The 56,982-nt window shown below is 40.7% G+C and overlaps 1 protein-coding gene across 1 annotated transcript; it reads left to right on the top strand.

Annotated features, from left to right (window-relative positions):
* The first annotated feature begins 1,364 nt into the window (after window positions 1–1,364).
* srd5a2.S (steroid-5-alpha-reductase, alpha polypeptide 2 (3-oxo-5 alpha-steroid delta 4-dehydrogenase alpha 2) S homeolog) lies at window positions 1,365–30,489 on the top strand. The gene is made up of 5 exons (XM_018265247.2): window positions 1,365–2,315; window positions 19,692–19,855; window positions 24,334–24,435; window positions 25,407–25,557; window positions 29,687–30,489. The coding sequence occupies exons 1-5, from the start codon at window positions 2,035–2,037 to the stop codon at window positions 29,751–29,753; spliced, it is 765 nt and encodes a 254-aa protein (XP_018120736.1). The 5' UTR covers window positions 1,365–2,034; the 3' UTR covers window positions 29,754–30,489.
* The last annotated feature ends 26,493 nt before the right edge of the window (window positions 30,490–56,982 follow it).

Here is a 56,982-nt window from a genome sequence, read left to right on the forward strand (position 1 = left end):
CAGTGGGCACATGTATAGGGCAAAATAGCAACTCTATTTTATTTTATGAAGCTTTACCAGCCTTGTATAGTGTAATGTATTTACTGCTACACATACGTCCATTATACTTTAACTTGGCGCAGTATGCAAATTAGGCATCGCTAGCGCAACTTCGCATTGCTTAACGAATTAACACTAGTGCAACTTCACTATTTTTCGTCTCCCTGAGCGCAACTTCAGATTTTAGTGAATTAGCGGCGCCCTGATGAAGTGCGGCGAAGCCTGCGCTATCGCAACTCCGCAGGTTAGTGAATTTACCCCAGGGAGGCGAATGGTAGCGAAGTTGCGCTGCCGTTGCGTAAATCAGCGAAGTAACGAAATGACGTCACGCTGGCGAATTTGTGCTAGCGTTAGGCGCTTCACGCTTTAGTGAATTTGCCCCATAGTTTCTGGAACATCAGCCTGTTAAAAGTACTACTGGAGGAGATATTTTAAAAATCACTGCCAGCCAGAAAAAAGGATCAGAATCTTCCCTGCATCTAGAGCTGAGGTTCCATCCTGCTGTAGGAACTTCCCCTCCTCCCCAGGCCCTCGATATTCGACCCATAGTAAATGTGCCCCTATGTGTGTCATATTCCCCTAAAACACCAAGGGCAGATTTATCAAAGGTTGAGGTGAATTTTTGAATTAAAAAAATACGAATTTCAAGTTCCAGAAAATTAGAAAATTTGAATATCGAAATTTATCATGTACTGTCTTCGACTTCAACCATTCGCCATCTAAAACCTGCCGAATTGCTGTTTTAGCCTAAGGTGGGACCTCCTCCAACCTACTTGGCGTCAATTGGTGGACTTTGAATAATCAAAGTTTATATGGGAAGAACTTCGAATCGAATTCGATCAAATGCGTTATTACTTCGATAATTACTACTTCGTTATAACTACCCATAACAGAAGCCCAATTGCTTTATTATGTATAGATTGTAAGAGGGAGCCAGCCCAAAAAGTTGAAGTGATGATGTAAATAGTTATACACGGTGGAGTGTATCCCACATTTTTTAATTTCTACAGCAAGCAAGGCAGCTATTATAGTATAGGCACACTAAGGGGCAGATTTATCAAACTGTGAAAAACTTACCCACTATCTATTCATCCCTATCGTATTTATCAAATAGTGAGCTTTCACTCATTGATAAATAAGCTTCTAAAATGTCATAGGAATGAATAGAAAGTGGGTTTTTCTGTGGTGAACCCTAATGTCACATTTTGATAAATCTGCCCCTAAGTATGATGGGACACTTGGAGATGAATTGTTCAGGGTCACAAGAATTTGCCTGAGTTGCCAACAATGACCTTCCTTTTCCAACAGATGTGTTATGTTGTGTATTTATGCTGTGGGGGTCTTTTACGTTAGGAGGTGTTCTAACAAATAATAGTTTATTGTGGAATTTGGTCATTTTTTCTTAAAGTACATTTCTGATGTGCTACACTGTACTAAACAGTCCCAGTAATGTGCAACTTTGTTACACAGTGTCCCTGAAAACATTTATAAATCTTGGCAAATATTCCTAAAGGCGTTGCTGTGTGAGAACAAGATAGGGAAAATCCAGCCTAGCACAGGGTTCACTACAATACTGGGGGATAAAAAAATTAATCTGACCTGCTCTCCCACATTCCAAGGCTGGGTTCATGGTGAGCTGAACACTTACATCATATAGCTAAAGTTGTTAAAACCGCAATTATGTGAGCCAAGTTTCCAATTCGCTGAGAAAGGTGAACTTTTCCATTTTTTAAAATCAGACTGCAGTCATTTTTTCTATTTAGAAGCAGAAAACACTAATGCTTCTCTTCTGATTTTTTTTTTCTCCTAAAGGAAGTTGGAGTTATTGCAGGGCATTTGGAGCAAGTTCCCTTCAAAGATACCTGGTGTGGAATAGAGTTCCTGGCAGTATATATAGGAGGGGATGGAGAGGTGGCTATGAGTATTGTACACTGTATCTCACAGGCAGGTAGAGGAAGCTGACGCTCTGTGCCAGGACCAAAAGGGAAGCACACAATGCAGTGCAACCAGGATATGGACTATTACATGAGCTTGTGCCTTGCCATTATTAGCGTTGTCTTCCTAATCAGACAGTTCACTTATCCTGCTGCTTATGGGAAACATGTTGCCACTGGCAAGAAGCAAAATGAATTCATGGTCTCGGCAAGGTATGGCTGGTTTATTCAAGAGTTACCCTCCTTCTTGGTGCCGGTTGTTGTTATACTGTACAGACAGCAATGCAGTTCCCTTGGCTGCAAGATGCTTTCATTCATGTTCTGTGGACACTATTTTCACAGGTAAGGGCACCACAATTTCCATCTCCAAATCTATTCCTATGTGGGCAGGAGAACAGAACATTATGTAGATTATCATTTTACCTCAGAATTGTTTCTTATTATATGTTATTTATATACCACCGACACATTTACTCAGTGCTTTATATGAATTATATATCATTTACATCATTTACATCAGTCCCTGCTCCAGTGGAGTTACACTTTTTCCTGTAGGTTTAAACACTTGCGGGGGAATGTAATAAAAGTCGGTAACGGAAAAACTATTCTTAATGTGAAAAGTTATGCCTTTGCACAAACAAATTTTGCTTTGGGCGAATTAAATATAGCTTTTGTGAACCTGGAAACTATTTAGCGACCACTTCCGACAGTGGAAGAACGTTTGCGAATTTTATAGTTTGTGCCAATGCTCAGTAAATGTAATAAAACATCTTACTGAAAAAGTCGTTATGTTTGCTCCAAAAGATTACGACACCTTTAAGTACTTCTTAAAGAGCGTGCAATTAAAATTCGAATTGCACAATTAAAATGTGCAATGTAATAACAGTTTAAGGAACAATATTACTTTGAAAGTTTTTTTTGATTTTTATTCTTATTGGTGCGAATTGTTTTGCTCGTTGCTACTTTTATTACATCCCCCCATTAATGTTAAAAAAAGCCCGTCTTTATAGCACGTTTGGTCGCTGCAAAGCCAGATCTTAATGTAAAATTATTCTGATCAACAATCTATCATGATCCTGGTAGAAAAAATAGCTATTTCCTGAAATGCTTAAATGATTTTAACTAACAAAATGGCATAATCTATAAATCTGTGACCAATATTCAGGGTATTCTGAGAAAACAAAACTACAGTATGTCCTTAATTAGCAGTGTTCCCACTTTTTCATTGAGTGGAGTAATGATTCAATAAGCTGCTTGTGATAAAATAAAGAAGTCTGAGAAGTTCTTGAGCAGGATAGGAGCAATGGAATCCTTTGTAGGGCTGCATTCAATCTGTTGGTCACCAGTTGACCAGTTGTGTTAAAATTGTTGGCTGAAGAGTTAAGTTTTGAAAATAAAATAAATCAATAAGAGTATGTCCAAATATTGACATCACTGTTTGTCTGATATGGTGATGTTAGTGTAGTGGCTATTCATTTTTCATTCCCAAGCTAAGACAGCTAAATAAATTGGGTTAAGTCTGGGTTACTTTTCTGTTGAGGAGGTAAACCATTCTTTTTCTCAAAAATAGTAATAACTATACATTTACAACTCAGATATTATTAAAGTTGCTTGTTTCTTGATGTCTGTGCAAAATTAAGTAAACTGATTCTTAAGATGACCATACATGGGCTGATAAAAGCTGCTGACAGATCAAGGTTTGTATAGGACCCTCCAATGGGCTTCCCTGATCGATATCTAGCCAAAAATCAGTCAGATGCCGATTGGGCAGATTTAAGTGCTAGGACTGCATCAACAGATCGAAGGGTCCACACACAGACCGCCTGCATTTTTGATGATGGACACTGGTATTCTAAGACAATTTGCCATTGGGTCTTATATTTTTTCACATTTTGTTCTGAAGTGTAGTTTGAAATGTCTCCAGCTATCTGCTTGCAAGGGTTAATTCAAATTTAATTTCACTAAGGTACCCAAAGGAATGCTAGGAAACTAAAACAGAGTAAAGGGATTATATTTGGGACAGAACGTGAACAAACCTGGGACTATGTGACTTTTTACAGAGACCCGTGAGTGATTGCCATTGCAGGTTTCTATTTGTGTCCCAAATCATTACTGAAAATAATATTTTCCTAGGAAGTACTGGATTCCATATCTGGTGTTGTTGTGATGTTATTCTGTGGTATATTGATTTTATCACATTTTAACTGATGTGTGTTTAGAGTGGTAGGCTGGCCAGCCAACTTTTATATTGTTTTTGCTAGAGAATACATTGTATATTATCTAGTTCCCAATGTATATGTTTTAGTTTATCAATTACTAACTGATATAACCCAGGATATCTGATGTTACATTTTTAAAACAATAGTTCAGGTAGATGAGCCTGTACCCAGCAGTGGCTGATAAACCACTCACGTTTATTGGCAAATAGTTCTCTCAACCAAACCAAGTTCAGAAACCTTGAAAACCCATAGGCATATACTGTATGGCCTTTCCTTTGCAGTAATGCTCTGCTGAGCAATTGCTTTTAAATGTCACAATCTCATTGGTCTTATTGTAACCTTAACAAAGTTTAATCTGCAGATGAATTTTAGTCTAATGGCACACAGGGTTGGGGAAACAGTTTTTCTTGCCACTCTCATCTGCTGCTTTGTAAAATTGTACTGAGAGGCAAACCACTGGCCTGTGTGAAGAAACACAAAGAGCAGATTTTAGTGTGAAAATGTGGAAAAAAAGCAAATGTGATATTGGTACAGTATTGAGAGTGGTCCAGTAGTCATTCATTGCCTCCAGGCTTTCCTTGAACTTTGTAGAAAAGGTTAAATGAAAATATAGTTTATCGTCCTCTTTGCCATTGCTTCTGGTCAGTGTCGGACTGGCCCCCTGGGATACCATAGTTACATAGTTACATAGTTAAATTGGGTTGAAAAAAGACAAAGTCCATCAAGTTCAACCCCTCCAAATGAAAACCCAGCATCCATACACATACCCCTCCCTACTTTTAATTAATTAAATTCTATATACCCATACCTATACTAACTATAGAGCTTAGTATCACAATAGCCTTTGATATTATGTCTGTCCAAAAAATCATCCATTCTTAAAGGCATTAACAGAATCAGCCATCACAACATCACTGTGAGAACGCATGCTTGCGTCCTGTCCGGCGCAGGCGCGGACGCGCTAATGCGCGTCGGCGTCTGACGCGGGACGCTGGCGACGGTCGCGGACGCGGAGGCGCCGGCGACGGTCGCGGGCGCAAGGACGTAGGCGGAAACGCCTGTGACGGACGCGCTGGCGTCAGCTCCGCGACGTCACCGCAATGACGCCAGTTTGGCGCCAAAACTTCTGCATTTAAACCCAAACCAGATTAACATGCATTGCCTGGTTATTAGGTTATTTCGACTGAAACCCTAGCGACTCTGAACTTGAATTCCCGATTATTGACCCTTGCCTGAACCCGGACTTTGATTACTGCCGCCTGTCTCGACCTTCTTGCCTGTTTATCGACTACGAATATTTCTGCCTGCCTTTTGACCTCGGAACTCCTGACTACGACTTTTGCCTCATCCCTTGTACTTCGCTGATCGTCTCACTGGCTACTCTCCACAACCCTGCTCCCTGTTCCACTCCAGGTGGGTAGCGGTTGTGTGAGGCGCTTGTGGGTTCATTAACTTCTGCTCCAGCCTCTTCTACGTCTGGATTATACTGGTAAGTCCTGACAGTATAACCAGGCCAAAGATGGATCCAGCTGAAGGGGCGTCCCCGTTTGCAGTCCTGACGCAACAACTATCTTCTCTTACGCAAGCCGTCCGGGAGCTGCAAAGTGGCTATGCTCAGCTACAGGAGCACATTAGGACCCAACCACCGGTTGTTCTTCCGTCCACGGCAGCTGCAACTCCTCCGGTTCCAGCGGAAGTCCAGGTAATCACTTCTGAGATTTCGGAACCTAAGGTGGCCTTTCCGGAGAAGTTTGCGGGTGATCGGAAGTTGTTCCGGAATTTTAGGAGCAATTGTAAGCTACTGTTTACACTCAAGCCTCACACCTATCCCTCTGAGCAGACCCGGGTCGGGGTGATTATCTCCTTTCTGACGGGAGAACCACAGACGTGGGCCTTTCGTCTTATGGATCGCCATAGTCCTGCATTGTCCACAGTTGACTCCTTCTTTGATGCCATGGCAGTTCTTTTTGACGATCCGCACAGAGCCACTACTGCTGAAGCCGCCCTGCGTGCCTTGAAGCAAGGTAACCGTCCAGCGGAAGACTACACCCTGGAATTCCGGCAATGGGCAGATGACACGGAGTGGAATCCGGCTGCGCTTAAGAACCAGTATCGCTTCGGCCTTTCTTCTGAACTAAAAATGAATTGGCCCGTACTGGCATTCCCGACAGTCTGGAAGACCTCATCTGTCTGGCCATCCAACTCGATCGGAGGCTCAGGGAGCGCAGAGAGGAAGAAGAGGCAGAAAGAGCAGGTCTTCCACCTCAGTCTTGGATGTTACCAACCGCTCCACCTCCTATCCGAATGCCTTCCACTTTTCCTCCAGCTGTTCCACCACCCGTCTTCAGTGCAGCCCCAGAGCCAATGCAGATTGGAGCCATTAGATCTGCGTTAACTCCAGAGGAACGGATCAGACGTCGCAGACTCAACCTCTGCCTTTATTGTGGACAGGCAGGTCACTTGCTTCGGGGTTGTCCGATTCGTCCAACGGGTAAGAGGATTTTCGAAAGAGACTTTTCCAGTTGCCATATTCCCGTGCCTCTCCTGACTGTCTCTTTATCTTTGCAGTGGGGAGACAAGCGGGTAGAGCTTCAAGCAATCCTTGATTCTGGGGCCAGCGGGTGTTTCCTGGACAATAAAGTGGCGCTACAGTTCCAGATCCCACTCCAGTCCAGAAAGAACCCCATAGCCCTCCGTGTGGCAGATGGTTCTCTGATTACCTCGGGCCCTGTGGTGCAAGAGACCGTCTCACTTTTTGTTGTGTTAAATAAAGGGCATACTGAAGTCATGAACTTTGATGTGGTTTCTTCGCCTCTATTTCCCGTCATTCTGGGTCTACCCTGGTTGCAGAAACACAACCCGTCCATCAACTGGACTACCGGTGAAGTGAACTTTCTTTCAAATTTTTGAGTCTGTTCTTTATCTCCTGCTTCCGAAATTCATAATCTTCTTCCTCAAGCTTACTGGGAATTTACGGACGTTTTCAATAAGAAAGGGGCAGACAAGTTGCCTCCTCATCGTATTTATGATTGTCCTATTAATCTTCTTCCAGGGGCTCAGATTCCTTTTGGACGAGTTTATCCGTTGTCCGAGTCTGAACTATCGGAACTTCGTTCTTATTTAGATGAGAATCTAGCCTAAGGCTCCATTCGACAATCTTCTTCTCCAGCAGGAGCTGGGATCTTCTTTGTTGAAAAAAAAGATCATTCTTTAAGGCCGTGTATTGATTACCGGGATCTGAACAAGATCACTGTTAAGAATCGTTATCCACTTCCTCTTATTCCTGAACTTTTTCAACGTTTGGCGGAGGCTAAGATCTTTTCTAAACTGGATCTCCGTGGCGCATACAATCTCGTCAGAATAAGAGAAGGTGATGAGTGGAAGACAGCTTTTCGTACTCGTTATGGGCATTTTGAATACCTGGTCATGCCCTTTGGTCTTTGCAACGCTCCTGCAACGTTTCAACATTTTGTCAATGATGTTTTCAGAGACTTCCTCGACATATTCGTTATCATATATTTGGATGATATCCTTGTTTTTTCTAATTCTTTGGAGGAACACAGATCACATTTAAAAAAGGTGCTGGCTCGTCTACGTATTCATCAGCTTTATGCTAAGATTGAGAAATGTGTCTTTGAACAGACATCTGTGGACTTTTTGGGTTTTCTCCTTTCTCCGCAGGGAATTCAGATGGACTCCAGGAAGATCTCCGCAATTCTTGACTGGCCAATTCCTTCTTCCAAGAAAGCTGTCCAACGTTTTATTGGTTTTGCAAATTTTTATAGGAAATTTATAAAAAAAATTTCCCAGGTTATTCTTCCAATTACTGAGTTGACTCGTAACAATCAAAAGTTTTGTTGGTCACCACAAGCTCAGACGGCCTTTGAGAAATTGAAGGCACTCTTCACTTCAGGCCCAATTCTTCATCATCCTGACGTTTCCCTTCCCTTCATCCTGGAAGTTGACGCTTCAGAGCTTGCGGTGGGTGCTGTGTTATCGCAAAGAGCTGGGTTTCAGGAGGATCTGCATCCTGTCGCTTTTTTTTCTCGTAAACTGGCCAAGAGCGAATGTAACTATGATGTTGCAGATCGTGAATTACTTGCCATTAAGTTAGCACTTGAAGAGTGGAGGTATCTCCTTGAAGGATCTAAACATCCAATCCTCATCTTCACGGATCATAGGAATCTGGAGTACTTACGTTCGGCCAAGAGGTTGAGACCCAGACAAGCGATTCAATTTTCATCTTACATATCGACCTGGGTCTAAGAATGTGAAAGCAGATGCTTTGTCCCGTATGTTTTCTTCTGAAGACGAGCCGTCCTTGGTTCCTGAAACAATTTTAAACTCTAATAATTTTCTCCTGCTACAGTCTACCCTGGTTGATGGAATTAAAGACGCTTCCTTAAATCTCTCTGAACCATCGTTAGTTTCCAAGGAGGGTCTTCTTCTTCATCAAGGTAAAATTTTTGTTCCTGAACCTATGCGCTTAGAGGTCCTCAAGAATGTTCATGATTCAAGATTGGCAGGTCATCCAGGTATCAAGAAAACTATTATCCTGGCTAAGAGACTATTCTGGTGGCCTGGGTTGGCTAAGGACTGTTTTCAATTTGTTTCGTCTTGTGAAGTCTGCTCTAGGTCCAAGGACTCCCATTCTCGGGCCTATTGGTCTTCTACAACCTCTGCCGGTGCCTTCTCGTCCATGGGGTTCGGTTTCTTTGGATTTCATTTCTGATTTGCCATCGTCTTGTGATTGTTCCACGATTGTCGTTTTTGTGGACCGTTTAACAAAAATGGCTCATTTCAAGTCGTTACCTAGACTTCCTTCTGCTTCTGAGACTGCTGATACCTTCATTAAGGAAGTGGTAAGGCTCCATGGTCTTCCGGATGAGGTGGTGTCGGATCGTGGACCACAATTCACTTCTCAGTTTTGGAGATCGTTGTGTGGAGCACTCAAGATTTCGGTGTCCCTTTCCTCTGCCTTTCATCCCCAGTCCAATGGTCAGACCGAACGAACTAATCAGACTCTTGAGCAATATCTGAGATGTTATTCTTCATACCTCCAAGATGACTGGGTGAATCTTCTTCCCTTAGCCGAGTTCGCTTATAATAATTCCCATCATTCTTCAATCAATCAGTCCCCCTTCTTCGCAAACTATGGTTTTCATCCAGTAACTTTTCCCTCTGCCATTGTTTCTGACATTTTAGTTCCTGCTGTCAAAGACCGATTAAACTTCTTATCCAATAATTTTCAAAAGATCCAGGAAAACATGAAGCAGGCCCAACAAAAATTCAAGATGTATGCCGATCGGAGACGGAGAGGGGATCCAGAGTTCAAGGTGGGTGACCGTGTTTGGTTATCAACTGTTAACCTTAAGCTTTCTTGTCCCAGTAGGAAGTTGGGTCAGCGTTTCCTGGGTCCCTTCCCTATTATTCGCCAAATCAATTCTGTGGCCTTTCAACTCAAACTTCCAGCTTCCTGGCACATCCATCCAGTGTTTCATGCTGCTCTTCTAAAACCAGCTTCAACATTCCGATTTCCTGGGCGTTCGGCTCCTCCTCCGTTACCTGTGGTGGTCAACGGTCAGGAAGAATTTGAGGTTGAGGAGATCCTGGATTCCAGACTAAGAGGCAAGCAGCTCCAGTACCTGGTGAGATGGAAGGGTTACGGTCCGGAAGAAAATTCCTGGGAACCAACGTCGAATATCCACGCTCCTGAGTTGCTGGAGAAATTCCATAGAACTCACCCTGGTAAGCCTTCTGGTGGTCGCGTCCTGAGGCCGCTCCTTGATGGGGGGCAATGTGAGAACGCATGCTTGCGTCCTGTCCGGCGTAGGCGCGGACGCGCTAATGCGCGTCGGCGTCTGACGCGGGACGATGGCGACGGTCGCGGACGCGGAGGCGCCGGCGACAGTCGCGGGCGCAAGGACGTAGGCGGAAACGCCTGTGACGGACGCGCTGGCGTCAGCTCCGCGACGTCAGCGCAATGACGCCAGTTTGGCGCCAAAACTTCTGCATTTAAACCCAAACCAGATTAACATGCATTGCCTGGTTATTAGGTTATTTCGACTGAAACCCTAGCGACTCTGAACTTGAATTCCCGATTATTGACCCTTGCCTGAACCCGGACTTTGATTACTGCTGCCTGTCTCGACCTTCTTGCCTGTTTATCGACTACGAATATTTCTGCCTGCCTTTTGACCTCGGATCTCCTGACTACGACTTTTGCCTCATCCCTTGTACTTCGCTGATCGTCTCACTGGCTACTCTCCACAACCCTGCTCCCTGTTCCACTCCAGGTGGGTAGCGGTTGTGTGAGGCGCTTGTGGGTTCATTAACTTCTGCTCCAGCCTCTTCTACGTCTGGATTATACTGGTAAGTCCTGACAATCACCCGGCAGTGCATTCCACAACCTCACTGTCCTGACTGTGAAGAACCCCCTACGTTGCTTCAAATGAAAGTTCTTTTCTTCTAGTCTAAAGAGGTGGCCTCTGGTACGGTGATCCACTTTATGGGTAAAAAGGTCCCCTGCCATTTGTTTATAATGTCCTCTAATGTACTTGTAAAGTGTAATCATGTCCCCTCGCAACTCCCGGTGGGCCCAGGTGTCAGTGGGCCTCTTGCTTCTAATCATTTGGCCTATTTCATGGTCATTCCCTAATTCTTTATGGGAACAAAGAGGCTTAATAATGGAAGAATTGAGTATAGTATGTAGAGATAAAAGACTAGGAGAATAAAGATGTTGAGTGAGGAAAGGAAGAATAATAGTTTGAAAAGTGGGCCCATGGTCTAGGGTTTTCTGGTGGGCCCCTGACATCCCAGTCCAACATTGCTTCTGGTCACCCTTTGCTTTGCAAGCTGCAGCGAATACGCAAATCATAATTGTAATTTACAGCCGTTAAGTACAGTTGTTATACCCAAAGCCCACAGTCACCCAAAAAAAAGATCCATTCATTTAAGGTACTTGCTTTCCTCCCCACAGTTGCACCTAATGATTATACAGTATTGCATCCGAAAGTAGACAGCACTGCATTCATCTGGGAATCGCAGGTGCTTATGCTTGGAGCTCAAGAACTTGTGCCTGTGGGTGCTCACATGGGTCAAGCTGCAACAGGGAAGGAAGGCGGAACCATTACAAGCCTCCCCCACCTCATGAATATAGTGATGATGAAAGCAGGCAGAGCAGCATTCATCTGGAAATTGGAGGTCCTTATTAAATCATGTCACTTCCACCTAAGGAACATATCCAGAATACGATCATTTATCACCCAAGATTCTGCCAAAATTCTTACTCACTCTCTCATCATATCACATCTAGACCACTGTTACTCTCTTTTAATTGGCCTTCCCCTCCAAAGACTGTCACCTCTTCAGTCCATAATGAACACTGCTGCGAGGCTCATACACCTCAGCAACCTCCTCTGCCTCACCATTCTGTCAATCCCTGCACTGGCTTCCGTTACCTTTCAGAATTAAATTCAAATTAATGACACTGACTTTCAAAGCACTTCATAACTCTGCCCCACCCTACATCTCTGAACTCATCTCTATATACTCACCCAACCGCTTACTATGCTCCTCTACTGACCTGCTACTCAACTCTTCTCTCATTACCTCCTCACATGCTCGCATTCAAGACTTTGCAAGGGCTGCACCCCTCCTCTGGAACTCTCTCCCACGGTCTTTCTGACTTTTTCCCAACCTTTCTGCTTTCAAGAAATCTCTTAAAATGCACTTCTTTCGAGAAGCCTACCCTCACGCTGCATAACTACCAAACGCAACACCACATACAGTACCATATTTCTCACCCACTTAATTCGATCTTGCCCACTCCCACACCTTGTGTATTACTCCCTTCCCTTTAGAGTGTATGCCTATGCATAGGGCCTTCCTCACCTTTTTGCACCGGTATTGATTGTGATGTATGTAACTCCATATGTTCTATGTATATAATTCATGTGATTTAGTTGTATAATCACATTTACTTTACAGTGCTACGCAATATGTTGGCACTATATAAATACATGTTAATAATAAAATAATAATAATAATTCTATTTTGGAACATAAAACGTGCCTTTTTGTGCAAAGTACTAAAAACCTGATGCTTTGCAGCTAGGGTTGCCACATTTTTGGCTGAAGTATACCAACCTGGCTGGTATACTAATACTGATACTGCTCATAAAGGGGTGGACAGTGTCATCAAAGGGGAGGGGTCGGGACATCACATGGCATGGTCATAAGCCATGACAGCAAGTGGGCAGATCCTGACACAAACAGTGGAATCGGCACCGCAATATTTGCAGCTGTTTTTTGCACATTGCACCCTGTTACATATGTAGTAAATAAGCCCCCTTTGTCTTTGTATGCAGATAATATACAGGTGTATTTATCCACAGCTTTAATAACTTCATCTCCTTCTGCCAGACTTGCTATCTCAAAATTAAGCTTACTCACTTTTCCAGATGGTATACAGGTGTATTTATCCACAACTTTACTAACTCCATATTCTTCTGCCTGACTTGCATACCTCCCAACTGTCCCGTTTTTTGCGGGACAGTCCCGATTTTGGCAGCTCAACCCGCAGTCCTGGATTGTTAAGCAAATGTCGCGACTTTCTGTCTGATCTCCTGCACTGAACAGCAAGACAAAGTTTCTAACTTAATTGGCTTTTGGCAGAGAGCCCACAATATATTTTGCAGGTGCACTTTTGTTACAATTTAAAATAAGCAAAGAAACAATTGTAACAATTTAATATACGCCGGTCTCTTGGGGAAACTGTGACTTGCAGCTTTAATGGGTAATTCACTGTAGCAAAACTGTAATAACCGCAAAAATGTGTTCAAACTTTCATAAATGGCAAAATTTGTAAAATTAACATGGTAATTAGGGGGTGTGGCATCAAAATGGGCGCTGACTTTTTGTCCCTCTTTCTATTTCCAAAACGTTGGGAGGTATGGACTTGCTATATAAAAATTAAGTTTACTCACTTTCCATTAGCTACTGCTCTGCTTAGTGGACAGGCGTGCCACCAGTATTTGCTAGGAAGAGTATCAGAGCTGCTTCTTGTTTAACCTGTAGGGGGAAAGAACGTACCGTTTTATTTTAAAAATGTTAGAGAAGAATCAACATGTTTATATCAGGTGTCTTGTTTTGATTTAAACAGAATCACCACTCTTTTTATGAATATAAATCCCATGTAAAGTAGAACTAAAGCTTAAAAGTAGGGCTGAAATGTCTACTTTATGTTTTGGGGTTCTACACCAGCCCATGGCTACCACAGACCTTGAACAGGGAAGATCTGTGCCTCCAAAGATACCCCCCGGTAGCTTCCAATCTTCTATTCTTCTGATTCACTGCACATGCCTTTTGCTGATATCAGTTACTAAACTTGGGGACAATATAAGGCTGAGGTTAGTAAATAATTATTGATACATGGCAGTTCAGAAACCAGCACACTTAGAATCAGAATTTATTCATCAGCCCTGGAGCTTATGGTAGTTTATATGACAGGCAAACCTCATTTTCGGCTTGATGATTTGTGACCCCTAAGCTTAGCTTATCAACAGCTGCTCAAAGCCCACTGAGTATGTGCATGTCGCAGAGACTCCTAACAAAATCCAAGATGGCAAACTCCTTTGACAGCTTTGAATGCCTGGATCATTACTTCTACATATATGCAGTGTATTAAATAAGCCATATTCATTTTTAGGGTTTAGTTCTCCTTTAAACTGTAGAACAATTAATTGACTTGTTTTGTATACTCCAGTATATTTTCTTATATTAAAATAACATAATCAGACAGAAGTGTTCCTTTAAACTAAACAAAAACAGTATAAAAATGAAGTTTTACCTACAGTAATCAGACTTCATATTACAATAAAACTAAAACACAACCATAATCTGGAAGGTACAGACCCATGCACCCAGTAGTGCAGTAACCCTTATTTATAAAAATAGGAGCACCACTAATTTATTATCATTCAATTTAATGACAGTGCTTATAATTGCCAATACAGACTCACCATGAATAGTGCTGCACATATAAGAGATGCTCGTCCAAACAAATCCCTGGCATCTCAGGTTGGGATGTGAGTCTCTATTTAGGAGTTATAAATGCAGTCCAAAACTTCAGAACAAAACTGCACAGTTCAGGTCAAGGCTTAGTGGAAATGAGATTCATAATGACTTATTTAGTCAACTCCTACAAAGACTGGCAGTAAATCTTGGCAATAATGAAGCTTGAAAATGCAGCATTTGAATTAAACAGTGTATGAATGAAAAGAGACTTGAGGTTCGCCAACAATATTTCAGCACATTATGCTTGCAATGGCAGTATTTAGATGACGCCAGGCATATATATGAAGAAGCTGCACTCTCAGGTCTTACGAAAATATAAATATACAGTTAGTTCCATAAATATTTGGACAGAGACACCTTTTTTCTAATCTTGGTTCTGTACATTACCACAATGAATTTTAAATAAAACAACTCAGATGCAGACTTTCAGCTTTAATTCAGTGGGTTGAGCAAAAAGATTGCATAAAATTATGAGGAACTAAAGCTTTTTTTTTTTTATCACAATCACTTTATTTCAGGGACTCAAAAGTAATTGACTTAGTGTAGGACTCCACGGGCGACGTGCTGCGACAAAACGCATGCGACAAAAATAAAGCAAGAGATAGAATTGTCGCATGATGTTGCAGCGTTGATCCGACTGTCGGATGCAGACGCTGCGTGCTGCGTCTGCATCCGACAGTCGGATCGCGTTGGATCAATGCTGCGACACCATGCGACAATTCTATCTCTTGCCTTATTTTTGTCGCATGCGACAATTCGCATTCGTTTTGTCGCAGCGTGTCAAATCGTGACAAAATCGCTCATGGAGTCCTACCCTTACAATTGACAATTGACTCAAAGGCTATTTCATGGGGAAATGTGGGCTATTCCTTTGTTATGTCATTATCAATTAAGCAGATAAAAGCCCTGGAGTTGATTTGAGGGGGGTTGCTTGTATGTGGAAGATTTTGACAACATGCGGTCAAAAGAGTTTTCCATGCAGGTGAAACAAGCCATCCTTAAGCTGCAAAAACAGAAAAAACCCAACCGAGAAATTGCTACAATATTAAGAGTGGAAAAATCTACAGTTTGCTACATCCTGAGAAAGAAAATAAGCACTGGTGAACTCAGCAATGCAAAAAGACCTGGACGTCCAGTTTATTCCAGTCCAGTTCCAGTCCAGTTTATTGAAGTAAAGAAGTGGAATATTCTGGTCACCTGATCTGAACCCAATTGAACATGCATTTCCCTTGTTGAAAACTAAACTTCGGACAGAAAGGCCCACAAACAAACAGGAACTGAAAGATTCTATTTTGGAAAAACAGTAAAAAATAAATAATGGAAAAAAATTGTCTTTATTTCTGTGGAACAATCTGAAAACCACTGAACTGAAAAAAAAAAACATGTTTGGAAGGTGAACAACGCCTTTGAAGGTTATATTGAGTAAATGCTAACTGCACTGACCTTTAATGAAAGGTCCTGGTGTCATATCTATAATAACTATATTCTTTTATAAGGGCATAGAGTTGCCGAGTTGTTTTTTTTAAATGTTTTTATATGTACTCTTTAAATTCATGAAGTTTGTTTTTTTCGTACTGTGCTGTAAGTAAAGATAGCAGTAACATAACTATCCTCTTCTTCCTCCAGAGGTAGGAAGCAAATTGTATGGATTCAGCATATGCCGAACATTATGTCTCGATTTAACAGCAAAAATCTATATTTTTTATATTTTAAAGGGGTTGTTCAACTTCTAGTTGCTTTCCGATAGATCACCAGAAATAAAGACTTATTCCAATTACTTTCTATTTTTTATGTGTCAATGGTTTTTTCTCATATTAAAGTGTAAAGTGTCTTTTTTCATCTTCTAAAGCAGCTCTGGGTGGGGGGGTCGTCGACCCTATAAACTGTTCTAAATGGATACATTTAGTTGATACATTTCTTATCTTTGTCCCTGCTGAGCAGAATCTCTGGGTTCATTACAGGCAGCTGTTGGAATTGATAGAATTGTTGCTAATACTCCAGAGATGCTGCTGAGAAATGTATTAACTAAATGTTGCAAAATTGTAACAGTTTGGCATCTGCACCTGAATTACTGAGCTGTCAGACAGGAACATTCAAATTTAAACTTTGATTTTGGAAAAACAGTAAAAAAATAAATAATGGAAAGTAATTGAAAAAAATTTATTTCTGGGGAACAATCTGAAAACAATTGAACTAAAAAAAAGTGTTTGGGAGGTGAACAACCCCTTTAAGCAAAAAAGTAAGGTTGACGCTACTCCATGTATAAAATTCTCCCTTCACCCATTGGTTGTGACTGTTTTGGCTTACAGATAAGCAAGAGTCCATTATGCAGAGGGGATTAAAGGAGAACTAAACCCTAAAAATTTATTTGGCTAAAAATTCCATATTTTATATAATGACTTTTTTGCACCAGCCTAAAGTTTAAGCTTCTCAATAGCAGTAATGATCCAGGATTTCAAACCTGTCACAGGTCAGTCACCATCTTGGAAAGTGTCTGCGACACTCACTTGCTCAGTGGGCTCTGAGCAGCTTTTGAGAAGATAAGTTTAGGGTTTGCCACAAATTATCAAGCAGAAAATGAGGTTTGCCTGTAATATAAGATGATGCTACAGAGTAGATTATTAAATTCTCATGCTAGTTGCTCTGTTTTCTGTGCTTTCATATAGTAATTATCTTTATTAATTACTAATCAACTCCATATTACAACATTCATATTCTATGTGTAGTGTATATTTTCTGTTGGTACTGACAGCAGCACAGAGCCTGGGCAGTGAATCAGTAGAAAAGAAGATGGGGAGCTACTGGGGCATATTTTGGGGCACAGATCTTTATTGCTAAAGGGTTGTGGTTTCCTTGGGCTGGTACAGAAGCCAAGAAAAATGATGTACAATGTTTCTAGCCTTCTTCTTTAGTTACGCTTTGGTTCCCCTTTAACAGTGCACTGGGAATATAATCACCAAACATGAAGTAGCTTCAATTTCCCTGTTAAAAAGGGGGAAAGGGCTTTGGCAAATGTTTTCAGACTGAGATTTCCACAACAGGTCCAATAAATTGTGACTGTCTATTGCATCTTATAGCAGCCCCTGAATCTTCAAAGTCCAGGCCAGAAGAGAATGCTTTGACTTGTGTTAACAATTCTCAAACTTCTCTAAAGAAAAAGATTAAAAAGACAAGACTTTCTAATCTCGAGCCCGGCTTGCTTGGCCCACCCCTGCCAATATGCGATTCAATTCCTACTGTTGTGATAAGATACTAACCATAACTAACCAATTATAAACCATTTGTTATAGTCTACCATCTGTAGACTATGACACCTTACTCCCTATTAATAAAAACCTTGAAAAAAAGACAGGGGTGCTCATTTCAGGGGTACTTGTTTATAAACGCTGGGCATATTTGCACCTGGGCAGTAGTCCATCACATTTTTACTTTCATTGTTCAACATGCAGCTGATCAATAAAAGACAATCACGATTGGATGCTATTTGCTACTACCCATATGCAAATTTGCCCAGTGTTTATAAATATACCTCCCAGTAAAACCCCCCGGGTATTGGATCCGTAGTACAACATTTACAAGATAATCATATCTAATCTGTGTTTTATTTTTTGCCCATGGCAAGGGATTAAATATCTTGGTGATTTTATAGCTAACGCAGCCTTTTTTCACATACAGGGATCTATCCCAGAAATGTAAATTGGATTAACCACTCATATTTTGGGGCCTATTTATTAAGGAAAATTTGAATTTTTAGAGGGAAAAAAACCCAAACATTTTTGAAATCTATTATTCTCCAAAGATGCTAAAACCTGTCGAAGTCATGTAAAACCAATGGCAGATGGTCCCTTTTACAATTTGAACATGTTTTTCACATTCATGATTTCGGGAGTTTGAGCTGTTTGATACTGGTTTTCATTTTTACAATCTTTGTGGTTTTCGATCGACAATCTGATAAATGTGAGTTTTTTGGGTAACAATTTGAAAAACCTGTCCAGTCACCCTAAGAAATAATTCCAATTTTTTTTCTATCAACTCACACTACATCTATTATTTAAATTTTGTTTCCTTCGGTCTTGGAATTATACAATTACAGCATGCAGGCAGGAGCCATTTTGTGGACACTGTTATTAAGACAAGTTGTGTATAACCCCAAAATCTTGTGTATACTCCACAATGGTGGACCTAATGCCCATATACACAGTGCCCTACACAATTATAGAACATTAGATGGGAGGGGGGATGTGGGGAGTGCAGTGACATGTAGGAAGTGCTGAATGGAAAGTAAAAGTAATTGCCTGAGGCATAGAGGTGTGACAGCTAATATATGATTGACAGCTCAGATATTTAACCACCTTTATAACAGGAATGGATGTTTTACTGAAAAAAATTATTTGAGTTCCATGTTTAATTTGCAAACAACTTTTATTATACCACTTTTTATGTGAAGGTGACAGGTCCGCTTTGAGGCAGACCGTGGTTGGGAGTTAGGTCAAACTTTAATTTTAAATATAATGGAAAAAATTTGAGTTTTAATAAGTAGCCCCCTAAGAGTACTCAGTTCTCCAGTCTTAGGCCACGGGCACACAGAGCTGTAAGTGGATCTGTTCCGTGTCCCATCTCAATTTATTTTAATTCGATTCGCCTGCGTGCCAAATTATGCAATAGGAGGCATTTTAGGGCCGACCTCTGCTCCGTTCCACTGCGCGTAACTATAGGCAAGAGGAAGCTTAGCAAAGGAAAAGGAGGCTTGATGGGATTCCAGGACTCAACTTAAATGACTGCGAGGAAGCCACAGATAATTGGAGTAACTTCCTGATGTTAACAAGAGACAGTTTTCCCAATCATACAGCCTTCTAAAAGGGTCTTTAACCTTTAAATAACTTTTAATTGATGACTTGCTAAGAATAGGCCATTCTATAACATACTAAAAAATAACCTAAATGTGAACCATCTCTTTAAGACCTATAACAATGGAATAAGTATGCTATGACTTGAACTTACATTTTTGTCAAATAAAATTAGGGATGCACCGAATCCAGGATTTGGTTCGGGATTCGGTCAGGATTCGGATTCGGCAGAATCCTTCTGGCCAGCCGAACCGAATCCTTGCATATGCAAATTAGGGGCGGGGAGGTAAATTGTGTTACTTTTTATCACAAAACCAAGAAATAAAAATGTTTTCCTCTTCCCACCCATAATTTGCATATGCAAATTAGGATTCGGATTTGGTTCGGTATTCGGCCAGATCTTTCGCAAAGGATTCGGGGGTTCGGCCGAATCCAAAATAGTGGATTCGGTGCATCCCTAAATAAAATACATTTTTCCTTTAAAAAATGTAATCAGCGCTAATTATGACAGATTATCTATAGGCCGCCCCAAATGCAAGCAAGTGAAAATGTATTTTGTTTTGTTATATTTCTTAGGACTTTTATCTATTCTGCTTTCACAAGAGGAAGACCATCACCCCTACGCATAGTACTTATGGCTGTTGTATTCTGTACCTATAACGGATTTCTGCAAGGACACTGTATGGTTTATGTAGCTACATATCCAAAAGACTGGTGTATGGATCTACGATTTCTATCAGGTACCTGGTGGTTCATATTTTATTGTTTTATAGAGACACTGCTTTTCTATAGTGACTGGTAAAAAGCTGCATTTGCAGACCCGTGTGGTGTCCCAAACCTTTTTCTGTAGGGGAAAGAAGCTCTTGCTTATTTTTAAACATTGGGCAGTTTTGCAGAAGTAAAGTAAGCTCCACTGGGGCAGGGACTGGTCTTAATAATGTATAATCTCTGTAAAGATTTGTGGAATATGTAGGCTCTGTGTAAGGATCATAATAATAAAATACATGAGCATTATATATTACTAATTAATAATTCCTACAATCACTTGCATGTTTTGTGATTAAAGACCTGTAAAAATGGAGGATCACTGAAGTACACAAGAAACTGGGCCACATTCAATTCAGTGAAAAAAAGATATCTCACGTTTTTTCACATGAAAACTCACGGACGAGATTCAATTCAAGGAGAAATAACTTTTCTTCTAATTCAATTCCAGTTTTTTTTCCCCATAGACTTCAATAGAGTTTTCACATGATAAACCATAAAATTTCAGTTTATCTAAATTAAATTTCATCCATTCATTTTCACATGATAAACCTGTCTCTCGGACTGGTGGATTCGACTACAAGAGCCCCCCCATTCCTCTTACTCAACCCCCGGGCAGGGCAGCTTTAATAAGCGTGCAAAAGGGGCATCTGCCCAGGGCCCACTTGTCTTGGGGGCCCACTGACTGACAACATTTTTGGTTTGATTGTGCTAGGATTTTTTTTTAAGTTGAAAATTGCCGCGTGACAAATTTTTATTGACGCCAATAGACTTTAATGGGCGTCGGCGTCATTTCGGCATCGGCGAATTTTTGGCGAAACAAAACGGTTCAAATTCGCCCATCCCTAGCAGTTGGGGATACTCGCTGAGTGATCTGCTCGCACCCCAACCTCCCCCCCCCCGCAAATGGATGAGGCTGGTGCGGGAACATCAGGAAGTATTAACTTTGCGCATGCGTCGTTGCGCAGATGGAAAGAGGAAGCACTGCTATGGAGGAGCGTTATGGCGCGTTGCTGTGTTACCGCTCGCTGGTCCCCAGGTCCGTTGGCCACCATTTGTGCCACACAGACTTGCACCACTGGGATTCCTTCTCTCCCCCAGGCGAGATCCTCTAAAGTGAGAGGCCAATCCCTGGTATGCTGCCAATAAGATGGCTGTGGGTAAATGCTGTGGGTAAATTACATTGGGCTTCACATGGATGTGTGCTTTACCTGTACAGTGCATGACCCCACCTCCTTGCTTGCCACCCAGACTGGGTAACACTACTCTTTTAATTTGCCACTCTTTTTTAGTTTGCCACTCTTTTTTAGTTTGCCACTGTTTTAGTTTGCAACACTTTTAGTTTGCCACTCTTTTTTAGTTTGCCACTCTTTTTTGGTTTGCCACTCTTTTTTAGTGTGCCACTTCTTTTTTAGTTTGCCACTCTTGTAGTTTGGCACCCTTTTTTAGTTTGCCACTCTTTTAATTTGCCACTTTTTTTAGTTTGCCACTTTTTTTTAGTTTGCCACTTTTTTTTAGTTTGCCACTCTTTTTTGGTTTGCCACTCTTTTTTAGTTTGCCACTCTTTTTTAGATTGCCACTCTTTTTTAGTTTGCCACTCTTTTTTAGTTTGCCACTCTTTTTTAGATTGCCACTCTTTTTTAGTTTGCCACTCTTTTAGTTTGCCACTCTTTTAGTTTGCCCCGCTGATTGACTTTTTTTCCCAGGGCCCACCAAGGCCTTAAAACTGCCCTACCTACAGGCCCCCCGCCTCAGATACAACTTCCCCTGGGCCCCCCACATGTACCTGTCCTGTAGTTGCGGCTGTAATTGGTGCTGGAGGGGAGTATAATCAGGGGCAGCTTGGGCCAGACAAGTGCGCATCTAGGTCAATGGGACCCACCGAGTTTTTACCCAGTGTCCCGCTGGCCCAGTCCAACCCTGTTCACTGAGGGGTTGGACTGGGAATAACTGCAACATTATTTCAATGGCTAACATCTTTCCTTTTTGTTTTTATTTTATGAACTGATTATTTTTTCTGTTATAGTATACTCTTCTCTCTGTATAACTAACTTTGAGCATAGAAAGCCCTTATACCTAGCTCTTATTTTGATATAACCTGCAATGTTATTTAGTGACTTATTCACAGACTGAAAACAGATAAATACTGTCATTATTTTCTTTGTTATGATAGAAATGTTTTAACTTTTGACAAGCCTTTTATTGGCTACATAGCCACATTTTTCTTCCTTTTACTATTTCTTGATTTCCACACCATTCTTTTTTTCTCCTACTTACTGTTCTCTTTTTTTTGTCTTGTTTCTCCATTTTTCTTCTACAAATCTTAATATGTTAAACTCCTCTTAATAACCACTCTGCACTATTGGAAAGAAAGAAAACATATATATATATACTTTTTTTAGTGTGGAAAAGTACAACATACTGTGTGTAAACTTCTTTTGTAAAAAACAAGTCATCTCCAAACAGGCTTTTTGCACAAGTAAAGTTTGCATTTTATATACTGTTTTATGCACTATAACTCTTTGCATATAACCTATGTGTTACAGATCAGTCTTTGGTAAAAGAAAATGTTCTATTGCAAGATAAATCTGTGCTTTAGCTTTTAATTTCACTTCATAATTCTGATAATACAACAAACAGCCAATTGTTCCATGATTGTTGATTCAGAAGGACTTTTTAGAATTAGAAGGGAACAGAATGACTTTTGGTGGTCTATTGTGTCGTCAACATTGGAAACATTTTCAGGAACAGTGGATTCTATTTCTGCTTTAACTAGGTATATCTAGGTGCCCATTTACTTAGCTCGAGTGAAGGAATAGAATAATTAATTTGAAGGATTTCAATTCGGCAGTGGAATATCGAGGGTTAATTAACCCTTGATATTCGACCATAAGTAAATTTGCCCCTAAATAGATATGTGGCCTGAGAATAGACACATAAGGCCAATGGGCTATATTTCCATACATTACGTATTTCATGTCAGTCGAGTCAAGGAACAATGAGAACCAAGACTAGGACAAATTGAATCTATAATTCAATTAATCTAAATAATTTTCTCAAAATAAAATAAAGGAAATTAGAGGAGGAATTGTTTCTAATAACAAAAGAGCAACATAAAAATAGTTTTATAGTTTTAAAAATAGTTTGCTCAAAAAGCCATATTTATTTATTTACATTGCAAAATACAATTTTTTCCCATTTAGAACTTGAATTTCACTATTCAAAATATAAAAAATCTGCAAGTACTCTGCCAGATACAATGACAAATATTGGAAAAACAGATGTAATTGATTGAAATAATTGGAAATGACTGTTAACCAAATAAAGTTTTCAAACATCTAGATGCTTCTTACATTGGAGTAACTAAATGTTAGAGGGCCGCAAAGCAAAATCTAGAGCCCCAAACATAGTGGAAGATCATTGTTTTGCATATTTACTAATTAGTGTTTTGTAAGAAAACCTACCTGCCCTGGTGGTCTAGTGGGGTGGCGGGGACGCCCACTGCGCCGCCATCGGCGGGGATGCCCGCCGCGTGGTCCTCTTCCGGCACCATCTTGCCTGCTTTAGGGCTGCAGACCGATGCCCGTGATAGAATCTTGATTCTAGTGGTTCCTGAAGCCTTGTGCTGTCTGTTCCTGTAAACTTTATCTGTGATTTACGGTTTTGATCCCTGCCTGTTCCTGACTATTCTGATATCCGAACTCTGACCTTTGCCTGCATCTCGACTACTCTTTCTGCCTGATCCCATCTGTTTGATTACCCGGTTTTGACCCTTGCCTGCCTGACGATTCTTGATATCTGCCTGCCTCGACCCAGCCTGTCTGACAATTCTCTTGCCTGCTCCATTTGTACCGTGACCTTCGGCCCAAAAGACTCTGCTAACAGCCGTGCCCCTTTGCCAGCCAGAACATCTCGCCTTGCACCTCTCGTTAAGTCCAGGTGGCACCCAAGTAAGCTGAGGGCTCCTCCCGAAGCCCAACGGTGGTCACACTACTGGTGAAGCCGAGCCGAGACCAGGGTGCTTGGCACTTGTTCTGGTATTGGGTGCCGGTCGTGACATGTTTAATTTGCAATAGCCAGAACTTGACTTTACTGAACACAGTGGCCTATCTATAGATGTTTTCTTCCTCTATAGTTCTAAGAAACCCCCTCTCCCCAGCCACTTTCCGCTTTCTTACCTACTCCAGTGTGAGCAGCTCGGGCAGGGATCAGGAGTGGGTGGGTGATGGGAGTACTGGATTGGGGCTGCTGTGTGTCCGGGGTCGGGAACATTATTTTTACGCCACTGAATGAAGGTTTACCAGACAAATGTCCCTTCCATAAATGTTCCTGTTTCCTTACATTACAAATGATATACTCTATATATATATATATATATATATATATATATATATATATATATATATATATATATATATATAACTTCACGTTTTAATTTTTTCCCTCTGTCCAGGTGTGTTAATATTCTGTCTTGGAATGGGGATCAACATTCACAGTGATTATATTCTACGCAGATTAAGAAAACCCAGTGAGGTGGCATACAAAATACCCCAAGGTAAAGTCCAGATACCTTTATGAATAAATTACAGAGACACAGTTGTTATATATTGTAGGGCTATTCAGCGCAATTGTGTTCAGTTTACAGCAAAATATGCATGGCTGCCATTGCATCAGGCGCAACACTGATTGTGACTGCAACTACACTGGAATTCTGGGAAACATGGTGCATTGAGCTTGAGCTTTACTCACTGTTGTTGTAGCCATACCCCTTGTGTCTCAGCTAATTCTTTCATATGGAGTTAATCTTATTTAATGGCACTTTAAAGGCATCAGAACACATAGGTTAAAGTAAAAAGTTATCTTTTTGACCAGTGTTCAACCTTTCTCCCAGAAAAACTTTGGTTTTATTGCCCTTTAATTGGTTATGGGGCCTTGAAGAATTATGAGACTTTTCATTAATAGTATCTATATGAGAATACAGAATTTGAACCTCCTTTCAAAGGACATTAATAGAATTTACCTTCACAGCCTCACTGCCCTCACTGTGAAGTAGAGTCCTGCGTGGGTCTATTTATTGGAACCCGTACCCGACCTGTACCTGCAACCTGCAATCTGCAACCCACATTCTTACCTGTTTGAACCCCCTACCCAACCTGCAAGTACCTTATCCGCAACGCGGACCCACGACCCGCTGATAAGGAAGTGCTGTCATTGTAAAGCGGAAGTGACATAATCGGACGTAGGCATGATCAGAAAAAAAGGAGTAAAATAGGAAGTGCTGTCAATGTAAACTGGCAGTGATTGGTTGTTACTGCACTTTGGCCAACATAATAGGACATCAGTTGTTGCAACAGTATGTTTGGCTATGCCATACAATACAACTTACTAAGAGTTGGATCATGTAGTAGATGGCTTAGACTCACCTGAGTCAGTTATACGAGGCAATATATGTGAATAAAAAGAGTTCCCTGTGATATCCTGTTACCTTACTACAAAGCAGCTTTTTTTGTTTTTTTTATATTTTAGGAGGAATGTTTAACTATGTATCTGGGGCAAATTTCTTTGGTGAAATTGTTGAATGGTGTGGATATGCTGTTGCAACATGGTCACTGCCAGGATTTGCCTTTGCTTTCTTTACACTGTGTTGCATTGGCCCACGGGCTTACCATCATCACAAGTAAGTAGTAAAGTATCCTTATTTCTTGTCATATGATAGCATACATGAAAACATGGGTACTTTAATATGTCAAATATAAAAAATATATTGTTTTCTTTTTTTAATTTAACACCATGTGTATAACATGTAATGTGTTTTTGTCTTATGTTAAAATAACTGTATTTTACAGCAATTTTTTTATATTTTTGTAGTTAATGGGGTTGCATGCCTCTAGAAAAAAGTGAAAAACATAGTAACTTAATGGTCTCTAAGTGTGTTCCTCCCTTGAGAGTTTTGGAAAAATAGATCATTTTTGAACCTGAGGGCTTGCACTCATCTCCTATTCTTTGTGCTGTAGGGAAGGGAGGCTACAGAACTGGTTACTGGGGTTAATTTGAGTAAAATTAAGAGTAAGATGTGAAGGGGTTACATATTCATTGCTTGTTTCTACCCCAAGACGGGAGGCCTTCATAGATAAAAAGATATTGAAGTACTCCAGGGTGTTTTCTATTATCTATAAGTAAGCATATTTGCTTCTCCCTTACAATCAAGTTATTTGCATTTTTAATGGAGCACACTCCACATCTTATTACCATTGATATAATGCAAAGATTACACATTCTGCAGTGGAAATCCATTTTTTATTCAGTTTGCAGTTCTCAATCCTTCCTCTGTTTTCTCTCTCATGCCATATTCACACTTCCTGGTCCTGCCTCCTACACTACATCACCCCCCCCTTTTTTTTTTTTACATGCGTTAATAACTCAAACATTAAAATAACAGAGTGTCCAACAAACTGATTAAAAACAATGATAAACAGCTTTGCATAAATGCGAGTTATGTTATGAATAGAGATTAAATCTCTTTAGTAGGGCATCTTGGCCTTCTGGGATAACGCCTTGTTGAACATGGTTCCTCATTTTCCTGGGACCCACTATCTCCCTTTTGTGAGGAAGAGACATCTGGATGTTCAGTGGTGGAGTACAATCTGAGGTTCCATTCTTTATACCTATGCAGATTAGGTCTTATGTCTCTTTGTAAGACAACCACAGTGACAACCACACATCTTTTTGTGCAACGGAGTATTGAGTATGGCGTCTTTGGTCCGCATAGTGCTTAGTTTTCTCTTTATTTTTGAAATCTGTGGTTCTTATGTGTGTGTCTCTTTGTGGTTGAGATGTTGTAGCTGTAATCTTGGGAACATGAGTACGAATTGGTCCATTGAAGATAAGTTGTGCTGGAGAGGTATTAGTTGTTGAGTGGGGTGTGTTTGTGTAGTTACGCAAGAATTTGTATAGTGCCTATTTTAGGGGGATTTGTTCCATCTTTTACTTAGAGTGCTCATGAATCTTTCAACAATTCCATTGGTCTGTGGCCAGTATGGAGTTATTTTTCTGTGTTTGAATCCAAGGTTCTGCCTTAAAGGGACACTGTAATGTGAACATGCATACACTACAGCGGGCTGTCCAACTGGCAGCCTGCGCCTCGCCTTGTGTAGCCCCCCACATAAAAGTCTGCCTGCTGTGATGCCTTACCTTGTATAAGATTTAAAATGTATCAGTATTGAGATTAACTGGCCCCTGCATTGTTTACACCTCAAATTCCGACTGTAAACTCCTGCATTGTTCACACCTGTAACACCAGCACTGTGTCACTGTATGTAGTACAGTATGAACTGTCCATATTAGAGTCCTGATATTTCCCTCTCTGAGGTTTTCCTGTCTCCTGCGCTATTCTGCCTTCCCTATGCTCCCTCTGTGTGCCATACTTTGTTTGCCCTATGCTCCCTGTGTGTGTTATACTCTGCCTGCCCTGTGCTCCCTGTGTGTGTCATACTCTGCCTTCCCTATGCTTGCTGTGTGTGTGCCATACTCTGCCTGCCCTGTGCTCCCTGTGTGTGTCATACTCTGCCTTCCCTATGCTTGCTGTGTGTGTGCCATACTCTGCCTGCCCTGTGCTCCCTGTGTGTGTCATACTCTGCCTTCCCTATGCTCCCTGTGTGTGTGCCATACACTGTCTGCCAAATGCTCACTGTGTGTGCCATACTCTGCCTGTCATATGATCCCTGTGTATGCCACACTCTGCCTGTCCTATGCTCCCTCTGTGTGCCATACTTTGTTTGCCCTATGCTCCCTGTGTGTGTTATACTCTGCCTGCCCTGTGCTCCCTGTGTGTGCCATACTCTGCCTGCCCTGTGCTCCCTGTGTGTGTCATGCTCTGCCTTCCCTATGCTCCCTGTGTGTGTGCCATACACTGCCTGCCAAATGCTCACTGTGTGTGCCATACTCTGCCTGTCATATGATCCCTTTGTTTGCCACACTCTGCCTGTCCTATGCTACCTGTATGCCATAATCTGTCTGCCCTATTCTCTCTGGGTGTGCCATACTCTGCCTGCCTTATGCTCCCTGTGTGTGCCATACTCTGCCTGCCATATGCTCCCTGTGTGTGCCATACACCGTCTGCCCTATTCTCCCTGTGTGTGCCATACTCTGCCTATCCTATGCTCCCTGTGCGCCATACTCTGCCTTACTTATGCTCCCTGTGTGTACCATACTCTGCCTGCCCTATGCCCCTGTATGTGCCTTACTCTGCCTTCCCTATGCTCCCTGTGTGTGCCATACTCTGCCTGCCATATGCTCCCTGTACGTGTGCCATACTTTGCATTCCCTATGCTCCCTGTGTGTGTGTGTGTGTCATACTCTGCCTGCCCTATGCTCCCTGTGTGTGCCATACTCTACCTGCCCTATGCTCCCTGTGTACCATACTCTGCCTGCCATATGCTCCCTTTGTGTGCCATACTCTGCCTTCCTTATGCTCCCTGTGTGTGCCATACTCTGCCTGCCCTATGCCCCTGTATGTGCCTTACTCTGCCTTCCCTATGCTCCCTGTGTGTGCCATACTCTGCCTGCCATATGCTCACTGTACGTGTGCCATACTTTGCCTTCCCTATGCTCCCTGTGTGTGTCATACTCTGCCTGCCCTATGCTCCCTGTGTGTGCCATACTCTGCCTGCCCTATGCTCCCTGTGTGCCATACTCTGCCTGCCATATGCCCCCTTTGTGTGCCATATTCTGCCTGCCCTATGCTCCCTGTGTGTGCCATACCCTGCCTGCCCTACTCTGTACCCTGTGGGACGCGAGCCTGGTAGTTTTGGGGGTTTGTTAGCATTTAGAAATTGTAATTAGTGGCCCCTAAGGTGTATAATCATGTGCTGAGGGGCGCTGTGTTATTCACAGGAGAGGAGGCGGCATATAGATTTAAGGGTATGCTTATGGTATATTTAAGGATATGAGTTAAATTTTTCACTTATGAGTGATGAGTGATATCCCTGCAGTGAGCACCAACCATTTACATCATTAATGTGGACATGGTCTTAAAAGTTCTTGAGATAACATTGGTGTGGTTTAAATGGGTGTGGTTTAAAAGGGGGAGTGGTCAACAGTGGCTTCCCCTCTACGACATACGCCAGAACAATTCCGTCCCTGAGTACCACTGAAGTTGGACAGCACTGCACTACAGTATTCTGGCCCTGGCCAGGGCTGGCAGTTTTCAAAATGGTTAGAAACAGTCAGAAACTGTATTATGAGACAGAATTAGCAACCATAGAGAACCCAGGATCGTACTATGTAAAAGTTGCAAAAGCTACAATCAGGCATTAAACCCAGTTTAGAAACATTTGAAGCCAAACTGTAGCATGATGATGCAGTGTAGGTCTGGCTGCATTATTGTGCAGGCACCAGAAGCTTGGCCGGTGTGGTCACAAGAACATGTGAGACTCAGCCGGCACCCATAACATACTCAGGGGTATATCTCAGCTTCCATTCAACCTCCCCACCCACCAAACACTTATTTCACTTGTGTTCAGAGCAAGTTGAGGTGGCCACTTGTTTAATGCAGAGCACAACTGAGCTCCCCCCATAAAGGAGACAAATTCAAGATAAAATTGGCTTGAAGCAATCTTCTAAAATGCTGCACCCGGACTCACTATATAAAGGAATAAGCTGTCAATATTCATCACTACATAACTGGATTTCTTTAACTACTGTATTTGAGAATTGATAGTTTTCTGTAAACCCTCGTGCTTATACAAATTATTCTGCTAATTTTTCCTTAGGGATGCTTTATTTTAAACCCTTCTTGTGTTTTCCAGATTTTACCTTCAAAGTTTTAAAGACTATCCATCAGAAAGGAAAGCCCTGATACCATTTATTTTCTAACTCAACGGAAAGGGGGAAGGCTTTTAGGAGATTGCTCAGTGCTCTTCATGGGAGTCTTATTGCATTTTTTCATATGTTGGATAAACACACACTTCTAGCTCTATACAAAAATAAACATCTTCCAAATGTATATTTTTATTTAACGCTTGTCTGTATATAATTTCTTTTCAAAACTGAATTGTATGCCACATATGGATATACTGTCAAATCAGTCAGACCTTTGGAATATGGCAGTACAATACATGCTTGTGACTTTGCAAGTTCTGTTTAAAGCATTATTGAAACATACCTATGACATAAAGGATTTAAGTCAGTATCCTTTAATAGACACCAGCTCTATTCCAAATTCTGCCTTATTTCCCTATCCAAAGCCTATTTTTATTTTGGAGTGCCAGACTGAGGAGCAGTTACTAAGCCGAGATGTACTTTCAGCTTTCACAGTTGGTTTGATAGACAGGAATAATATGCCTGTTGGGCATTTACTCCCCATCCCAAGAATAGTTACACAAGTACATACATAACTGTTACTGTTAGTTAGGATAAACACTACAGCAAAAGCAACATGTTTTCTTTTATGTTGAATACATATTTTAACTTGTGCTAAAGATATTATTGAAGAGGATATTTTTTTTTAGTTGACAACTGATATTATTTTATTATTACTGAGCAATTCTCACAAATGATGCAGTAGCTGTGACTTCAGTTTTTCAAATAAACATGCTCACTGCTAAATTACCTGATGTGCCTTTTATTAAAGATTGTTATAGTGCCAAATTCAAAAACAGTTATACAAGGTCTTTTTTACAATAATTTCTCAAGTTAAGTAATGATATTAAATAAAATATTTGTTTTTTTGCTAAATACTACTTCTAACAAAACAGTAATCATTTTCAAAATTACAAAATAAAATGAAAAAAAAGTGTATCTAATGTATACCTTAGCTTTTTCAATAAACGTGTTTTATTATGTGTGTGTGGTACAGTACATAATTTTTATTGACATACTGTATGCTATTTTTTGTTTAAACCAGTTAGCTGAGCAGTGCTCTGGCACACAATGATGATGTCATATAAAATGTTTGAAGTCGTGGAGCAGACTGGAGGCATATCCATGCCAGAGAATTGAAAGGTGACTGTTATTAGCAAGTGGGGAACATAGAATAATTTACTGTGCAGCTCCTTTCCTCCTGATGTAAGCACGGGTATCGGACCTATTATCCACAATGGATCACCACACCTTAAGTCTAGTAAAAAATAATTTCAGCATCAACTAAACCCAATAGTAGTAGTGTATAGCAAATAAAGCGGTCAGACATGGTAGCTCTAACCCTTTGCAACTCAGGATGTACTGATACCTGTGCGGCAGGGACACCCAACGCTTCTTCCTTCTTTCCTCCACAAATCTTCTTTGGCACATGCTTGCGTCACTTCTGGGTTTTGACATGATCGCCTCATGTCTGACGTCTTTGCACTTTGCACGAAATTCAAAAATTTAAAGGTGCCATATACCTATTCACATTGCCCAATGTAGGTCTATTTACAATAGTTCCTGGGTGTGAGTCCAAGTCTGATTAACCTGTTCATGGCCCTGCCTGTCCTAACCCTAGCCTGTTTTTGACTATTCTCTTGGATCATGATTCTGTACTACGCTACTGGCATGCTTGACCCAGCCTGTGACCTCGACTACCCTCTTGTCTCCTGATTTTGTACTGCTCTTGCCGATTGGTATTGATCCGGCTTGTTCCACAACCACGCTCCTTGTTCCACGTTCTTCCTGCTTGGTTTGGTTCCCTTGCCTGCCCAGAACTCTCTCCCTGGTCTTCTCACTTTAAGACCTGGCGGCATCTGAGTAGCGAAGGGCTCCTCCCAAAGCGAAAGGCATGTGTTACAGGTGGAAGCATGAGCCGAGGCTGGGACCTAGGGGTTTGTGATACCATATGTAACACTGGAGGAACAGGGGCTTTGGGTGCAGTGCTTAGGAAACAGGAGGTAGTTCTTCGTTAAAGGGGAATTCAACCCCCCAACTAATAAAAATCCCTACCCTCCATAGTCCCCCCTCCCTGCTCCCCCCCCCCGCAAAGGTGTTAACACCTGTAAATACACCTAAGCCTGTAATAACCCCTCGTTGCAGAATAAGAGCAGCGGAGCTCACAGGCCCCATCTTCAGCGCTTCGGTAATCTTCCATAAGTAAACGCCGTATCGGCGCATGTGAAGTTGGGGCAGTCTTCTGCTTTGTGATAATCTACCGAAAATTACCGAAGCGCCGGAAGAAGACCCAAAGATTACCGAATCGCTGGAAAATGGTGCCCGTGAGCTCCGCTGACTCTGCAACGAGGGTTAATTACAGGCTTAGGGGCATTTACACCTGTGCAGGGAGGGGGGACTATGGAAGGTAGGGGTTTTTATTAGTTGGGGGGGTTGAATTCTCCTTTAAGGCTTATAATACACTAGAGGTTTTGTGCTCTTGGAATGCAGCAGCAATCAAGATTCCCTAAATAACATGTTACATAGCCAAGTGTGCAAAAAGCTATCTTCATGGCATACTATAATGGTGCTCGACTTTTCTAAATAAAGGTCAGCTTTTCCAGCCATTATGTGCTGAGTAATGCAGAGAATTGATGCAATGTAGGAGAAGCACCATATCACACAATTGGACTGGAATGAAGTGCTGATGGATCATTTTCTACATCACAAATCAGCAACATTATCACTCTGGAGAACCATATCAGCAAGTCGTCTTTTTATTTTAAATTGCATGACGTTTCATATCAAGGATCCTTCATCTGGTAATTATATTGATTTTCTACATCCACTGTACAGGGTTTACCCCATATTGTGCTATAGGAAGTGGTGACAACAGTTGTTTTGACTGCTGATTTTCTGTGTCAAAGGAACAATATTCAATAAGTGAGTACTCTAAAAATGTATCCACAAACAAAGGTGCGGGCTAATAGAGCACGCATTCTGGTTGGAGATAACAGTGTTTTTTTTTAAAAAAAAAAATCCGCCCCCCGCCAGGCTATCTGCACCGAGCAGCCATAACGAAGAGCTGCCCCAAATTGCTCATTATGCGAATGTGCGCGACGTCACATGCGCGTTATGTGCATGCGAGTGACCAGACATGGTCACAGTGCAGGTAGGCTAGTGGTGGCGGTAGGGTTGCCACCTGGCTGGTATTTTACCAGCCTGACCGGTATAAATGATGGCTGATCCCAATGTTATTAATAGGGAAAAAAGATAAATATACGGGAAGGCCGGTATTTTTTTCAAGAAAAGTTGGTAACCCTAGCTGGAGGAGGGGGGGGGCATTTTAAAAAACAAAATAAAAAAAACAACTCTTATCCCCAACCGGAATGCAGGCTTTATTAGCCCACACCTTTGGTTGAGGATAACATTTTTACCCAACAAGTGCCCTTTAATTGGCTTTTGGCAGAGAGCCCAGCATATGTGGCAGGTGCACTTTTGTTACAATTTAAGATAAGCAAAGAAACAACTATGTAATATAAGCCGGTCTCTTGGGGGAAACTGTGACTTGCAGCTTTAAAGGGCAATTCACTTTCATTACCAAAACTGTAATAACCACAAAAAATGTGTTCAAACTTTCATAACTTGCCAAATTTTGGAAAATGAACATGATAATTAGGGGGCGTGACGCTAAAATGGGTGTTGAATTTTTCTACCCCTTTCTATTTCCAAAATGTTGGGAGGCAGGGCAACAGCATTTTACATGTAAAGGCCAGGACATGAAAGGGAACATATATAACCTCTCCTCTTTTCTCATGAGCTCTATCAGTGGGGGATTAGAGAAGTCTCATAAAGACAATCTGAACGCCCTCGGCTGGTGCAGGAATGAACATTATTTACAGACATGAGCGCTGGTTTGGGACTCAGATTTTGTCCTTTTTACCCACTACAGTAAAAAAAAAATTAGTAAAAAAGTAAAACTATAAAACAATTCAGTTTTGGCTAAAATGAAAGCCTAATGCGATTTGTTTTACACATGCACCAATTTATTTCAATTGAATCTGATTAAGTTTAAGATCTACACATCCGCGCCTATTAGATAAATGCAAAGGTCTCTCCTGGGCATATCAAAATCATTTCCTGGGGTAAAACGTAAAAAAAAAAAAGCGCCGACTCTTTCTCTGCGCTGCGAATATGACGTACGAAGCATAACACGGCCCCGCGCCTGTTTAACCCCGCCCACAGTAACATGAACAGTCCAATCTGACGATCGACTTATATTGTTACGCACTTTTGTGTCATATGGATACGATAGCCACCAGTCCAAGTTCCTATCCAGACTCGGGCGCTATATGTGACGTAAACAGAACGTCTCCCTCAGGGAGGAGGAAATTCCGGGGCAAGGGGCGGGGCTTGGAGTGCAGAGATGGCGGACGTGCTGCTACAGTCACGTTAGTGGTCTTTCGGAAAAAGTCATTTCTCTGTAGCTGTTTCTACGTTACCTGTCATCTGTTTCTCTGTGTTGTACATATAGGCGGACAGTTGCATTTCTCTATTGTGTCGCTCTAGTGAAGTGCTCCGTGTATTTATAGCCTGCAAAATCGAAGAAGGAGAGGCCGAGGTGGTTGTGCAGTGAGCCCGGCTGGAGATGCGCTGCTCTATTTAGCAGGAAGAACCTGAGTGGGGCTGATTAGACTGAGCCGGCATTGTACAGGTAATGTCACTACACTGAGGTTATTATCATCCTGTTGGGGCTGTTACTAAGTCACTTCTTGATCGTTTCTTTCGAAAGTGCCAGGAACCTCGCATAACATTTGTAGGTTTTGCTCCGATGCAAAGTAGGCTGAGATCCATGAGAAAAAGTATTTGTTGAAGGCCATTAACCTCTGATCTTCTTGCTAATGTATAACACACGTGTGAATGCTTCTGGTTTCATATTTAGTTGCCTCAAATCTTGTCATTCAATGTAAAAAAAAAAAAAAACCTTAAGGGTTCACGGACGATTTTGGAGCGATCCAACGCACTGCTCAAAAACGCAGACGTCAAACCGGATGCAATGGAAATAAGGTAAGTGAATGCATTGCCGGATGGTGTCGTGTCACGTCGGATCAACGCTGCGACACCATCTGACATTTCCATTACTTACCTTATTTCTGTTGCATCAGACGTGACGCGTTTTTTTGCGTAGTGCGTCGGATCGTGCGGAAATCGCCCGTGAAGTCCTACCCTTAAGGAGACACAGAAGATAAGTGAAAACTTTAATATTATACATAATAATGAATAATATATGGTGCTGGTTTTCTTTGTGGTGCTCCTTGTAGATCTACTATGGTCCCTGTCCTTTGTATCCTAATGGTCCCTGTCAGAAGAACAGTAGGAGGGGAATATCCAATCACAACCCTGCAGTCACACAAGTAAAGACAGGCTTCAGTTCCCTATCAGGTCAGCAGAGCTACTGCTGATTGGTTCCTATCTGACAATGCAGTGTACCAAGTGCCTCCAGCTCCCCTGCACAGCCTGTGAAAGGAGGCAGCAGGGAGCAAAATAAATAAACAACTTTTTTCAGCACTTTCCTTCTAGATACTGGTACTTTATAAGGTAGACTAAAATATTTTTTCTAGAACAGACTAAAGTTATTTACTCTTTAGGCTATTGGCAAACAGGCCGAATGCTCTGGCTGTGTATTTTTGCAGGCTGAGAGAAGCAGATCTGCTCAGTGCCTTTGCTCCATTGATTTGATTGCGATCACCCTGTGTGCGCTCACACACACAGTAGAGTTGAAGCTGATATCTGAGCCCTTGCTCAAGAGAGCAAGGCCACTAAGCAGATCTGCTTTGCTCAGCCTACAAATATGTAGGCTGACAACAGCCAGAGCCTCAGCCTGTGTACCCATAGCCTTAGAATTATTATTTGTTGAACTCCCTTTTCAGTATGCAACCATAATAATGTTAGCTGTTAGCTAAGGACAGTGACCCTAGCAACTCATAACAGAATAAACAAGGATCTTTTTTTTTTTTTTTTAAATTAACTTTGGGCCCAGGCCCCAACTGATCTCATCTCTATTTCTGCTCCCTTGGTACAGAGCCTCATATAAGCATTTGTCTTTTGCCTCCTTAATGTAACTTTGCAATTCTTTTTGTGTGTGTATTGAGTGTTCCAGATTGGTGTACAGAGACATGCTGAATTCATGGGAAGTAAGGGTCTCAAGGCTGTGGGAAACATGTTTAGGATTCACCGCTTGATAGTCCTCTGTTGGGGTAAAAACACGTTTAGAATTTATTTTAAAGGGGTAGTTTACTTCAGAAGTAACTTCTAGACAGACAAATTATCTGATAATTTGGTTTTGGTTTTTGCAGTTCTTGAATTTACATTTTTGTGCAGCTATCAGGTTTTGATAATGAACTATTAAGTTGTCCTGACAACCAGACAGCAGTATTGTATTCAAGCATGTCAGATGTTTAAAATGCCTGGAAAGCTAAAAAAATATATGAATAATTATCAAACTGAAGGCACACAATCTGTGGGTTTTTTGTTATTGCTGGGAGTCAGAGACCTTGAAAATAAGATACCATATTCAGTTGCAGTCTTGAAAGTGCCAGAATAGGAAGGCTAATAAAAATACATTTTGAAACGTTACTTATCAGAGCTCCTGAATTATACTTAAATTTGAACTTCCTCTTTAAATAAATGCATAGTAGGATAACTTTTCTAGATGCTTGTAAACCTCCTTAGTTACCTTTTCTAAAGCACTGAATGTTCTCACTGGGGTGTCTTTAAAGGAGAAGGAAAGTCTAAAATTAAGTAAGCTTTATCAGAAAGGTCTATATAAATACACCAGTAAACCCTTAAAGTATTTCTGCTCTGAGCCCTCTGTCAAAAGAAACACAACATTCATTTCCTTCTATTGTGTACACATGGGCTTCTGTAGCAGACTTCCTGATTTCAGCTTAAACCTCCAGGGCAGGGCTTGAACATGCTCAGTTTGCTCCTCTCCCCCTACCTCCTCCCCTCTCTGTTGTAATCTGAGCCCAGAGCTATGACTGAGCAGGGAAACTCAGGCAGGAAGTTAATCACACCAAGTGAATATGGCTGCTGCTATCCTAAACAAACATAGAGAGTGTCTAGAGCAGTTTACTCAGGTATGGTAAAGCATTCCACAGAATAACTAGTGTTATAGCTTGCACTATTGTGGCTAATCTATTGGCAATAAACTGCTTCGGCATATTTCCTTCTCCTTTAAGCTTTTTGTTCTGCTCTGACTGTACAGTGAACCACCAACATTCATAAACTATAATACATCTCACTGATGGATAGATAGATACCGTTCCCTTTGCAGCACCTTTAAATAATAGGCTTTCTACAATGTTTCAAGCACTTTATACCATTAACCCCACCATTGCTATGCTGCCCAGTCAATTTCTAAGGTTTTTCCTTTTACATTATTATAAAAGAAAATACTTCTGTCTATTTTAGCCATATAACAGTCCGGTAATGTCTGTTGCTATTGTGCTAAAAAATGCTTTTTCTCTATATTCATTGTTGCGTTTCTTTGTATTGCCATCTATGTTGAAAAAGTTTTAAAATTTGTGATTTTCTGTATCTTAAGAAAATGCAAAACCTCAAAGCTCAGATCACTGGAAGTTTGGTGGCTTTTCCTGATGTAACACAGAAAGCTCTCCAAGAAGATGAAATAAATCTGGAATCTGTGCTTCATGGAAAATTTTCAACTGGTATGTTGATATGCTAATAGTCAATCATACATAAAATACAGGTAACAAAATACACTGGTCTTTTTGACCCCATTTTACCAGCAAATCTCCGAATCTCACGTACCTTCATTTATTAAGAGTTCTATTCATGGCCAGTAGTTTCCTTTAAGTAAAAATTCCAGTTCACATGATTTCTGGAGTAATTAGCGCTAATACTCTAAGTAATCCATTGCGGCAGAGCCAAAATTTAATCTTAAATGGTGAGACTAAAGAAGAGTGTGCTTATTTGCTTTCATTTTGCAGTTTAATTGAAATAAATATCAAAAGTAAGAACTAGAAAACTTTTTTTTTCTTTTCCAATCCCCATATGAATATGAAAGGGGCAAGTACTGTGGTATATAAAAAGGTGATATCTTCTATTATATTTGTGTGTATGCAGTTTGTTGTATTTTTGTTGTTGTTGTGTTTTTTTTTTTTTTTTTAAATACGTTCATGATTAAAGCAATTGTATTGTTTGACTTGGCTGTAGCATTCTATAGGGATCAGAGCCACTAGAGCAGTTAGAGTGCTCTTACCCATACATGTAGGATAGTCATCTGTTGTGATGGTAGTGCTTGCTTGTATGTCTCTAGCCTACAACTGGAGACGTGTTTGTAGTCAGACCGGAGAATTTAGCAGCACACTAGCAGTTTCAGTCAAAGTGAAAAATTTATTTAACCCTCCAAAATGTAAGGCAGGCAACGTTTTGAAGGGCCCAGTTGGGTCTGAAATGTTGCCTGTCTTACATTTTGGAGGGCTAAATAAATGTTTCACTTTGATTGCAACTGCTAGTGTGCCGCTAAATTATTTGGTCTGTTCCCAAATTATGGGGCATGGGCCACTTTTCTAATTACTAGCAACCTGACTTGCACACCACTGAAGTATATGCCCTTGTTCAACATGAGTTCAACAATCATAGGAGCGTTTCAGTATCAAGTAGTTGTTGCATCTGAAAGCCTCCCTCAAAGCCGCCCCCAGCCCAGGGGGCATTGACCAGACCCTCAGCTTCAGACTTCAGCCTATGGAGGATCGCTTCGCACCCAGCGTCACGGAAGCAAGGCAGATCAGTTAGCTGTGTCAGCGGGTCAGCTGCGCAAAGGTTCGCGAGGCTGGGGGCAGCTTTGAGGGGGCCTTTCAGGGGAACTATTCTGGGTGCCACAACTACTTGATACTGACAAGTTCCTATAATTTTATAGGAACGTGCCAGTATTGCTTTAATCGTGTTCTTTCTTGAGCTAAAGAAGGCAAATAAGGAATTTAAAGCTGCTCCACGTTTGGTTTTTAAGATGCAGATAATTTGATTACCAGTATACAACTTCCTCCCTTCACCATTTGTTGTGACTGTTTGTTAGCTGTAGTCCATTACTCTGGTAATCCAATTATCTATGTCCAGCTAACCAATAAATTGAGTGTCTTGAGTGTGCATTCTGCTACTGTGTAGGCTGGCAATGTCTTGCCATTGCAGCACATGCACAATAAACCAAACTTGCAGCACATATATGGTTTGGACGGTGGTTAGACAAGCTTGCAAGAGGACTGGGAGAGTTTTGGGTTAGCAGAACATATACAATAGGATATGACCAGATTAGCTTTGCGAAGCTGCATGTCAATTTAATACTAAACTTTAAAAAAAAATAAGAAATAAGAAAAATACATCTGAAGGGTTAAAATCTCTCTCTGATCTTTTTCTTTAAGGAAGAACAGGTCTAGCATGGTTGGCTTGTGGACCACAGCTCGAAGTTACAAACTCTGTCACTGGAGAAAGGATCTCTGCTTATCATTTTAGTGGGTTTACTGAACGGCCCCCTGTTGTTGTTGCTGTGAAGGAGTTTACCTGGCAGAAGAAAACAGGACTCCTAGTAGGACTTGTGGAAACAGAAGGCAGTGTTCTTTGCCTGTATGATATAGGAATATCAAAAGTTGTCAAAGCTATTGTCCTTCCTGGATTGGTAGGTTGATTTTTTTTTTTTTGCTTCTCTAATTTTTAAAGTAATATTCAATTTTAAGTCTGAGCAGTTTGTGCGTGTGAGTTGCTGTTTGGGATGTGAGAGGTCATTTTGTAATTTTGGATCTCTGTAAATCCACTTAAAAAAATGTAAACCTTTAAAAAAGCCATGGGGTTGCTTTATGGTAGCTAAAGTTACCATCACGTATAAGGCACAGTTTTATAACAGAGAAGGGAAATTATTTTAAAACGACAATATAGGAAATGGCATAATAGAACTCTGTCTGTAACTGACTTCTAAATGAGGAGTAAAGTTCTACAGCCCTCTTAACACACATTATCCAAAACAAATGTTGCTTCGCAGGCTGAGATCCATGTCATGTGGCCCTAGATTAAAGCTGCTCTGAAAAAAAGCCATGCAATTTTCAATTTATTAGTGCAAGGACGCTTAAAGACCACGAATCATAACTAAAAATCATTTACTAAGTAAATACACTTTGTGAAAGTTCAAGAAATCCGATATTTAAAACCATTAGAATTGTTTGTATAATGTAAATCATCAGCTCACTATACCTTCTGCAAAATCTCCCCTATCTCCACTGCAGTTCGAGCTGAGGCAGGCATCTTGGATTTCACTGGCTACATTTACCTATATCTTCACAGCCAACTGTAGCTCTGAAATCTCGCACAAGCTCCGTTGAAATTCCTTGGTTGCTTATTATTAACCCTTCTAAGCTATTTTCATATCAGCCAAACCTCTGTGTTAGCTGCTGTTCAGTAGTGCTGCCACCTTCTGGAAGTTAGTGTGTGCCTTTCATTTGCATAATAACATCACCAGTAGGGGACAAGATAGGGAAATCTTGTGATACTTCTAATGGAGGAGTTTACTAAAGCTAGACACACTGAAGGCAGTGCTACAATCTGAGCATGCTCCAGAAATTTGCATGTTATAGTCTCAGTATGGACTCCCTCAGTGAAAGTACCCATTTGACAAACTAAGGGATTTTTTTTTTTTTTTTTTTTTAAAACCTGCAGTTTAAAAAAAAAAAAACAAAAAAACTATATGTAGTTTGATTAAACGTGTTTAGGTTTTACTGGTCAGATTATTAATGTGTTTGATTTTGGCTGTGATAGGTGCCCTTTAAAATAGATGTTTCTCTTGCCTAATTGGAGGACACAGGCACCCTGGGGATGAAGATCCAGCAGCTTGGAGATAGGACACTAACTTGTTAACTGTGACTCCTCCTCCTGCTCTGGGCTTCATCCCCTGCCTCATCCTACTATGCTCAGTTTGTTTTAGTGTCCTCAGAGGAGAAGATACAGAATAATAGTGGCAATTGAACAAGGACCACGGTTAGGATCATGCCACATATGGGGACCATTGAACCTGTTCACGTGTCCCTCCAGCTGCTTAGGTACTAACCTAAAGAACTCTTTTGCCCAACAACCTTTCCGCTCTACGGAGGACTGCAGGCTAGCTCCACATTCCCTGTAGCTGTGTTCCTGCTCCACGGAGGACTGAAGCAGCTTGTCCACTCTAAGCTAATATAAGTGTGCTATAGTAGAACTGGACATATATATATTATATATACAGACGCCCTACTGTTGCAAATAGCAGACGCTACATCATATATCTGCGATGCCTCCCTAGATGCAGCAAGGCTGATCGCCAAAGCCACAGCTCAATCCATAGCCGCTCGTCAGTTCCTATGGCTAAAGACATGGTCAGCAGATCTGACATCAAAAAGATCCCTACGCTTCCAAGGAAAACAGCTCTTCGGAGCCCAGTTAGAAAAGACTATATCCCAGGCTACTGGAGGTAAAAGTACCTTGCTTCCACAGATCAGGGCAAAGAGCCCCACTTATAAGAGAAGACCCTTATTTTGAGGACGAAGACACAAACAGACCAGTCCAATTCTAACTTCTGTCCTAGATACCACAACAAACAAGGAGCTAGCTGGGCATCCTCAAAGGGACATACCAAGCCCTCCCAGGACAAATCCGCCACAGCATGAAGATTTACCCACCCTCGAAGGGATTCTTTTAGGCGGCCGTCTGAAATCCTTTCGGGAGGTGTGGAAAGACCAAATCAGAGACCAATGGGTCATCCAAGTGGTGTCCCAGGGACTATTTATAGACTTTGTACAGCGTCCTCCAGACTACCTATGAACAACCTCAGAAGGGAAAAATTCCTCTCAGTAATCCAAGATCTCTCATCAGCAGAGACAATACAGCTGGTCCTTCCTGCAGAAAGGGGAAGAGGATATTATTCCAATCTCTTCATGGTCCCCAAAAAAGACTGATCCTTAAGACCATTGCTAGACTTAAAGACTAAACCCATTTGTAAAGAAATCCCACTTCAAAATGGAATCCATACGGTCGGTTCTAGCTTCTATGGAGGAGAACGAATTCAAGACAGTCATAGACATCAAGGACGCATACCTCCATATACCGATCGACCCACAGATATATCAGATTTTATGTGGAAGGAAGCCATTGGCAGTTCGTTGCACTCCCATTTGGACCATCGTCGGCTCCACGAACCTTCACAAAGGTTATGGCAGCAGCACTAAAGGATCTCAGAATCCGCTGGACAAGCTTCTTGTCAAGGGTCCATCAGCAGTCACAGCCAACAAACACACGTTTCAGACGCTCAAGACCCTAGAACAACTAGGTTGGGTTATTGATTACAAGAAGTCCCACCTCTACTCGACTCAGAGCATAGAGTACTTGGGATTGATTCTAGACTCCAGAAAAGGAACTGTATTCCTCCCAGAAGAAAAAGCCAATACCTTACAGAAGCGGATCCAGACACTTCGAACAAACAGCACTGTCTCTCTCCGCATAGCAATGCAGACTCTGGGAACAATGGTTGCATCCTTTCCAGCAATACCATATGCCCAATTTCACACCAGACCCCTCCAACAACTGATTCTCCAGCATCAAAAGAGGGATCAAAGGAACCAAGACCGGAAGATACTCATCCCGGAACTGGTAAAGCTATCCTTACTCTGGTGGACCCACCCAATGAGAAGGGGAAGAACTTTCCCCCAACCACATATGGACAGTGGTCACAGCGGACGCAAGTCTTACAGGGTGGGGCAGAGTACTCGGGCAAAGAACAGTCCAGGGCTGCTGGAACCAGGTGGAGAGACTTCTGCAAATCAATCTTCTAGAGCGAAGACAACTAGATGGCGGACTACTTGAGCAGAGAGACTCTAGATCAGGGAGAATGGAGTCTACACCAGGAACTCTTTCACCTGATAGTAGCAAGGTGGGGTCTCCCAGAGGTGGATCTAATGGTACCCAGATGCAATCAGAAGGTTCAAAAATTTGTTGCCAGAAGCATAGACCCTCTAGCACATGCAGTAGATGCCTCAGTAATTCCTTGGGATTTCGCCTTGGCCTACGTCTTTCCTCATCTAACTCTCCTCCCCAGAGTCATAAAAAAGATAGAGAGGGAACACAGCCATTCTGGTGGCACCCTACTGGCCAAGGAGGTCGTGATTCGAGACGTAGTGGATTTAGCTATCGACGATCATTTTCACCTTCCAGAAAGATACAATCTGTTAACACAAGGACCCATCATCCACCCGAATTCTCATCGCTGGGCTTTAACGGCATGGCACTTGAGACCTTAGTCATCAAAAGATCAGGGGTTCCACCGGCAGCCATCTTTACTATGCTTCGTACTCGAAAACCGGTATCGGCAAAGATCTATCACAGCGTGTGGAAGACCTTTATCGGTTGGTGCGAGAACAAGGAATTCGATCCACAGAAAGCAAAATTCTGTCCTTCCTGCAGGATGGGTTTACCAAGGGACTTGCACTAAGTTCTCTAAAGGTACAAGTGTCAGCATTATCTATCCTCTTCCAGAAGAAGTTGGCGTCGCAAAATCATATCAGAACCTTCCTACAAGGGGCAACAAGAATCGGCCACCTTACAGGTGCCCTGTTCCCCCCTGGGACCTCAATATGGTGTTATCTGTCCTACAGGAAGATCCATATGAACCAATAGACAGTATCCCGCTATACACACTTACAGGAAACGTTGTCTTTTTGTTGGCAAACAAATCTGCTCGCAGAGTCTCGGAATTAGCAGCGCTGTCTTTCAGAACACCGTACACCATTATTCACAAGGACAAAGTAGTCCTTAGACCCACACCAGACTTCCTTCCGAAGGTGGTATCCGAATTTCACCTCAACCAGGATATGTGGTACAATCACTTTACTTATATCATGGACAGCACCACTCATGATTCTCTTTTTCTTTAAAAAGCCTTTATTAAGCCATGGGCTCTGACCCCAAACAATTCGGCAACGTTTCAGACCGCCATCGCTCTTTTATCAAGCCACCTCAGCAACACCTGTGCACAATCATTTATACACTACATCACAGTGTATTAAAATATTTACAAGCACCTAAACATTGTGTCACATATGCAGTCTGCAACATTGTCTCAATTTCAATACATCAAAATTACATGTGGATACATTCTATCTACCTTAGTGCAATATCCTTTTCCATAGTGTCCATATGTTTTCTCGTGAAAAAATTAAACTATAAAAATACGAGATACACATGAATAAAACACTCCATCAATGTACAGAATAAAAATACTTGTTAAAAAATAAATTAACGATAAATCTTACTTAAATCATATTCCCTGTTGAGGCCATGGGGAGCTAATGTTTCCAATTTTCTAATCCATCTAGCTTCTTTTTTAAGTAATAATTTTACTCGATTTCCTCCTCTCCGTAATTTAGGTACGCTATCTATTATTTGATATTTTAGTTGTTGTACCCCATGGCCTGCAACAAGGAAATGATTTGCAACTGCTTGATCACTCTTTTTTGTATTAATAGCGGACTTGTGTTCTCTTATACGTTCTTTTGCGCTTCGTGTGGTTTGTCCAACGTAAGCTAGCCCACATGGGCATTTTATCACGTATACCACAAAGGTACTTTCACATGTATAGAAACCATTTATTTTAATAGCTGTGCCTTTCCTCGGGTGGTATAGCACCTCTCCCTTCGGACAGTTTGAACAGCAACTACATCCCAGGCATGGAAATGTTCCATTTTTTCTGGGACGTAGTTGTCGCTCTTCAGAAAGGGCCCCTCCTACATCGGCTCGTATGGCCATTGACCCAATTGTTTTTGATTTTTTTATAAGAAATAATTGGGGGATGCTTAAAATAATTTATATCAGGTAAACCTTCCCTCAATACCAGTGTTTGTTTTTTTTTATGGCCTTTTCTACCTGGGTACTTACTGTGCTATAGCGAGATACAAATGGAATTCTATCTTTCTGATTTTTTAGTTTTTTTTTAAATTTTACTGTCATTCTGTACATCTAAACGTTGTTTCTTTAAAAGTCCCACCAGATATCCTCTCTCTTCAAATTTTGTTTGCATTTGGTTTAGTCGGGTTTCTAATGCACTGTCATCAGACACTATTCTTTTTACTCTACTGAATTGAGACTTTGTTACTGACCTCTTAATTTGTATTGGGTGGAATGAATTATAATGTAATAGAGTGTTTTTGACAGTAGGTTTTATATATAGTTCTGAAGACAGTGCATCTCCACTCCGACTGATCCTGGTGTCCAAAAAAGAAACATTGTTTACATCACTGTGTAGAGTAAATTTTAGTTTTGTTCTGGTACAGTTCATTTGGTGATGAAACTCTTCAAGGGTCCAATTTGGCCCCGTCCAGATTGCAAAAATGTCATCGATGAACCTGTACCAACACAAACAATACGCCTTATATAACTCATTGGTATACACAAAAGTTTCTTCAAATGCATTCATATAAATATTTGCATATGACAGGGCCACATACGACCCTTTGCCCGGAACCCAAGAGTCCAAAGAAAATAGACTGAACAAGCTGGATGTGGTTCGGGCAGAGGGAATGAGAAATGTAGACACCTTCTTTGTGATGCATAGCGGTCCTAAGAGAGGAACAAAAGCATCCAAGACGATAGCCAAGTAGATCCACCATCATCAGAGCCTATGCAGTGAAGGGAAAGAAGCCTCCACTAAAAGTTAGAGCACATTCAACAAGATCATTAAGTATGTCTCGACATCAAGCATCAGTGGAACAGGTGTGCAGAGCAGCCACCTGGGCCTCTCCACATCCCTTCACGCGATTCACACAGGCCTCAGCCGAAGCTAGCTTCGGGAGGAAGGTGTTGGTGACACCTAAGAGGGATTACAGTGTCCCGCCCTCCGGTTGCTTTGGGACATCCCCATGGTGCTTGTGTCCCCCAATTAGGCAAGAGAGATTTTTGTACTCCCCATTAAATCTTTTTCTCTTGTTCTATATTGGGGGACCCAGGCCTTCCCGCCCTGTTTAAAGCTCCCCATAGACGCGACGATTCTTCTTGCCGAACGACCGATTTTAGGCAAGTCTGACCAATCCTTCGAAATTATCGTGCGGTTAGTGGGATTCGAACGATCGTACATCTTACGATTTTTCGGCCGACATATGTCAGGAAATTGATCGGCCAGGTCAAAAAAATCTTTGTCGGTCCCAGTGCAATCTATCTATGTTTGCAGGGCCAAGCAGGCAGCTCCCCTTTGTTTTCCTGGCAAATTGGTCTTTTTAGTTGATGGCAAATTCGTATGATCGTTCTCAGAAGATCGTGGTCTCACGATGAGGATCTGATCTTTTAGAAATCTCAACATCTATGGCCAGCTTTACACTGCTGTTTTGACAACCAAGAGTTGTAAATAGTTACTCCATGTTTGGAGTTCATATCTGGTGTTTCTAGCTCCTGAGGGGGTTGAGGGACTCCTTCTTCTCTGTTTTGGGTTGCTATACTCTCCTCTTCGGTTGAAACTGAGTATAGTAGGAGGAGGCAGGGGATGAATCCCAGAGCAGGAGGAGCAGTCACGGTTAACAAGTTAGTGTCCTAACTTTAACGATGATTTTTGTAATGATGAGTACAAAAATCTATTTTTCTATTGTGTTAGCGAGTGCATTTCTGTAAATGTTCTAAAGTACACATTTTTAGTAATATAACACTGGGATTGAGTCTACTTTGAGCATCTAAACAAGTATGCATTTTTCTTTTATATACTTAGGTTACTGTTGTAGAACCTATAATCAATCACGGAGGCGCCAGTGCCAGCACTCAACACTTGCACCAAAGTTTGCGCTGGTTATTTGGTGTGACAGCAGTGGCCACAGATGTTGGTCATGTACTTCTTATTGACCTTTGTTTGGATGACCTCTCCAGCAATCAGGATGAACTTGATGCTTCAGGTACTTTTTTTTTTTTTAACTAGATGCATTCCAAAATGCAAAATTTACAGATATGCTTGTTTACCTGTTGATTTTTTTTCCCTTAGCTGTTGTTTTTTTCTGGAATGGGATTGACTTTGTACCACTTACTTTCATGCACATCTATAATTGTTCTAAATTATTTGTATAATCTAGAAATGTAATGTCTTTAAACTATTGCTTTGTAGACCTTGAAGTCATGAGTGGAATCCCAGCTAAAATTCCCAAGCTACGAGAAGGTGCTACAAAAGAACGTCGACATCTCTCTCTTCAGTTAGCTGCTCCAACTGGAACCACAGTGTCTTGCCTTAGTTACATAAGCAGAACTAATCAGTTGGCAGTTGGATATTCTGATGGCTACTTTTCCTTGTGGAACATGAAAACTTTGAGACGAGAGTAAGTAATTTACCACTTTAAAGAAGGAAAGCTGCTAGGGTAGGGTTGCCACCTATCTGGTTTTGAACCAGACTGTCAGGTTTTTGCACCTGCAGTCCCGTTCAAAATTACTTGCCGATTTTCAGAAGTCTGGAAACTGGGCAAGCCTGCTTCCTGAGGGTTTTGGCTAATCACGGGCTGCCACGTCACTGGCCCGCCCCTTCACATCATTAGCCCCGCCTCTGACATCACGGGTACTGCCCCCTGCACGGATTCCAAATGTACAAAAGATGCCAACTCTACTACTGAGGTAGATTATTGCCAATAGATGAGCCACAACAGTGCAAGCTAGAATGCTTAACCATACCTGAGTAAATAGCTCTAGAAGCTCTCTGTTTGTTTAGGATAGCAGCTGCCATATTAGCTTGGTGTCACATCGCTCTGAGCTCTGTGCTCAGATTACAGCAGGGGTGGGAGAAGGGATTGGGAGAGGGATAGAGGAGCAACCGAGCATGCTTATGCCCTGCCCTGGAGGTTTAAGCTGAAAGAAGGAAGTCTCATACAGAAGCCCATGTGTACACAATAGAAGGAAAGAAATGCTGTGTTTCATTTGACAGAGAACTCAGAGCAGCATTACTTTGAGGGTTTAATGGTGTATTTATATAGATCTTTCCTTCTCCTTTAAGAGCTACTGCAATAACATGGTTCAGGCTGCTCAAAAGTAGCAACTCCCGAGTCAAACTTCTATTTGCTTTCGTCATTCTAACTGCTTTAGACCAATGAAAACTAATTGCTATGAGGCCCTAATCATGCAACCTTGCCTGTAATTTTATGCTATTTTTATATTTTAGCCAGTAAAATGAAAAGGTGAAAGAACTTGCACAGGGTTAAAATATTTTTTTCTTTAACTTCTGAAGCTGCTTTTTTTCTGTTTATTTTGTTCAACCCTACATTTTGACCTGTGAATGACTTTGATGTGTTTTTGCATTGGATCTTGAATGACTTATCAGTTATTTGGTACATATAGGATCCTCTGTAAAAGCCTCCAAAGTTCCATACAAGTCTATTTTAAATTAAAAATATGAAGGTATTAAAATAAGCGTAAATTAGTTATTTGTCCGTTCCGTTTCATGCTAGTGTACATTCATACAATAAAGACTGTAAGAGTATTAAAATGTTGTGGACTATTTTTGATATATTGTTTTATCATTTTAGTTACCATGTGCAGATTGAAGGAAGCAGAATTCCAGTCTGTGCTGTTACTTTTCAAGAGCCCGAGAATGATCCTCGAAATTGTTGTTATCTGTGGGTTGTTCAGTCCAGTGAAAGGTAACATTTCTGGTTTTGCTTATTAATCTATGTTTACTCATTTTGGTAAAAATATGCAATCTTATTACCAGACTTAGTAAAGTTGGCAGTACACTGGCTTTACCCCCTAGGGTAGCCAACTGATCAACTTGGGTACAATCGTAGGGGTAGTATGACTTGCCACAAACAGTGATGGCCAGATTACATGTTTTGCAAGTTTTTAAGAGAAGGATCAGATCTGCATGAAAATGAGAGGATTTGATGATTCTACATTAACCCACATTTGTTGATAAGAAATTCTGTTACCTCGTGTCTCTTCCTATACCAAATCAGCTAATCTGGCTTGAAAAGGGATATTCATTTTCATTGATTTTAAAGGGGTTCACCTTAAAGTTTGCATTTTTTATGTCATAGAATGGTCAATTATAAGAAACTTTTTAGATGGCCTTCATGATTTATTTTTGTTTAGTGTATTTGTTTGCTGCCTTCTTACTCGTTCCAGTTTTAACTTTTTTATTTTTTTTTACCCTATTCTATAATCTATAAAAGCATGAAATGTCTAATTTTGATAATTTTAGTTATTTTGTTGTGCATATTGAGAAAGCACTGCTAATAAATTCTCTTTGCTCGGTGGGAAATCTCCTCTCCTGCGGATGATGATGCATCCGACAATACCTGCCCCATCACATTAGTTGGAATAGCCACATGTAAAACACATTACATATGTCAATCCTGGGTAATTGCCTGAAAATGCACTTTTAAGTCACTACCTGCGATTGCTGCATGTATTATGTTTTGCATACCACCATTCTAATGTGAATGGGCAGGTATTGTCAGGCACTTCTTTGTCCTTGGTAGAGACTTCCCATTTGGCAATGAATTGTGCCTTGTGTCAGTGTCCTTCCAGATATTGGGGCAAATTTACTTGCCTCCGAAGTTGCACCAGCGTTGGCTTCGCCGCACTTCGCCAGGCGTAGATTCGCCAGGGCTGCGCAAATTCATAAAGATCCAAAGTTGCGCACAAGTTACCGATCGTTTGCAAAGTTGCGCTAGCTGGTTTGAAGTTACACTAGCGATGCCTAATTTGCATATATTTGCAAGTAAGACACCAGTGTTTTTTGGCACTTAGAAAAAATTTCAACTTTTTTTTTGAAGCCAGTCCTATCTACTCTGTTGCACTTCGCCTGGTCTGAGGTGGTGAAGTAAAGTCTGGCACAAGAGGTAACATACGTTCACGAAAATCTGCAACGCCAGCACCCGTTAGTAAATTGGCAAAGTGGCAAAATGACTTTCCCCTTGAGTAAATTTGCCCCATTGAGCCAGATTTAATTTAATGAGGAATCTTATAATTTAAAAAAAAATTGTCACAGTTATTACATGAAAACTATTGGATAAACTTGAACTGAATTATTTTTTTTTCTCCTTCTCAAATTTGAATCTCAAGTTTTCTCATGATAAATCATAAAATAACATTTTCTCATTGATTTGAACCTGGCCTATTCTGTACTTATTAGGTTTCACTTTTTTCTTTTCAGCGGTGGTGATGTAAGCTTACATTTATTGCAGCTGGCATTTAGTGAGAGAAAATGTTTAGCATCAGGACAGATCATGTATGAGGTAAGTTTTTAGCACATCTGTTGCAGAGAATAATACGTTTTAGGGTTTTTTGTTGTTTTTTTGGTATATCCTTAGTTGGTTACAAGCTTGTATTTTCCAGTCAAAGCTTCTTAAAGGGCATTTAAAGGCAAAAAAATAAAATCCAATTTTTACTTTCTTTAATAAAAAAAGAAACCTATCTCCAATATACTTTAATTAAATGTGTACTGTTTTATAAGAAACCTGACTGTATGCAATGAAATTCTCCCTGTGTTTACTGCTGTGGATAGGAATTGTCAGACAGTCCCTAACTGCTCTGCAGGGAAACAATCATACTTATGAACAGCTGGGGAAGCCCCACCTTACTAACCAGCCATGCAGAACTCAAGCAGCTTTGTTTGTTTCCCTATAGAGCAGTCAGTGACTGTGTAGAGATTTGTATTGGATTTTATTTTTGCCTTTACATCCTCTTTACTGTTTCCAACTCCAGCTGCAGGGACAAAGATCATGGAGCCAGATAAACTGGGATTGTATTTGGAGGATTATTATTATTTGGTTCTGCAGAGTTGGAGAAAGTTTTTATTAAACAATACAAAAACTATAAAGTCTACATTAGATTACATGACAACACAGGACCCAGTGCAGTCTGCATATCCTGATTATTAATCAGTCTTGCTGTATCAGCTTCTGGCAGATATTATTTGACTTGTACTGTTTTGATCATTTATGACGATCCCTAAGCAGCCCAGACTACTCTGAGCATGTGCGTAAATCTTGGTCTTGCAAAGTGGCAAACTTTGAAAGCATAAATCATTTGTTTGATTAGGCTTGTGATGCAGTAAGTTTATGTTTAGTATACAAAATACAGCATTTCTATTTTAGACTTTAGTTGCCCTTTAAGTGGTAATTCACTTTAAATTAACCTTACTATAAAGCAAATTGTGATACTATACATGGTCTGTCTGTTCATCATCTCTTTAGTTTTGACATTTGGATGCTATGTCCAGTTTACTAGGCAGTGGTTTGAATGACAGACTGGAAGATGAAGTGTAGGAGAGGCTTTACCTTTGCCTTCCACTGGATCAACTAGCAGCTAGACAGGTTATATATAGACATAAAAGGTTGAATTTGATGGACATGTGTCCTTTTTTTCCCAGTCTAACTTGCTATGTTACTATGATTAATAGTAGTTAAAAAAAAAAGTTGTAATAAAATTACTTGGAGACTGTAAAGTCAATGGAAATGTATACAAAACCTTTTTTCTAATATACAAGAAAATTTGAAATTACCGTTGTTATATTTACACCTGCTGACCTTGATATAACTTCACTCAAAGAAGGCTACATACTGTTTTCCTAGCCATGAAATTGTTCAAAACCTAGTATTCTTTATTTCTTTTAAAGCTTTTAGAATATTGTGAAGAGAGATACAGCTTGGACCTTTCAGGCAGTACGTTGTCATTGAGAGGACAGAAAAACAATACAAAGTTTCTGGGATGCCAAACTATAGAAAAGTTTCGTGTACATGGAGAAAGAGAAGATGGAGTCCATGAAGGTATGTTCGCAAAGCCTATACATAAAAATGACTCCTCCTTCCCCCGCTCCTTTTTTTTTTTATGGGACATATTTTTTGAGTCCTGGGAAAATAGTTTTTTGTTATTTCTTGCACTAAACGGGGCAAAATCTGAATGTTGGGTCACATCTAGTTCTTGCAAATACAACATTAAAACAAATTTATATACTACTGAGAGAATGGCTGTATAAATGAAACCTTTCTCTGTTGTCTCAAGGGGGGACACGGACTAATGGGGTTAAGCTCCACCCTTAGGCAGGACACTTAAAAAAAGGGGGCGTGCCATATACTGTGGCTTAACCCCCCCCCTCCGAAACCAATACCACCAGTTTTTAAGTGTCCTGCTTCCTAGGAGAGGCCACCTTTGGCTGTAAATTGTTGCGATAACGTGTCTTAATCTCGCTCCGACTCTGCTGTTCTGGGGCTGCTTTTGTTAAGTCCCCATTAGTCCCTTTGTCCCCTTGAGACAACAGAGAAAACAGGATTTTTCATACTCACCGTTAAATCTGTGTCTTTGTGGTCGAGAGGGGGACACAGGGCTTCCCTATGCAAGTTTGACCTTGTTGGTCGGCAAGGAAATGTTTTCCTGACTTTCGGTTCTGCAGTTAATACGTTTTGTTAGCAGTCTCTTTGGTACCAACTGATGGGATTGGTTTTGGTGTGGGGTTAAGCCACAGTATCTGGCACGCCCCCTTTTTCATTATTCTAAGTGTCCTGCCTCCTAGAGGGTAGAGCTTAACCCCATTAGTCCCTGTGTCCCCCCTCTTGACCACAGAGAAACAGATTTAACGGTGAGTATCAAAAATCCTGTTTTCCCTTCCCCCAGATGCAGCCTAAGGCTTTGTTATAGGGAGCATCTCATTATACAGAGGCTTTCTCAGTGGATTAGTGATTTGTGCTTGTAATTTTCCTTGGTGTTACTTTTTCCTTTTTTCCTTTTTTTTTGGCAATCATTGGTTGCAAACATGCCGGTCATTATTGTCCAACAATCGAGTACCATGTTTCCTACACATAATTCTCCTGCTACTTTAAAATCACAATTGGTCCTACTGTTTTGATACACAGGGTGGGAGAATTACTTTACTAATTCTGCTTAAAAAGTCTTATGTCAAAAATGTCAATGTGATCACATGTAATATATAATCCCACTTGGATCTGAAGGCACAAATGTGTACAAAATGTATGCCAGTCTTCACCCTTTACTCTCTAGTAGCATTTCCACAAATGGTATGGGATCACATAGGTTGTTGACACCATTGGTGCTGGGGCTAATGATAACAATGAACCTTCAATACAGGAATTAAGGCTACTGATATCCGAGGTTCAACCATAACACCATTGTGCGACAGATTTATCAAACTGGGAGATTCGAGCTGTCCACAGAAAAAAAAAACCTCACTTTCTATTCATTCCTCTGGGATTTTTAAAAGAATATTTATCAAATGGTGAACTCCATTGATAAATAAGATTCTAAAAATCCCATAGGAATGAATAGAAAGTGAGTTTTTCTGTGGTGAGTTCTAATCTCACGCTTTGATAAATCTGCCTCATGAGTCTAAATAAGACCTTGGAGGTGTGCTTATTTTCTGCTCTCTTTTAGTGGAATACTTTTCACTGTGGGGAATGTGGCCTTTGCTTTTTAACTTGTTTAATGACTTGGAAGTGGGGATTGAAACTACTGTTTCTATTTTTGCTTGTGAAACTAAATTGTGCAGAACCAGAAGTTCCATGCAGGATGCTGCCATTTTGTAGAGCGATTGAAAAACTGGGCAGCAAATAAGGTTCAATGTTGATATAGGCAAAGTTATGCACTTTGGTAGAAATAATAATAGTAGTGTGTTGGGGGTAGGTAGAAATGTTGGGCCACTTTGGGATATGAAGCACATCATATGTTTCCCAGTTGGCTATCTAGTTTATTGCTGGTCGGAAAGCATTTCAGGGAGATTTGTTGCATTTCAGCGCAGATTTAAAAGCAGGCTACAAATCTGCTATTAGCCTATATGTACAAGAACCCATGTTGTTTCATGCCCTTTATGACCTCAGGCTGAGCTGCCTTGCACACTGGATCCTGCACCTTTTACGTTTTTATAGAAACATTAGACTTACTAGAGCATTGGAAGCCAATACAAAAGTTGATTTGGGGAGGTAGAAGACTTGCTGAAGGAGTATTATTATATTCCTGAAACATAAATATTAAAGGAGATCTAAATCTTAACTAAAGAACTAGGGCAGAAATGCTGTATATTATGTTTTAAGCTTCTGTAGCAGCCAGAAGCAACCACAGCCCTTTAGCAACAAATATCTGTGTCTGAAGATGCCCCAGTAGCTCCCCATCTTCTTTTTTGCTGATTCACTGCACATGTTCTGTGCTGCTGTCACTTACTGAGCTTAGGGACTGATGCACAATATACTGAAAATATATAGATATATAGAGAGGATTTGCTTCTCAACAGCTGCTCAAAGCCCACTGAGCATTTAAGTCACAAAACCCAAGATGGGAAACTCATGTGACAAACTTAGATTGCCTAAATCCTGCTACTATAAAGATGCTGAACTTGTAGACTGGTTCACTTTATAAAATGTGGCATTTCTAGCCATATTCCTTTATGGAATTTAGTTCTCCTCCAACTTGCTGAACAGAAGTAAAAGATAAGCTTTTTACTGCTTTTTATCTTTTTGTTACAAACTTCCAATGTATTTTGATTTCAGTCACGTCGCCTGATACCAGTGTGTCTGTCTTCAGCTGGCAGGTGAATACATATGGACAAGGAAAACCTTCAGTTTATTTGGGTGTTTTTGACATTAATCGATGGTATCAAGCGCAAATGCCAGATTCTTTGAGGTAAATAATTAATCATTTCAAGACTGAGAGATTTCACATTATCATTTCCTCAGGATATCATTTTTGCTTATTCTTTCTCCAGGCCTGGTCAGTTTCTTCGCAACTGCTCTTACTTTGCATTTTGGTCTCTGGAAGCTGTAGTTAATATAATGACACAGGACATTTTTGACATTCTTGTGCATGAACGCAGTTTAAGCAGAGGAATGTCTCCTTCTTATCCTCCTCCTGAGCAGTTCTATTATCCAAGCACCTACAATTTTGGTATGAATGTAAATTTTCCTTCCTTCCTTATTATTTATTTATTTTGTTAATTCAACCAAAGGATTGGAGACCTAGTGCAGCTTAAAGTACATTAAGTAGTGCTACAGACTTGCATTGACATCAAATTACATTCGCTATATCATATCTGCTATTCAAAACTTCCATATGCTTTTTTTCGTCAAGTCTCTCCTCTAGCAAGCTATGTTAATTTATCTCTGGCATGTTTGTATAATTTTTGCTGCCTTTTTATTTTTTTATTTTTTTGCACTATTGTTAAAGTTTCCTGGCCTACTCCCTGATTTTAATATTTTCTTTCTTATTTCTTGTTACTATTAAGATGCCACATGCTTGCTGAACTCTGGGCTCATTCATTTTGCATGCACTGGATTTCAGAAAGAGGTAATGTACTTTTTTTTTTAAACCCCTTTTTATCAAATAATGGTAGTATATGGGCCTACAGCTCTATATTGCTTTTTAAGTTGCATTTTAAATCCAAAAATTAAGTTGTCTTTAATCCAAAAATATAAAGAGAATTCTGAGGAACACTTGTAGAGGAAAAGAAAGTTGTTCTCTAGGGCCTCTGTAATTCTGATTCACTTGTGACATTTTCAGACAAACATAATTAAGCCAGTAGTGTAGTAGCTTCGATGGATGGGCCTTTAGGAAGTTAATGTATTTTAAAGGACCAGTAATGTCAAAAATCTCTTTTTACAGATGTGTATGTTTGTTTAGGAATGTTTATCTTCCAGTACAAGAACTAGAATGATTGGATTCTACAGAGTTTATCAGTTATCTGCTTTGTCTGTACTTTTTTTTTTTTAATTCAGCTGGAATGGTTTACCCTATGATTACAACTAATAATCGGTAGTTGTGCTTCAGAAGTAGGTTCTGCAGCAGATCTAGCTCCATGCTCATGTTGTGTTCTAGGCTTTGAACGAAGTTCCATAATGATACAGCCATGATAAAAAAAAAAATGTTTTTATTGTTTTAATTGCAATCTCTACTCCTCTTAGTAACACCTGATAGTGGTTTGCTATGTTGCTTTGTAGACACTGCACTTTTTAAAGAAGTCTGGCACTTCCTTAAATGAAGCAATCCCGGATGGCTATAACAGGTGTCTTGTCGCTGGCCTGCTGTCTCCAAAGTTTACTGATGTTCAGCCATCTAGCTTGAGTCAGGTGAGTTCTTGAGTCCAGGATTCGGTTCGGGATTCGGGCTTATTCAGCAGGATTCCGATTCGGACGAATCCTTCTGCCTGGCTGAACAAAACCGAATCCTAATTTGCATATGCAAATTAGGGGCGGGGATGGAAATTGCATGACTTTTTGTCACAAAACAGGAAGTAAAAAATGTTTTCCCACCCATAATTTGCATATGCAAATTAGGATTCGGTTTGGTATTTGGCCAAATCTTTCACGGAGTATTCGGGGGTTCGGCCAAATCCAAAATAGTACATTCGGTGCATACTTACCTGTAACTGTCACAAATTCATTAAAGACCACGGTTAGTCGTCTTATTTTCTCATGGGTTTATGAAAACATTAAAAGCTAAACAGTTGATTTATTTTTTTCTTAATCCTTTGTAATAACTTTTAAACTATTGGCAAGAGAGTTGATAGTGCTGTAAAGGGGCATTCTCCAAAACAGTGACAGGTTCCTGGGTTTGTATTATAATAAAAGGAAACTCTCTTTACATGCTAAGCATAATTCTTTGGGACAATCTGATCTTATAGTGGCCTATTAATGTTCTGCTGGCCTGACCTAACCAAAGAACTGATTGTTTATGCAGTCAGTGGACTGTGTAGATGAGTGAGCCCCTCAGCTTCACTTTTTTTTGAGTCACATACTGGATAACATTCAGTTCAGTGCTGGGGGGAAAGAATTATGAAGCTGTGGGGATTAGAGTACAATACTTATGTTAATTTGCATATTTTAGGAAGAACAATTGCAAGCAATGTTTTCAGCTGCAGTCAAAACAAGCTCCCTGGGCCTCTTGACCAGTTGCATCAAACGCTGGACTGCAGAAGGTGACCCTTTAATATTTAATTATTATAATTTTTAGTTTTTTTTGTTTTTTTAACTTATAATCAATTAATATTGAATGTTTATTTAAACTGTGTTTTATCTGTTGCATCTAATAGAACAACCAAGATCTGCAGCAAACCTACGCTTTGTACTAGAGTGGACGTGGAATAATGTGACTCTTACAAAACAAGAGTTTGACAGACTTTGTAAGTAATTTTATTGACACCCAGGTGTAAACGTAAACTTGTGCAACAGATCGAAAATGGAAATTTGCATGCCAAATGCATAAGGCTAATTATGACAAG

Source organism: Xenopus laevis, chromosome 5S (genome assembly GCF_017654675.1).
Source record: "Xenopus laevis strain J_2021 chromosome 5S, Xenopus_laevis_v10.1, whole genome shotgun sequence".
NCBI classification, from domain to species: domain Eukaryota; kingdom Metazoa; phylum Chordata; class Amphibia; order Anura; family Pipidae; genus Xenopus; species Xenopus laevis.

Excerpts from the sequence above, each read along its gene's own strand:
- srd5a2.S (XM_018265247.2), top strand. The coding sequence starts at position 2,035 with ATGCAGTGCAACCAGGATATGGACTATTACATGAGCTTGTGCCTTGCC. Across the intron at positions 2,316-19,691 it reads TGTGGACACTATTTTCACAG|GACTTTTATCTATTCTGCTT; the intron begins GTAAGGGCACCA and ends TATATTTCTTAG. Across the intron at positions 19,856-24,333 it reads GGATCTACGATTTCTATCAG|GTGTGTTAATATTCTGTCTT; the intron begins GTACCTGGTGGT and ends CCCTCTGTCCAG.